This window comes from Silene latifolia, chromosome 2 (assembly GCF_048544455.1).
Source record: "Silene latifolia isolate original U9 population chromosome 2, ASM4854445v1, whole genome shotgun sequence".
NCBI lineage: Eukaryota > Viridiplantae > Streptophyta > Magnoliopsida > Caryophyllales > Caryophyllaceae > Silene > Silene latifolia.
Window position 1 is genome coordinate 193,527,369 of NC_133527.1, and position 72,089 is coordinate 193,599,457.

Sequence of the window (72,089 nt, forward strand, 5' to 3'; positions counted from 1 at the left end):
TAAAGAGCTCATGGATTAGCCATGGGTCCAATGGAAATAGTCGTGCTCAAAATATACCATAGTTTGGGTTAGGTTCGAAATAACATATTATAAATAAATACTATTTCTAATCCAAACTAAATTACCTTGGCTATTAACAAGAATTTTAAGAACACCAATTCTCATTGAAGACGGATACTTTTCATCACAAGCTAAAGACGGGTCAAATGTTACCATTTTAACGACAAAATGTGACCATTTTAATGACAAATGATTATAGTTTAGGAAATGTTCTGGTAATTTTTTAGATAAAATGGTTACATTTTCGTTTTAAACGGGTCATATTTTACCCCGTGCTTATGACGAAATATACTCATCATAAGGAAGACGCTTTGAAGAACACTATTGGGTTGTAGTTTGGTCTAAACTCTAGATGGGAGGTAATATATTTTATTTTGCGTACATTGAAAGGATAAGTGGAGTTTTCAACCCTATAGATAAACATATATCTCCAAGTTTGTAACATCGAAAACATAATTATTCCTTAATCATAAGAGTATTTCTTTTTTACCTTTTTTTTTTACCTTCTTCAACCTTCTCCTCTCACAAGGTGATAAATAAATATAAATTCGTCCACATGCATACCCATAGTTGATGGCAAAATATATACTCCATTTAATCGTTATTAAAGGAGAAGGTTGAAGAGAAGACTGAAAAGAAAAGGTCCGCAAAGCTTAAACTATAAAAGCAAATCTTTATAGGTTGGTGTTCATTTTTCAAATGGCTTTTGTTTAGGGGATGTCTTTATATTTAGTTACGCTAATATTAGTGTTTTTTTACTATTGTAAAGTAAATTCATTTAGTGTAACTCGCAAGTCGCAACACATTAAAGGTCATTTAGAAATATGGAGATTTTTATGTTGATTAACTCAAGCCAATACGACAAAAATTACAATTATCACATATTTATCACAAAATCTCATTGAAGACGGCGATATCCGTCACAAGCTTGTGACGGATACCATTTTCTCTCACAAAATACCCATGAAAGGTGAGTGGGAAAGCACATGGAAGGTGCCCCACCTTGTCCCCTCTCCCTTTTTGTGAGTGGTCACAAGATTGTGACGGGATTAGCCCGTCACAAGCAAAACGCTTTGGATATTTATAATGTCCCAACTATTTATATGCCTATAATTAAACTACCCCTCACTCAAAAATAAAGAATGATAGAGATAAAGGGTATATGTTTAACAAAGCAAACACTCTGAGTGAGAGCCATATTGCCCATGTACGCTTTTATGATAAGGATAAGATTATTGGTAGTTTTGAGATAAAATTTTAGCAAGTCTTAAGATAAGATTTATTCAGGGCAAGGGTAAGATTATTGGTAGTCTTGAGATAAGACTTTGGTGAGTCTTAAGACAAGACTCACCCAAGACTAGCAATAATCTATCATACTTTTAATAAAGTCTTGGCAAAGTCTTAAGTAGAGTCTTGGAAATCCAAGACTCAATTTAAGACTCTACATGAGTCTTGACCCCACTATTAAAAGAAGACATCCAATTAAAGAATGACAAGTGTTATATTATTATTATTATTATTATTTTCTTAAACCCCACATTTTTTCAAGTAAAGTGAAAAATTAGAGTCTGAGGTGGGTCTGACTGATAATGTATAAAGTCTGAGGTAAATCTGAGGCGAGTCTGAACAATAAATAAATAATAAAAGTTAGTGGAAAACTGATGTGACAGAGTCTTAAGACTTTGGTGAGTCTGACTGGTAATCTCATCCTAAGATTATTGGTAGTCTTGAGACAAGACTTTGGTGAGTCTTAAGATAAGACTCACTCAAGACTACCAATAATCTATCATAGTCTTGATAAAGTCTTAACAAAGTCTTAAATTGAGTCTTGGAAATCCAAGACTCAACTTAAGACTCTACATGAGTCTTGACCCTACTATCAAAAAAAGACATCTAATGTAAGAAAGCCATAGAGTTTGATGTGGGTCTGACTAATAATGTATAAAGTCTTAGGTAAGTCTGAGGTCAGTCTGAACAATAAATAAATAATAAAAAATAGTGGAAAACTGATGTGGCAGAGTCTTAAAACTTTGGAGAGTTTTACCAATAATCATACCATCAAGACTACCAATAATCTATCATAGTCTTGACAAAGTCTTAAGTTGAGTCTTGAGGGTGAGTCTTGACCCCATCTTAAAAGAAGTAAAGTGAAAAAGTATAGTCTGAGGTGAGATTTGACGGATAATGTATAAAATTTAAGGTAAGTTTGAAATGAGTTTGTACAATAAAGAGATAATAAAAGTTAATAAAAAGCTGATGTAGCAGAGTTTTAAAACTTAATAGAGTCTTACTGATAATCTGACCCTATCTAAGCAAAGGAACAGAAGAGACTAATGTTACTGTTGGGCCAGAGTTCTGTTGTTTTATCAACGTTTCACTTGTACTTTGACATGCATCTTCATCATTTATGTCCACCAATTGATAATACCATAATTCGTTAACATTAGATGTCCCCTTCTTGAATACTAACCTTCTTCATTTACTGGGAGGTACATCCTGTCAAATTTTGAATGCTATGTAATCATACATTTTTAATCATTATCATTATTTGGACGATTCGAAAAATAGAGGTAAAGGGTATGTGAATCATCGGGTTCTTTAAAACCGGTATAATTAAATCCTAATACTACATGTTATGCCTTTCAATCTTCGCTTTGTCATGTTTAACTTATTATTTGGACAATTTTAAAAATAAAGGTAAGGAGTGTGGGTATCATCGAGTTTTAAACGTCTCTAAACCCGGTATCATTTTGTTAATCATATGTTGTAACATCTTACAAAACACATTTCCGAAATTAGGTGATAATGCTCTAAAAGAGATGATAATTAAACAAAACTTTTCCTAAAGATGAGCATATTATATGCATCATTCTTAGTCTTGAATAAAAAAAAACAAGTAATAAAGGCATAATTCTTGTTTCAAAGTTTCAACTTTTAAGCATTGCGTGTGTCTCATCTTTTGTAAGCATCCTTGTGTAATTTGAAGGGGCCATACATGATAATTGATACATCCTGCTCGACCAAATGTTGTTGAGTCAATATTGCTTTATTTCTTAGATGCTTATATGATATGGAGTAACGGTTTTTCTAACATGTGTTCTTAAAAACAAAAACAGCATAAACATGTGTTCAGGTAAAAAATAACCGGTACAAAAGATTTAAAAAAAAAAAAAACTAGTTCGAGTCTAAAGTACTATTTAAGGGTGTGATCTTGATCACAAGAAGTAATAAAACAGAATTATGAGTAATTAATTTTAAGAAAATGATAAATACAACCCACTGAATTGTATTTCACTAAAACTTGGGAGAGACGGTCTCTCACTAAGTTATTGAGAGACCAATCTTTTGTACCCTTTTATTTGTATTTCGTACCCTTTTTATTATTGATTGTGACATAATAATTTTGTACCTATTTACATAATAAATGTACCTATTTTATCATTAATCATGATTTGTACCTATTTTAATACCTTTAGTACCATTTTTTCTTAAAATTGTAGAATGGTCTCTCAATAAAGCTTATTAAGAGACCGTCTCTCAGGAGACCTTAATTTTAGCACTAAAACTTGGGAGAGACGGTCTCTCACTAAGTTATTGAAAGACCAATCTTTTGTACCCTTTTATTTGTATTTCGTACCCTTTTTATTATTGATTGTGACATAATAATTTTGTACCTATTTACATAATAAATGTACCTATTTTATCATTAATCATGATTTGTACCTATTTTAATACCTTTAGTACCATTTTTTCTTAAAATTGTAGAATGATCTCTCAATAAAGCTTATTAAGAGACCGTCTCTCAGGAGACCTACTCTAATTTTAGGAATTCACCTAACATCAAGGCGTAACTTAGTGCCCATCTCACCTTAACTAGCATTCAATATTTCAATCATCCTTTGATGAAGAATTAAGGGAGCTAACAGTAATGTTTGACTTCGCTCGATGTGAAAATTATACTCCCTCCTATTCTATATATTCTTCCCTATTTCCTAAAACGGATTATTCAGGTTTTCTTCCCCTTTCTTATTTTGGAAACTTTTACTCTTATTTTATTCATTTCTCTCTCCTATCACCAAACCCCACCCAACTCTTTTCCTCATATTTTATTACTTTCCTTAATGTTTTGGCCCCACCATTTCTTATTTAACTCATAATTATTCATCCCTCTCTCCAATTACCAAACCCCACCCAACTTTTTACTCTTATTTTATTCTTCTCTTTAATTTTTGTGCCCACAAACAAAGGGAAGGATACATAGAATTGGAGGGAGTACGACTTTCCGTTAAAATCTTGACTTTTTTTCTCATATTTAACATTATGTGTTTTACTAGTTCATGTTGAACCAAAAAAAAAAAAAACTCCAAATCCTGATTCTGTGACTGTTCTTTGTCCTTCACCTTCCTTTGTTACTTAATAAATATTATCCAAATTAGGATAAATGGTACGGTGTTTATAATAATTTTACTAAAATAGGTCTTCGATTTTGGAGAAGAACCCATACGAAGATACCAAGAAAGTGATAATAAACTTGACAATATTGAATATTGTCGGGATTCAAATACAGGTCTAGTATAAACAAACGCAAATAACACCGTCAATGCTTCTTATTGTAATTCACAAATACTTTAACTTTTACTGCTCATTTACTTTAAGATAGTGATAGGGCGCCACAGGGTGACGCCCAAATTGGGTGTCACCCTCTCACAACCATTCTTAACTGAAGGGGTTCCCACTCACCCCATGTAAGAGGGTGGAGTCCAAATTAGGTGTCACCCGCTAACGCCATTTTATTTTCCTTACTTTATGAACAGACAACCTACTTCCTAATCATATACCTTCCCCAACAAATTGTTTCCATCATAGCTAGTTTAATTTATTTCTTACTTTGTGAAGAATGTGTTGCGGGATATAAAACGGTGCATACAAAAACGCGGAACTATATATAATGATAAAACGAATTAGGGTACAGAGATACGGGGAAAAGAAGATAATTATGAACTAGAGCTTCTACTCCCTACACTGGAAAAAGGGGTGTAAGTGTAGCCATCCTAAACCAATAGACACCCATATACCAATACAGGTCATTCCAGCGCATTTCGGTCTACTTGTGCACACCATAAGTCACCCATTATACTACACCTTAATTGCTGAGTTATTAACAATGAGCTTTCGAAAAGGAAAATGCAGTTTGTGCACTCATACGAGTTCCTTAAATCCCAGCTAATTTCCTTAAACATCTGGGGCTTTCATTCATCAGCAGTACAAAGGGTATTTGAGTAGACACATCAAGACCAAAACCTGTATACATTTACAATCCGCTTTCCTAAAACAGCAATGCAGCTGCAATTGTGAAGAAGTTAACAGTATTTACTTACTAAATCAAGGATTTTTTTCAAATGCCAGAGCAGAAATTTTAAGATGATGAAATATACGGAGTATCATATTAATACGATTCATTTTGATTTACTACATTTTTCTTCACTATATGTTCCTTTCTCAGCCTTTCAACCCAATTCACTGCATTTTCCTTTCTCGCCCATCCAACTAAATTCACTATTTCCGTATTTGGACAAATTTAAATGCAAAAACCACAGCTACCCTGCCAACCTATGTGGTTCTATTGTTTATCAAGTTGTTTTATTTACGCTTTCCATCCACAAGACACATACACTTGCCATTGGCACAATTGCACGTCTCTAATAAACTGACCCACAATAGAGTCCGGATGAATAGTTTTGAGCATGAAACATACTGATCAACGATTTTCATTGACGAACACACATTGCAGATAAATAGTCAGAAGAAAGATCGGTCTATCAGTACTTACAAGATAGTAATATTACCACTCGGATCCATTGTATAATATCCCATTTGATAGTAATATTACCACTCGGATCAAGTGGATCGTAAGCTTCCGCTGAACAATTTAGCAGTCAAAGCAAAGAGTGTCATTATGCCTTAGAGCAAATCAAGCATGTAAACCGTAAGAGCTGTCACGATAAGTTTATCATGAAACCGTCTCTTATAAGAATTAACGTTCAGTTCCACCACCCATTACAAAGTTACCAACAATTTCTCCATCATACACTAATTAGGCAACAAACCCAAAATTAGAAAACACAAATTTGAAATAGCAGCAGCTCAAAATATGGAAATTAAGCAATAGGGAATTCAAAAGGATCAAACTTTGGCAACACCCAGTAGCTAAACTTAACCTAATTGAACAAAGAACTGATCTTTCCCTCAAATTACAATAACATGAACATGCAATAAAATAGCATAAAAACTGAATTTTTTGGCAAATTGGTGTTTATTAGCAAAATAATTAGGGAGTTGGGGTTGGTTTGAAACTATTTTGATTTATGGTGTCCACGTCATCAGTTTTTATTTTTTTTCCAGTTTTTATGGTAAGCCGCTAAGTTTCTTAAGCGCTTACTTTTTTTTTTTTTTTTAAAAAAAAAAAAAAAAAAAAAAAGTGAATAGTAAAAGCCGCTAAGAACCCTAGCGGCTTTACTATTCATTTTTTTCAAAACCGTCACCTTCTAACACCGATGACAAATTTATTCAGAAATGAATAACCACCAAAGCCATTAAGAAAGTTAGCGTCTTCCCTATTTCCCTATTTTTCATAAAACATGACATTTATTATCTAAAAATGACAAAGAGAAAAGCCGCTAAGAAACTTAGCGGCCACTAAAAATTGGAAAAAAAAAAAGCGATGACGTGGACACCATAAGTCTAAATAGTTTCAAACCAACCCCAATTCTCTAATTATTTTGCTTATAAACACCAATTTGCCAAAAAATTCATAAAAACTACCAAAAAAAGCAGAAATAATAAGAAGGATGAAGTGGGTAAATACCTGAAGAAGTAAAAAGGGTAAATGAAAGGAAAACAGAATGAAAGGTGTGAAGTTGCAAATGTAGGATGATAAAAACACCATTTTTACAATTCTTGCTACATCAGAGTAACATGGAGAATGCGGTGATAAACCCCGGCCGTAAAAGGTCAACGGGAAAGGTGGCCAGGTTAATAAAGGAGGCACCGTCTAAGAGTAAGATGACTAAGATCAGAGTAATATGGGCAGTTGCTAAAAGGCCTTCGCTGACAAGGCCAGAAAAAAAACCAAGGCCCAACGAAGCAGCCCAAAAACGCACTAAAAAACAAAAAAGTTACCGTTCATCCGTGAACAATGCACCAAAGTGTGATGCCCTTATTCCCCCTTGCATATTTTATAAGGGGATTAACACACTATCATATTCTTCTCATTTTAATAATACTCTTCAACGTGGTTACATTTTCAACTAAACTGGTAACATTTAGAACACATATTTATATGCGATTATTTTAATGCAATCAATCAATATATATCTATATTAATAAATGAAGCTTTTTTCGAGCGATTACAGAGAGTCCAAGTTTCCCGAACGACTATGGACAATAAATTATTTAATATAAGTGAAATAATAATAAGAGATAATATATAAGATAATAATTTGTTATGGTATGATATAAATCCTAAACTAAAACAAAAACTAATCACGCTGGTTTTTTTGTAGCTTCAATCCTTCAAACAATCAAACTCTATACTACTATATATAGATTGATACATACACGCTCTAATCTCCCCAAAAAAATATAGTTTCAAGTTCTTTTATTTTGTTTGTTTATTTATTAGGTGTATGTTTACTAAACAATCTTTGTTTGTATTTCAGGAAATATATATGAAGATTGACTAAAATACCGAATATGGTGTAACTTTTGGAGCTTCGACTGCCCAAGAGAACCGAGATCAGATTCTTTAAGTCTTCAAATTAAAGTTTCTTCGAATGTTTGTATTTAGCCGTACTAATATATGCTTTTTTTCGGTTCGTTAAGCTTTAACCCAACAATCAGCTATGCTCATTGTTAACTTATGTTTTTCTTTTGTTATTATGATTTTTTCACTCTAATGTAAAGTATTTGATTTTATTTTGCAGGTATAATTCAATATGGTACAACGATTTAATTGAATTAATAGGGTCCGTAACTTGTGCTCCATACAATATTATCGGATTTGCAAAACCATTAATTTTTTTAATCTTTTTCACGTAGTCTAACCGATGTAGGGTTTGACATTGGTTATTTATTCTGGAGTATTACATGTCGAACAACTTCTTAGCATTGGAAAAGATTCATATTTTCGGATACAACAATTTTTTAAAAGGAGGACAAAGGTTGGAAAGTGTTTAAAATTATGGTTTGGTATTTTTCATAAATTGTACGAGTACCTCTTTATGATCTATCTATATATTTTTCGGTCAATATGAAGTTTGTTGAGAACTAATCAAATCCTATATCTAATCTATGATTCTACGTGTTTGTTGAGATAAAAGTACTTCTTTACTGTTGCACAACTTTTTGTCAAATTTCACAATATGTATAAGATGTTTTTTTTGGGTGCAATATGATACAAGATGTTTAAAAGAAGAGGGGTGTTGTAGAATCTTTGAAGGAGAAGGTAATAAACGATATTTTAATAGGTTGTGAGAGAAGAAGATAGAACTGTAGACATTGTTGTCAGAATCGCGATTCGATCCAACGATTCTACGATTTTACGATCCAAAAATGCTTGACCGATCCTGGATCCTACGATTCTATCATAGTTGTAGAATCTTACGATCCTATTAATTTGAAAATTTCTAGAGATGGGATCATAATACGATCCTACGATTTTACGATCCTACGATCCAATTCCATAATAAAAAATATTAATATATATTTTTATATAATGACACCGTAAAACCCAAATTTTGTGTAAGTTGTTCATAGAATGATACAAAAATCATTAATTACCAATATTTTATGAATAAATATTAATAAATAAGTGTTTTGATTTTCACTTATATGTTTTTACCAAATAAAAAATTATATTTAGTGAGTTTGTAGAATCTTACGATTCTACGATCCGATTCTACCGATTCAATCCTACCCTCCCCATCGATCCAAAGTAGAATCCCGATCCTGACAACATTGACTGTAGAAGAGAAGCTTGGAAGAAGAAGGTAGATAATATTTCTTTTAAAAGAATTGTTTTATTAATGTTTTGTTATGTTGATAGAATGATGATATAGTATTATGGCTTACGAAAGTGTAATCAGCATCAGTAATATTATACGTTACTTTGATTATTTATCTGCCTTACTTAACTCATTCATTGCATTATTACAACTTACAAGAATCGTTGATGATAAGCGCTTAACTTTTGTTTGTCTTAAACCACAAGAGTTACGGATACTAGAGAATACTTGAAGCGATATTAGAATCCCCAACTTTCGCAAAATACTTAAGAGAGATACATTATTATTAGATAAATTTTGTCATTGTAGTAGTACCAAACTTCTACCGTGGTTTATATTTATTGCCAATAGTATTTAATTGAGTTGGATTTGTATTCTTATCTCTATATAAAAGAAATACGAAACTTTTTATTTAATTAATTAATCAACAATTCAACTTCAACTGTAAGTAGCTAATTATCAGTCATGTTGCTAATTGCTGCTCTTTTTATACAGAGTATTATATGTACGTAGATGTGTATATAAGACAAATATGTTATTTTTTCTTATACATACCGGTTTTGTTTTGTTTTAATTACATAATCTGTCATAAACTTAAAACTAATTTAACCGTCCTGTTATTTTTTTCTTATACACATACCGATTTTGTTTTGTTTTAACTACATAACTTGTCTTAAAATTAAAATTAATTTAACCGTCTTAAATAACAATTTGTGATAAACAATATACCATCATATCCAGAATTGTGGGGTAAAGCCTAAATGATATTAGTGGCTAACTAATTCTACTAAAAAAAATGGATCAAGCTATGAATTAGCTAGATTTACGTATATCCCTTTTGGTGGAGTATAATTGGAACACTTTGGAACACTTTTACGGTTAGTAATGAAATCATGTGTATAAGTTTAACACTCTTCAAATCATATAAACCCGAATAAATATTTTCGGATAACTTATGTAAGTTGGTTAAACTCCTTATAATTAAAGCTGAGCCAAATATAGGTTTGATTCATTAAGAATTAGGTCATGTTCTTTTGGACTTAATTTCAGTTTATTTTGTTCAGTTTAACTTTATTAAGTTCAGTCTCATTTCAGTTCAATTCTTTTCGGCCGAAAAGAACAAGGTCTTAATTTATACTCATATGTTAAAAGATGGGGTCAACTAAAGCAGTTCAGTTCAATTCTTTTCGGCCGAAAAGAACAGGGTCTTAGTTTATACCCATATGTTAAAAGATGGGGTCAACTAAAGCATATGTAGTCATCATATTACTGAATTATAAATCGTACGATATTACAAATTGGCCCGTGCATCGCACGGGCATTAAATCTAGTATATATATAAAAGAGGCTTTTTTCAGGCAATTTTAGAGACTCCACGCTTTCTTAAACACTCGAGTCAAAATAATAAATATATTAATATAAAAAAATATATCACGTTAAATTCTTATTAACTAAGCTATATATTTAGGATATATTAAGATAAATATTGGATTACTATAATAATATAACTCCTGCACTTTGCATTTGATGTCTATTAAAACTCTACTGGGAAAAAACTTTTATGTCATCTATATATACCAATAAGAAAACAAGAAGTTGTATTGGTCTTTGGTTTTCCGTTCATAATCAATATATACTGTCATACTTTTTTTCTACTAAGCCGTTGTTTCGTTTTAATAGTAGTTCATCCTGCTACTCTTACGTCATATTCAATTGTTGTTTGTTCTTAATAATGATATATGTACATTGTTTTTGCCTGTGTTAAAAATTAGTGTTGATTATCTAATATAATGTTGTTACTTTATTTACATATGCTTAACTAATAGCTTGAGTTTCCGTTTTTGTAGGAAGTATTCCGTCCCGATTGAGACAAAATCAATTAGCAGCCCGCCGATTTCCAGCCGGATCATATGGGTCTAATGAGTGACGCTATGAAGGAATCGACGTGAACGTAGGTGAAACCCGATACATGGTGGAGGTGTTGATGTCCAGCGAACTAGATATAGTCCGTCAAACGACGCGATGCTCCACACTACTAGACATGATTCCTTCAATATTGATTATAGAAAAATCTAATGTCCTAAAACAAATAATAAGGCTAATGAGTGCCGCTATGAAGGAATCCCTAAAGCGTGCAGACTTGTACGTTGCGCATTGGAGACGCAACGGCTACTTACAAGCTAGATACTTTAGTCCCTACAAGCGAACGATTAACAAGGAGTCAAGTGCTAATAGCTCGACAATTGGTCACAAAGGGCTAGCCAAGAAGAGGTCATCAATGGTTGGTTTCGAAGCTGATGATTTGCCTAGAGTTGTTCCATATTATTGTAGGGATAATGGTTTTGTTAGTAGCAAGGGCGGAATTAGAGTTGGGACTGTTGGGTGTTGCTCTTCAAGGAAAATGATAAATCTGGCTAATAAGTTGCACCACCTCTCTCAGTGGTGAAATCACAAAATAATTAACGTAGTAACTAACAAAACTAATGTAGCGTGTCGTTATTGTTTATTTTATTTGAAATATGTGTTGATCTTGAAATTATCTACTCCCTCCGTTCCGGTCATATATTTACACTTCCTTTATTTCCCCCTCACAATATAAAGGAAGTGTAAACATATGACCGGAACAGAGGGAGTACAAATTTAGTTAACATTGCTTAACATGGATGTTTTGTTTATTATAGAGAAGGTAATATATGTGAAGATTACTTAAAGATATAATTAACAATCATTAATGAATTTTAATTTGTATATTTTGGAATATTTTATCACAACCGTAAAGACTCCTAATATATTTGTTTTAATAGAATTCTATTGTCTTTCATACTCTCTATTTCTATATAAGTTAAATTGATTAGAATTTAAACTATAAATAGTGTATATAAACTATGCCATGAACATCTGCCTATTAACCTTTGTATTTGGTGTTTTATACGTATTTGACAGACACAGACCATGGCCGCCTATATCCCAGTATGGAAGATGGCAATTAAAATTCAATCTTAACTTGACAAGAAAGGTGAGATTAACTATCGGGTGTGAACCGTTTATTATTTAATTATGCTACGATCATTATTTTGTTACACAGACTCACGGAGTACTAATTAAGTTTTAGAGTCCATAGTTTACCATGATATCAAAACGACGTAGAACACTGCAATATTTGCACAAACCCAAACCTTCCCAATACATTTTTTATTACTGATTGGAGTAGTTCTTAAAATTATGCGAAGATAATGAGAAGACTACTACCAATAGTAGAACACTTATCCTAAAACAACTACTCTATACTACTACTATATAATATAAATATAAATTAAAAACAATATAAGGACTGATTTGTGTGATCATAACCATGAAAAGGCAGAAATAATCAATTTTTGTTATATAACAGAGAACTCATTTATAAAAATTACTTATTTTATGACTATGGATCATAATTCTACGAGGGTGTATTATACAGTAAATTGTAATGCTCACACAATATTTCGTACATTTGAGCAAGTGGTTAAAGCGTATGATGTTGCACTATGAAAACAATGCACACTATTGCACTCATTCAGTCGGTCTTGATTAAGATTGACATTTTAGCCGTTTTAAGTTTGAAACAGGTCAAATACTATCACATGGTAGTAATAAAGATAAAACATTAGGTATTTCTTAGACAACAAATCAAAGTTATTATTTGGATTAAAAGCAAATGACTACACAAAATGGAATTGTTTAAAATTTTAATGAAAAATTATACATGGAATGAATGCCTTTGTGTTGGGATTTTTTTTTGGACAATAGTGTGTATGTTGTGGATTAATTGAGGGATAAATGATGAAAGAAGAAGAGTTACACGGAATTGACAACCCTTTGACTGTTTGACATAATTATTTGATTTAAGATTTTAAAAAAAATGAAAGATACGAAAATTTATACGGAGTACCTTATTTGAGTAATTGAAATACAACTTTTGCGTATCATTTAAAATGGTATTAAAAGGTCTAAACCATTAGAGGGAGGACAAATTTGAAATTCGTGCAACGCACGGGCACAAAATCTAGTTTGTTATCATTATAAGTCTTTTATTTGTAAAAGAAACTAGTTTTAAACCCGTGCAAAATTGCACGGGTATGTATTTGGGCCAGTATTAATGTTTTTGGATGTATATTTATTTTTGCATTTTTATTGTATTTATCTAGTTGGATGTGTATTTGTTTTTCGACTGTTAATTTATCCTGGTGTTATTATTAAAAAAATGTTTATTACAATAATTGTGAATTATTTATTTTAAAAAAATTTAATCACTTGTAAATTAAATTAAAATTTATTTGTTTTTTTAGAGTAAAAAAAAAAAATTGCTTTAAATGCTAGTTGAAGACTAAATTAACTCGGTTGCCAATCATTGTCACCTACCATTTTCGGTGTGCGTGGTTGATAGTTAAGTTGCCGAGTTTTATATTCCAAGTAAATACTCCGTCATGATTGATTTTTTAAACAAAATTTTTTGTACCATGTACTTTAAAAAAAGTATGTTGTCATGTTGTTGCTGCATGGTAAAATAATATTAACCAAAATACATGAATATTTTGTACTCCAAGTAAATACCCCGTCCAGATTTATTTTTTAAACAAAAAATATTGTACCATGTAGTTTTAAAAAATTATGTATGTAATTCATTTGCGTGTTATGTTCGATCCCGTATATAAATGTTATTCCTTCTTGAAATTATGTAATTTTATTATTATGTAATTTTGTTTTAAAAATTATGTAATTCAATTTCATTTACTCGCGTTTGTAATTCATTCTGCGTATATGTTATGAATTTTATTTACACGGAATGTATAAAATTATTTCATAATATTAAATCTTAGAATTTTTCATAATATTATTTCATAGAATTTGTTGTAAGACGGAATTTGTCGCATGTTTGAAAAGACATAAATCTGAAGAAATAAATACATTGCACGCTCACGGGTCCCGCCATAACATGAATTTCCAAAAAAAAAAAACTGCATTAATGACGTGGCGCGCTGAGGATTGAATATTGTCTTTTGTATTAATATAGATAAGATGATTGTTATTATGGTTACATTTCAGACTAAAATGCTACTCCCTCCTATTCTAGATAACTGTCCCATTGTGAAGATGGCACAAGAATTAAGAAAGTGAGTTTAGACCACACAAAACAGACAATAGGACAGTTATGTCAATAGACGGAAATGGAATTGAATTTGGACCACACAACACTTACCAAAAATGGACAATGGGACATTACTGTGAATAGACGAAAATGGACAATGAGACACTTATTTAGAATAAGAGTGAGTATCATTTTTACACAAATCACCTTATTTGTGATGTGACTATTTGAGTTCGTATATGTTCTCATTTCAAGACTCACATTTCCAATTAAGTTGGTAACATTATAATATATATTCATACGTGACCATTTTTATGCAATTTTGTTATCATTATAAGAAGAAGAGTGAGGAAGTGATCTTACTGAGCACACATCTGTTTGCATGGGGAAATCTTTTTTTTTTCCATTTCTTTATTATGTATTGTCAAATCAGATTTTAATATATTAACATACAAAATGAACCACTTGTAAGTGACGTTGTAACCATATTAACCTAATATGGTATGTATTCGTCCCGTCTGTCCCTTGTGATGGATAATGCACGTGACAAGGGAGACTAATTGAATGTTAAATGAGGCGTAAGACCAGTACAATATATGAGTGATCGAGGGGGATTCAAACACTTGATTTACTACTAGTATAAATCCCGCGCACACGCGGTATTTTAGATAGGGACATTAGAGAATTTGACAATTATCTAATTATATTTAACTTATTTTAACTCCATTTGAAATTTAAGTATAGAATAAAACTTAATATTAGTAATGTTTTATATTAAGAGATAGAAAAAAGAAGGTTCAACACTGTTACCGTATATACAATTGTTGAAACTATTTTGTGTGTATCTGTGTTGTAATAAATATATTTATGTATATATTAAATCAAAAAAATTTAAAAAATAACCAAAATTTAAATGTTCATGTTATATACAGTAGAAATAAATAGTATTAAATTAAAGTGTAAAAAAAAATTAATCGCAGATTTTTCGTTTTAGAAGTAAAAACAACATATCAATGCATATTAAATCAAAAAAATTTAAAAAATAACCAAAATTTAAATGTTCAAGTTGTATATAGTAGAAATAGATAGTATTAAATTAAAGTGTAAAAAAAAAAATTATTCGCAATTTTTTCGTTTTAGAAGTAAAAACAACATATCAATGCTCTTATCTTGTAGTAGGTTAGTTATTGTATATAATTAATCAGTGTTGGCCCAGTTGTAGACATATAAATGTGTAAATTGAATAGAATTATATGGAATTAAGCAGCTTGATCCAATTGTAGATAAAATATAATGAAGCCCAAATATAGAATATTCATTTAGGTGGGAAAATATTAGAGCTTTCTTATTCTCTTAGTTTAGTGGGGATGTTACTCCCACATTTCACTTTGGTTAATGAGACGAGACAGCTCGGGAGAAACTCGAGATCGGCTCGGCAAAAGCTCGGTCAAAGCTCGGCTCGTGCGAGATCGGCTCGAGCTCGGACTTGGCTCGAGAGCTTAACGAGTCAAGCCGAGCAAACGCTGGCTCGGCTCGAAAAGCTCGTGAGCAGCTCGAACTTATGTGATTATATAAGATATTGCTCATATTGTATAAAAATATTTTATCATGATTATATCTTTGTATCACGTATATCAAATGTCTCACTGATTTGTCAAATATTTTACATTTAACCTTCGAGTCTTGTTATTGAAAATATCGGAAGAAAAATAAAATAAAAAAATTAACCATTATATATAGGCTCGATTTGAGCTCGAGTTTGGCTCGAGCTCGCGTTAAAGCTCGCAAGCTTGATATCGAGCACATTTTCTACAAGCTCGGGTAAGCTCGAGATCAGCTCAAGATCGAGTTTTAGTTCTCGAGCACAAGCCGAGCAAAGCCAAGCTCGGGCTCAGCTCGGCTCGTTAGCACCCCCTAGACACGACACGATACTTTGATACTTCCTTTTAAACCTAAAATTGTGAAAAATTAGCCGTATCGGACACTGTAACACTGTGTCGTGTCCGACACTTGAAGCTGCTGAGTCTGTGTAACTTAGGTGACCTATTGTCACGATCCTTCGTCTTAACCCTTTGATTAAGACGTCTTCGGTAGAAAAAAGACATGCATTTTTTAAACAGCAAACTAACAGAACTGTAATTTCCTGTGCTTGCAGGGTGTTTCACTTTCATGTGATCTTCTGAATGACTTTTGGTCATGTCACAGATTTAACATTGGACTTCTTCATGACAATTCCCTCACATGTGCTGAAAACCCAGAATTTAAGCCACAATTATTTGAGTTTAAACATCTCAAATCTCTATCTTTCTACAATTGTTTTTCTTCACAGAAGTTAATTACATTGCCTACTGATAAATGGGCAAATCTGGGTTCAACCTTAGAGTCACTAGAATTCCGGTCGAACCCGAGTCTCATTGGTGAACTACCTTCTACATTCGGTGATCTCGAAATGCTTCAGTCTTTGGTGATCATTGAAAATGGATTTTCAGGCAATTTGCCGTCAAAAATTGGGAATTTAAGACAGTTGAAGAGATTAGTCCTGTCTGAGAATAAATTTACGGGTCGAATTATCGACAACCTTGGCAGTCTTACTGAGCTTTTAATCCTAGATTTGAGCAGAAATTCCTTATCTAGGCACATTCCATTTTCAATTGGGTATCTAAAATCGCTCCTGAAACTTGATTTAAGCAACAATTTGTTGATGGGTAATATTCCTGAACAAATTGGGAACTTAAAGAACCTAACTTTATTGGATCTTCGGAACAATAATATATCGGGTTGATGATGAAATCAATTGAAGAAATGAGCTCGATACAAGAGTTAGTATTATCTAACAATCAAATTGGGGGTGAAATTACAAAAATCAATTGGGAAAAGATGCAAAATTTGATGATTTTGGACCTTTCTAATGTTGGTTTTCATGTTCGAGTTTTTTATGATGATTTTATTATGGAATTTTATTTATTAGATAGGTTGGTCTAGGACTTTCGTTGGCTGTAGAAAAATCAAAACAAATGTTTTCGGGAAAACCGTCTCGCCTTCTCAAATTTAGACTTCTCATAACTTTTTTTTCATTTCAACCCTATTTTAATCGATTGTGAGAGACGGCTCTAAACAAGAACTTGAGTTTCTGGAAAAGTAATGTGTAAAAGTGTGGCTTTATATATTTCACTATCATGTTATTTAATTGATGGAGCAAAACATTTATTCTCCAGCTGTACAGTGCACAGCTCAACTCAGATAGGTGCCGAAATTGCCAACTTCCTGCATTGTTGATGAGTAGTGCAATAATAGTATAATACCTTCTTAATTTGACAGTGTCTTTATTAATAATCATCTGTCATTTGATGAAAATTGAGTGCATCTTCTCCAATATATCATGAAAGGAGTTTTGTAAGAGCTACAGTTTTCATGGGGTCTGGGGGTTGCCTAGGGGTCGAGACATGGCTGGTCATGTCACTAAACAATGCTCTATTTTTTGCTGTTGCAGCAAACTTTTGCTAGTACCGTGCAAGTTTTATAGAGAGTGGTAATTCCAGAACTTATGGCGAGCTTTTCTGGCGACATTATGTGCCAGAAAGTTCAAAGACCTAGGAACATACATAACGAAGACTAATACACAATGAAAATGTTTTCCTAATTCCATAATATCAGTAATAACTGAATGCAGCCGGTGACTTCTTGAAACGATCCCAGTGATCTGCAAGATAACTTGGAGACAGTCGGAGGAGATGCTAATATGAAGGGACCTCTTGTGAAGCGCCCATATCAGCACCTGCTTGATTCCTATGGCCTCTGCTTGTTCCGCTGATTCAGAAAGAAGGGTAAGATAACTTATGTCCAGTCTTGGTATGTTAATACAGAGTATACTAGGAGAGAGTTTCGGGTTGTTTCATTAAGTTTATTTCGGAATGTCGTAATTGGACATACTCCGTGGACTGGGACTGAGACTTCCGTATTTGGGCCTAAGAGCTTAGTACCATATCTTCTAGTATGTCCTTGGTTTAGCTAGACTGAGACTTTCACAATCCTCTTTTCTCGTGAATGAGCTATTCCTTTGTGTGCAGAGATACAGGGATTCTAAGCGAATGTCTGAATTTATAGTGTGTTTATGTGCATATGATCGCCTATATAGGTAAGACATTATGTTGGTAAAAGCGAATGTCTTATGGGTGTATCGAGTATGGGGCTTGAAGAATCGGAAGGACCATATAACAATTCTATGGAGATTTCAATCATTGTCGCATGGGTCCCTGAGTCTATTCTATTGAGATTTCAAATTCAAAATGAATTGAACGGAAGCAAAACAAATGGAACCGCCGTGAACTCAGTGAAGAGTAAAAATAATGTGAAAACCAAATCCATGAGAACATAAAACTCCCTTATACTCTTTGAAAATCCAAAGTGTTATGATTGATGTTTACAAAATGACTAATGAAACAAAGCAGCAGACTTTATAGGTAGCTACTGTACATATCAATGATACTTAGTTTCTATTAACAAAGCAGCACTTATAAAGTTGTCAAAAAATAGAGTATCATCCTAAACAACTGCTCCATGCTCATGAATGATGTTTACAAAATACTTGGCAACCTATGAACAAACTAATAGTACTGAATAGCAGTAGACGAAAACCTATGAACAAAGTAATACTCCTACTAGTTAGTACTGTATAATAGCAGTAGACCAAGTATTAGTACTGTATAGTTGGGTCCTGCTTTATTTGAAGCTTTATTGTCGTCGTCAACTGTAGAGTAGTAGACACTAGACACTGCATCTCAATTCTCAGACCAAAAACTGCAGAAAAGAAGAAAAAGACCTCAAACACGTGGTTCACAGGACAGCAGCAGCCTTAGAATTCCATAATGAGCGAAGAACCTCATCACATCTCTCAATGTTCATCAGTAACATCACCTTCCGTATCATACTGTGATTATAACACCTGAAAAATGCTACCAGAGAGTGTCGAGGAAGTTGAAGCAAAAGACCATCCACGTCTATATTCTCTCTTTCTCTCTACATTTTCAACTGAGTTGAAGATAGATTGTAAATCTGCAGTAAAGATGAAATCTTTACTTTTGTTTTTAAATGTAGATTGGATGCAATGTAGTGTTAGTTATGATAGAAAATCTCTTCTAATTGATGGACAAACAAGAATTATCATTTCTGATTCTATACATTACCCCACAACTACTCCCGTCCCGAGGTTCTACATTTTGCTTTGTTTTCTAGTCTCTATTAATTCGTCGTCTTTATGTTAACCGACCCCAAATCATTTCCGGGCTAAAGTCTAAGATCTGATAATCAAGAAATCGCTAAAAACACTTGCCAAGAGGGCGTTTTTTCATATTCAACTAGTTTTATGACCCGTGAATTTCACGGGATATTTTGTTTTTTAGTGTGATTTTTTAGTAATTGAGACTTTATAAAATATCAATCACATAGTAAGATTACCTCATGAATAATTTATGATAAATCGTGTACTAAAAATACGGGCATTGACATGTTAACATAAAGATCAAAGTCGATAAATTAAAGAGTGCTATTTTTTCAAAGGTAAAATGATGAAAAAAATCAACAAATACCAAAATAAAAAATACAGTTGAAAAAAAAACTAAAAAACTATTACTCATTCACGTTGATGTCGTCAATCTTACACTTAGTTTTTAATATATGGTTCTTTAAGCAATCCTAATATTTTACTTCTCCATATAATCTTCTTTATCCAATGAATCGTCCCTATAAAAAAAAAGTAACTCAGTAATTAGTGCGAATTAACCAACAAAACAGTGGAATTTGTTTTATACAATATTATCGTTATTAATTTAAACTTCCTCTTAAATAGAGAAAGAAAAGTATGTTAACCTTTGAATAGGTCAACACCACAAATCTTGGTAGACCCTAAATGAGAACAAAACAAATACATACGATGAAGTTGAAAAATGTGATCAAAACTTCATACCAATGGAACTTGCACTAAAAAAGAAATAAATTAATTAATAATCTAAAACCTTAATACATTTACCTTAATTGTAATAGAATCATAGGAAGATTAGTGACACATTTAGTTCTACTAACAATAGGGATGAGATTCTGTCAAAAAAAAAAAAAAAAAAAAACAATAGGGATGAGAAAAATTTTGGTTTATAAATTTTGCTTTCCAACAAAAATATATAAACAATTGAGGATGCCTTTATGACTTTTGAGCATCATTTTTTCATTATTATCAAATTTAATATAAGTATAAATATGAATCAAGGTTCATGACTTTTGAGTTTTGAGCATCATTTTTTTTATTATTATGAAATTTAATATAAACATAAATAAGGAGTAAGGAGAAATGGAATGTATAAGGTTTGCTTGATTACTAATAATTATAATTTTTTTTTTTTTACAAAATCTACTTTATACAAGAGTGATTTAAGATATTATCGTTTGTAATTAAATATGACATATAGATTATGGTAGATAGTTTGGCTTGCCTTTTAATTAGATTTATAGATTTTTTTCATTATTATCAAATTTAATATAAGTATAAATATGAATCAATGTTCATGACTTTTGAGTTTTGAGCATCATTTTTTTCATTATTATGAAATTTAATATAAACATAAATAAGGAGAAATGGAATGTATAAGGTTTGCTTGATTACTAATAATTATTTTTTTTACAAAATCTACTTTATACAAGAGTGGTTTAAGATATTATCGTTTGTAATTAAATATGACATATAGATTATGGTAGATAATTTGGCTTGCCTTTTAATTAGATTTATAGATTTTTTTCATTATTATCAAATTTAATATAAGTATAAATATGAATCAAGGTTCATGACTTTTGAGTTTTGAGCATCATTTTTTTCATTATTATGAAATTTAATATAAACATAAATAAGGAGTAAGGAGAAATGGAATGTATAAGGTTTGCTTGATTACTAATAATTATAATTTTTTTTTTTTTTACAAAATCTACTTTATACAAGAGTGGTTTAAGATATTATCGTTTGTAATTAATATGACATATAGATTATGGTAGATAGTTTGGCTTGCCTTTTAATTAGATTTATAGATTATAGAGTTATAGATTTTTATCAGTATTATGAAGTCTAATATAGACATAAATATGGTGTGAGGAGAAATGGAATGTGAAAGGTTTGCTTTATTATTATTATTATTGTTATTATTATTATTATTTTTACAAAATCTACTTTGCATGAGAATGGTTTAAAAATTATCTTCCGAAATTAAAATATGACATGCAGAATAATAATGGTAGATAGTATCGCTTGCTTTTTAATTATCTTATGGAAATAAAGTTAAATAAATAGGTAGATTAATAACCAAATTTATGAGAGGAAAATAAAGAGTTTATATTAGTTTTTTAGTGATTGCAACTACTGTTTTTTTAAATTTTTTTGGTACTTATAAGCATGTGACAATTTTGGAGATAATTAACTTTTTAATACATAGTTTTGCCTTTTTATAATATTGTATAAAAATAAATAATTAAGTAATTAATATAGATGAATTAGTATTAACCTCTATAAAAATGCCATGTGAATTAAAATTAAATATTTTAAGTAGCCTTTTAATTATATTGTATAAATAGATTTTACCTTAGTTTCGTGCCTTTTGTATTTCTTCCCTCTTCAGATTACCCACGTGATGCTTTGTCTTATCTGCATTCACATACATTTCACGATGCTTTAAAATTCATATAAAAAATATATTGACCAAAAGGTAAAACATCAACATGGCAAAAACTTCACAAACGAATCAACATTGTCACATGTAAATCATTGAAATTAAACCAAATGGAAAACATGAACTAAAATATAAATCAAAGGATTTATAAAACCAATAACACAACAAATTAAAATATACTTTATTGGACATAACAACAACAATACTCAATAATAATACTCAATATACTCTCTATAATCAAATAAATAAATTAAACCATAAAATACAATCCACAACTTAGAAACTCATGGGCAAATGAGCAATAGATTTTCAATAAATATTGTGAATATAAACTATCATAGGTATTATAGGTTTTATAACCATCACACAACCATAGACTCCCATATTTTAATTTCAGTTTTAATTTATTTTGTGGTATTATTAAATTAGATAATTGATTGCTGAGCAACTCAAGAGGTGAATTAAATAGGGAAAAATGTTAATGAAAATTATGGGTATTAAGTAGTATAAAGAAATATAATCAATTTATTAACATATTATATTACAAAAATTAATTAGATAGGAAGAAATTTTAATTAATTTGGCGGGTGTTAAGTATTATGAAGAGTTTTAATCAATTTATTATAATGTTTAATTTAAAAAATGAATTAAATAGGAAAAAGTGTTAATAAAAATGGTGGGTGCATGTTAAGTAATATGAAAAGTTTTAATTTATTAACATGTTTTATTACCAAAATTTCAATTAAAGTGTCAATTTTAATTATAAATTATGACATTTATTAACATGTTTTTATTACAAAAATTCAATTAAAATGTCAATATTGATTATAAATTATGAAATTTTGATGTAAATTTATAAGGGTTACATTAATTAAATTAATTTATAGAAAAATGAATTAAATCTATAAAATAAGACAATTACGTGGCAATGAGTTTTGATGCTCACATTTACGTGGCATTTTTGGATCCTACGTGACTTTGTCTACGTGGCGTTTATTAGTCATTTTAGGGTAGCCTTTTAATTATATTTTATAGATTACATCAATATGGTCTTGATTCTTGAAATACTAAAACAAAATGTAAACAACCGATCTAATTAAACGATAGGAAAAACCAGCAGTAGTTGTCAATCAATAGACAAGAAAAACAAGAAACAGGGAAAAAATCCAACTCAAATCAAATCACTAACAAACTAAACTAACCCAAATTTATAGAAATTATAGAAATTAATAGATAGAAATTAAAGGAAGAATTATACTTTATACCTGAAACCATGGCAATGTACTGAATGTCCCTCGGTGCAAATACCTTCACCTCAGCATCATCATCGACAAACCCTAATTTCCCGATTATATCCACCAGATTGAGTTCAACAACGTCAGACCTTACGGAACACTCGAAATCTTCCAAACGCTCCGAGTTGAACCACAGATTCGTTGTTGTGCTGCCATCACCAGATTTAAGAAGAATGTCAATTCCCGTTGCTGAAACAAATAGTTTCCCGAAACCGTTTGGATTGAAATCTCTATCCGCCAGAGGCTGCAGATATTTCTTAAACAGACCAGAATTCACGCTCAAACTCCAAAGCGGACGATTCGGATTTTGCATTATGAAAGATTATGGAAATGAATGATCGAACGATGAACGATGAAGTTTGATAATGGAAAAAAAATTGATTTGGTTAAAGAAATGAGGGTATAGGGTAAAGAAGATGAACGATTACGGAGTAATTTCTGTTAGAAAAACAGAGAGAAGTTCAGTTAACTCCCATTAACAACCTTCTTTTTCAGTCTTCTGTATCTATATATATATACAGTCAACGTCGTCTCCCAATTTTCAACTATTTCTCTTTCTTATTTTATTTTTTTCTTTTTTCACGTCGTTTTTCTTATTTATTTATTCACCAAAAAAAATGTCAATTATACATTTCAATTTTAGATAAATAAAAAACTCAGAGTGATATAATATAATTTTTCATAAATAACACGTTTTTACTCCTGTTCTCGTCTATTCGTATCCGTATAATTTTAGATAAAAAAAAAACTCAGAGTGATATAATATAATTTTCCATAAATAACACGTTTTTACTACTATTGTTCCCATCTAGTATTGATATCTATAGTACCATGTTACTTGCACGAATTAATTTTGAAAAACTATACGCAATCAAAAGTTGGGTGTTTCTTTTTTTGGTCTCAACCTTATTTGAGCCTCATTTCTTTTATTCTCGAAAAGAATCTAACTAAGCTCAAAAGTAAATCTCAAATCAAATCAACAAGAGTTTGAACCCAATTCAAATCAAATCAACAAGAAACTATACCCTTGTATTTTTCCATTTTCTATCATATACCCCTCATTTCTGAAAAACCTCTCATATACCCCTAAACTTAGTTAGTTGTTATAAAACATGACCTTATTCTAATTTTCCGTCTAATGCTCAGTTAAGTGCCCTTGTGGACTAATGACATGGCTCACTCAACTGATGACATGGCTCCAAGTAGATGATGGTGTGGCTGAGAAATTTAATTGAATTTTAACCCTACATAAAACTTGTAAATCATATACTCGCAATACTCACAAAATCCATTCCCCTTCCTCTGTTAAACACCCTCTCTCACTACTTCATCTTAACCCTAAATAAAGCCCCAAATCAACTGCTGTTACTCTATCTTTTTTCAGTTCAAAGACACCATCTGTTAGATTTGTTTATATACGTATATGTGAAGAATAGTCAACATGAATGTTCAGTTAGTTAGTCAACAAACTAGTTAGTTAGTTGTAACTGATTAGAAATAGAAGCTTCTAGTAGATGTAATGTGAGAGTTGTATATAAACCAATGGTATCTGTACAGCTCATTTTAACTTAAATGAAAATAATATTTCTATTTACTTTTTGTGTTTTACTCTCTTACAAAATATCTAGATATTCACTCAAGGTTCATCAATAGTGACCTTTACATTCATCAATGGCGTCCAGATCATTCGATCTTCATCGATTTCACATGGTATCAGAGCAGGTTCTGCCTGACTCTTCACGCCATTGATATCATACTTCGTTCTCCGTTAATTCGTTTTTTTCTTTCCGCTTCGTGTTATTCAAGTTTTGTTCTCCTTACCTCAAAATCAAAGAAAATATATAAAAAAATTCGTTTTTCTTGATCGATTTTCTCATTTAGGAGTAATTCGAGATCATAATTCAACAAATTACTGCTTTCTTGCTTTGTTTTGAGTTTTTTCCCCAAAAATTAGGGCTTCGGATTGCGCACTTCTTCAATTTCTTCTAAAATTCTTCAAATCAATCGTTCATATTCATCATGCCCGTTATAGCTAATTCCGCAACAGGTGATGAATACAGGAATCCTTACGATGATCCATTGCTTCTTTCCAATTCGATTTTTCTCTAATGGCCCTTGTCAATACTCCTTTTACTCGGAAAAATTTCCTCAATTGGAGTAATAAGTGCTCATGGGAGTTGGCGCGAAGAATAAGCAAGGATTTCTTGATGGATCCACAACTACGCCTTCAATCACTTTCGCAAGGTATCAACAATGGAAGCACTCCGATAATGTAATACTCGGATATCTTGGGACCCACAAAGGAACTCGAGACACGTGAGGAGATTCACGTGCACTCGGAAGTAATGGATGCACATTAGACCAAGTGCAGTTGGCATTAGACCAAGTGTAGCTGACACTAGACCAAGTACAGCGGCACTCGACCAAGTAGAGGTGGCACTCGACCGAGTGCCACCAGCACTCGACCAAGTAACACTTCACTCAACCGAGTGCCTTTAAGCAGCAATCCAGAGCTTCTGATTGTGTGTCACTCGACCGAGTGGATGGTTCATTCGACCGAGTGGTGAGCCACCGGCTGGGGCTACACACCAATATTAAAAATCAATGAAAACTTACAGTGCTCTCCCAGCCGGTTGGTGGACCGGCTGCCGGCCCACCGGCTGGGAGTACGAGCCAAAATACAAAAGTCACAAAAATCTTACAGGAACTTCCCAGCCGGTCGGTGGAGCGGCTGCCGGCCCACCGGTTGGGAATACGGCCAATCCTCAAAATTACACAAAACTTTCAGAGAACTCTCAGCCGGTTGGTGGACCGGCTGCCGGCCCACCGGCTGGGAATACAAGCTTGCAAAATTCCACTCAAAACTTACATAAACCTCCCAGCCGGGTAGAACACCGGCTGCCGGTCGACCGGCTGGGAGCACGCATACACGGGTTTGACGCAAATCGACTTCCAAACCATTTGAAACCAACAAAAAACGCTTCCCATCAAATGTTTATGCATCCTAGCATGATTCTAACTTGGAAAAACAACATATTTGAGCATGTAAATGGGCAATTTCGGATTCAAGAGGTAAAGCATGAGATTTTCATCCAAACATGTGAGAATTGCAAACAAGCATGTTATTCAACACCCAAATTAGGACAAATCATGAAAGATGCAACCTATGACATCCATATGAGATTACTACTACATAAAACCACACAATTTTAACATAAAAGTCGAGTAACCCATCACCGTTACCTTCTTTGCACTTCAATCTTCTAAAGACTCATCAATGATGTAGCTATCCTCCTCCGGGTTGTCCAAATTCTCCCCTAAACACAAAAATAAAGATATTAAGCCAAGAACCCATGTTCTTGTAAGATGAAAATTCTGAAATAAGAGAGAAGATGGTGACTTTCTTACTTAGAAAGAAAAGAAATGAGAAAAGGAAGAGAATGGCGCGAAAAGGAACGAGATTGGTGAAGAATTGAGTGAGATATGGTGATTTTAGGGTTAAGAAGAGAAGGTTCAACAATGGTGGTGTGTTTGTTGGGGAATTTCAGAAATTAGAAGTGAGGGAGATGAAGTTGTGAGGGTTTAGTTGGGGGTTAGTGTAGAGGAAAGAGGAGGAAAAGACCCATGAGTCAAGATAAGCCCAATAACTCAAAATGAGTCGGTTTCCACTAGAATTTTCGTCTCAAGCCTACTGTAACTCAAAACGGAGAATAATATTATTAGAATCTACACTATTATTATCGCTATACGACTATGACGATATTTTATAAAAATAAGCTTTAAATAATAATTATTTAATAAAATTACTTAAAAGTTTATTTAAAATATTAGGAAAGTGCGGGGTGTTACATCAGAGCTATAATATTGATTTGAAAACGGGTAGAGCAAAAACATTTGAGTACTTCATGAGTGATACGATCATTGTAGTAGACTTTATACGATCCAAACAAGTTGGTCTTGTTAAAAGCGGCCTCTACCCGAAAGCAATGAGAAATATGGTTCGGGGCGTAGGAGGCAGTTTGGAAGTCTTCAGAGGATCGAGTAGAATGAGCATAGACTTGACAATAGGAAATAAAGACCTGTTGTTGCTTGGAAAGAAGGTTTATCTCAGAGAGAATCTCCTCGGGGTTTACAAATCTATCTCTGAAGATGACATTATTCCGATGTTTCCAGATTGCATACAAAGTAAGAGGAAATTGCAAGAGGAGGTAGTTGTTACCAAATGTAGACCCGAAGAAGCAAACTGGCCATGATCGAAATCAATCTATAATATCCTTGCGGATAAGAAAGGTAAAAGAAAATCGAGCATTTTCAAGATTACCAGGAATCAAGCATAATAAAAGGGCATTAAAGAGGAAAACTCTTAAAAGAAATTTCACTTTTAACTGCCCAACAAAGAATTAAAGAATTACAAAAAAAAATATACTTGAAAAAATTACTACGAAATGCAAATAATTCTAAAGAGGGGTAAAAAGAGCACAAACTGTGTTGAAAAACACTCTGATTTCAAAAGCAACAAAACTCAAGATTCCATTAGAAATCGAAAACTTAAGTGCTATAATTTCCAACCAGATAATCCGATAATCATGTACATACATTTCGATAATCAACAATGATATTAGATACAACAAAAATTCTTGTAATATTGCTTTTAACTCCTTGATCTAAACTTCTTTAATCTAAGACATATGACTAAAATAAACTCTCCTAGGCTAAAATGGATAGTAAATTAGAGTCTAGTCTTTAAGATGAATAGAATCAAGAGAGAAAACTGAAATTTTTTTAATTAAAGGGACTAAAACATACAAGAAATCTAAACCACCATTGAGATGAGGAAAGATACTACTTGTAAAGAAAGAGACTGGAGTTGAGCAAAGAAATGCTAGAAGGAGATCATGGCAATGTTTCCAGATCTATCCCAAATATCTAAGAATTTGGGAGAGTTTCTCTCTCATGCGTTTCTCTCTACTCCTATGGCAATTCTGATTGTCTTATTACATACTCCTTATAGATATAGGAAAGACTTTCCTAAAACATAATAGGAAAATTGAATTTAAGAAACTAGCAAACTTTCCTAAAACCGAATACGCTACTAATTAGGAAAGTAGAACTTCTAACATGAATAGGAAATAAATAATTTATACTTCTAGGAAATAATAAAAACAATTAACTAAGATATGACTTCTTTTAGGAAAGAAGTCTCGACACCTCTTTCTTGGGCGCAAAGTAACTGAGTAACCAGCTACTGAGAGTGCCTCTTCTGCGCATATAACTGAACAGTCACGGAGACGGTTCATTTCGACCAGTTCCTGCATCATTTTCGTATCAATGCGGCACGTCAAGGGCAGAGAACTGAACACACCAATGACACTATAAATGACAATTTAAACAACGTAATTTATCGTTCTAAAGAGCTAAAATTTGAATAATAATAATAATAATAATAATAAGGAAAAATTGCAAATTACTATCTATTATAACCAAGATTTTTCAAAATACTACATATTATACTTTTTTATTCATAATACTACCTACATTATTACAACTCTTCTCAAATTGCTACCTAATAGACTAATTAAGTCATTATTGAGGTTAAATCATCAAAAAATTAGAAATTAATTGGTATACCCATTGTGTCCTTCTCTAAACACTCACTTACCACCATCTTCTACCCTTCTACCAACACCACCCAAAACTAGCCACCACCGTCATCACCACAACAAGTCAACACCACCTTAATACCATCATTTTCGATTTTCACCACCAACACCCCAACCACCTAATCACGACTCTATCATCATCCCCATTCTAACGATGCGCACAACTTAACACCCTCATCTATACCTTAATTAATGTTGTCACACCTTACACCATATCCACCACCTTAGAGCCACAAAAGTATCACCTTTAATCTAATCCCAAACCACTGTTAAAATTGCCACTAACGCGGCACAACACCAAAGTCTCACACAAAAGAAAACCCTAGATCTGAGGAGTACATTATTGAAAAGCACTACAACAGATTAATGAGGTGGCGCAATATGGGGAAAGGACGACCATGGTGAGGTTATTGCTATAAGATGATTGGTATGTGATGTGAGAAACTTTTAAAAGTGAAGTGGAATGAAATGGTGGTGGGTGTTAAATTAGGTGGTGGATGTTGGCGAGGGATGTTGATGGTTGGATGTTGATGACGGCGGTGGTGGGTAGATGAATGATGAAAATGAAAGAATTGAAAGAGGGGGTAACATTATTAATAAGGGTATAATAGACTAGAATTGAATTATAAAGAAAAAATAATGAAAATTATCTTATAATGCTTAATTAAGACCTAATTTAAATTATTAGGTATGAAATTGTGAAGAGTTATAACTATGTAGGTATTCCCTCTATTTTTCTATATATGACTTCTCACATTTCGAAACACACACTTCTCTCTTCAATATCTCTCAAATTATATGCTTAAATATAGTGATATGTATATTCTGCCTATAGTTCCCGTTTCTCTAATATATGTGAGGAGTATTATAATGAAAGGAGAACTATAGGCAGAATAGGAGGGAGTATATTTTATAATTATAAACGTTCGAATTTATTTTTATAAAAGTATTTGATATTAAATTTAAATAAGTGAAGCTAAAACTTGCCTTGATTATAACTCATTTCCATTTACTATTCAAACGAATCTTTTAATCAATCTCTTTCGACAGCTCATTTCACGTTTAAAGAACATCATTCACCCCAAATGACGTCCAAATGTCATGAACAGGCGTCGGACACGGCCAAAATACCATGGACACGCGTCAGACACGTGCCCGAATAAATGTAGAAAGTTAGACACGGCTTTATAGGTGTCCGACACGTTTCGACGTGTGTCCGAGGAGTGTCGGACACGGGACAGCTAATTAGGAGAAATGTCCGTGCTACCTAGAGGTCAAGTTACTTCGAGTTTTAAATCTATTTTAAATGGTCTATTACTCTATTAGTCAATCTATTACGCCGTACCATTTCCCAGATTATTATGTGAATATGAGAATATCTCCTCGGATAGAATTGAGTCGGGTTATTTCCGGGTCTACGACTCTCAACAATGTTTTGTGGGAGTCCTTTTTTTTTACCTCGTACTTTGTGATGGAGTCCTCCAACTGCCATCTAACAAACTAACGATCCCAGAAAATCTCAAAAATGTTTTGTGGTTCATTAATCAATATGGGTTTGATGAGATGAAGGGAATGTGGCATTGCGGGAAATTTCTGATGTTTGATGGACATTTAAAACTCAAAAATGTTAGAAATACATGTTGCCTATCAACTGTTCGATGAAATGCCTCAAAGAGGTATAATTCCTGAAGCATTTCTGTTTCATTGTTCTTTACTTTTTTCATGATGATCATGATCAAATGTTTTTCAAAGACAGTAATCCCAATTCCCAAGTTTGGTAATACATGTATCACTTGATTCCCAGATTCTTACTTGTGACCGTCACAAAGTTTGACGACTCACACCCGGTTTAAGTAATGTTAAAAGAAAAGGGGTTGTGAGACGTCACCATCTTGAGACCGTCACAAGCAAGACTTGTTGGTTTTGTTAGTTTGATAAGGAGTATAATCATAAAATTACCATAACTTTTATTTATTATTTGACAAATGATGTATCCCAATTCCCGAGATAACTGTAGCGGTCTAGTGGGACACGAGATGAGACATAAGTGACACATAGGGTAATTAGTATTGTAGTGAATAGTGATTTATCATGGTTTAATTAACACCAAAATGTGGACTTGATCAATTTGAGGGAACATAAAAACAAAAGGAAATTAATCAGATGAAAGCAACAGAAAACGAATAACAGCAAACCACTTGTATATAACAAATATACTCCAAACAGTTGGATTTGCTGAGAGTTTAAATGAAGGAAGTCAAACAAATTTGTTCAGAAAAGCTTTAATCTTTTCTCTCAAATCTATAACTTGCAAACCCAGAATTCAGGTTTGCTCTTTCTTTTTTGTAATACCGAGTTTTAGTTATTTGGACTTTTTTTGTGATCAGCTTATATTCTGCTTAATTTGATAAGTATACTCAATGGTTTAATTTGAATGAGTCAGTTGACTACTATATACAATTGCATTTGATTTTATACTGATAAAAGTATTGATTTTTATTTTCGCTGAATATCTTTCCTAGTTATGTTTGGGAATTCTGTATGTTGAAAGAATTGACTTGAAACCGTTGAAGCGTGCCTATGTTCGAGTTTTCCTTAAAATTTTAAATGTTTTTGTATGAATGTGTTCACTCATCATGCGTATAAATGTGGTTTTTCTAATTATTTAGTAGGCTAGTAGCCAATTGTAAGCGTGTTCACCTTCGTATTAGAGGTTGTTTATAGCGTGTATGATTGTGAAAATCATACTCAAGCAGCTTAAGAATTTGTGGAGGTTGGGAAATGGGTTCAAAGGCACTTTTAGCAGTGCTCGGTTATGAAAATCATTACTCAACCAGCGTAGTTTATGGCGTGTACGATTGTGAAAATCATTACCCAACCCGCGTAAGAATTTGTGGAGGCTGGGAAATGGGTTGAAAGGCACTTTTAGCAGTCTTCGATTTGTTTGACGAATAGGTGAATGATTCATAATAAAGATAGCTGATAAATGGATGAATGCTTTGTGTTGAGTTGGATGGTGTATTTAGACACTTGGCATGTGATTAAGGCTTAAAAATATGCAAGTCTTTTTGTTTTGCGCTCAAAGATTGATAAGGCGGGTTAGCAGCGTGGTTGAGGAATGATCTATGCTGGAGATGGAACTCATGGGTGTTATCTTGAGCTCAGACAACACTAAAAGTGACCTAGATGAGAGTATAGGTAAGGTGGTTTTGAGTAGGAACCTAACCACCGCTAACACGTCTCAGCCCAGACATACGAGAACATGTTTAATTAAGGCATCAATGCTACAGAAGTAATTCTCGGGTTGGAAGGCTGGCTAGGGGCAGTGGCAGTGGCAGCATGGGATGATGAATGGTTCTTTTCTATTAAAAATACTTCCTCCTTTCCAATCATTTGCTTGCCTTTTATGTTCTATTGAGGGGTATTTTAATCAAAGGTAATCAAATGACTGGGACGGAGGGAGTAAGAACTCACTAGTCCATTGTAGCTCTTATGAGTTATGATTGAGAATAAAGCTATATGAAATGCGTGGTTTAGAAGCCTTCCTTTTATTTCAAGCCAATTTATGTGTGCACATAAGTTTAAGCTGCGATATGGCGTTGATTTGGTGCTAAAATCTTTAGGTGTAGCAGACCCTCGTCATCTGACATATTTTTGAAGCTGTGTTTTCAGCTTAATTTTTTTCTTATAAGTGGCAGATGAGAACTTATTAGAATTGCTGCACTTATTGAATGGATATAAGTGAGCTGATTCACTTGTCTACCATAGACTTAGTTTCAGTTCTATATGGATTATGGAACCTTATATTATTCCCCATGTTTCAGTAGTGACTGTTCCAACTGAATCTTTGCAGGCTGAGGCTGTTTATGGATGTTCGTTGAGCCCCTTCAGATATGATTGTTTCTGCGCTTCTTACATCAGTTGGAATAAACTCTGGCCTTTGTATTTTATTCTTCACACTATACTCTATCATAAGGAAGCAGCCAGGAAACTTTAACGTGTATGTGCCACGCTTATTGGCGGGGAAAGGTATTGAACGGAGTCATTATTTCCTGCAACGGCTGATACCTTCCCCTGCGTGGGTAACAGCAGCATGGAAACTTTCAGAAGAAGAGTTATTATCTACTTCGGGCTTGGATGCTTTAGTTTTTATTAGGACTATAACCTTCTGGTAAATAAGTGAAAATCTTTTAATGGCTTTTATTCAGATGGTTGCCAATTGCATAGAATTAAAATAATGGATTAAGGATAGTAATCCCTTCGGAGGCAGAGAAAATGGTACCAAGACATACTAGAAGGATATATATTTGTTTACTCTTTGTATTGTTATGATCACAAAAGCTAGACTTAGAATCTCAGTTGCAGGTTCTTAGGCACACCTAGTAAAGCCTTTTGTTTATTCAGTAAAAACAAAATTTCTCTCTGAAGTACTGTTTGTCACGCTGCTATACTGTACTCCCTTTGTCTCTGTAGAATGTGTAGATAGTTTATGTTTGCTTTTGGCTTGGTCTTTTGTTATGCACCTGCAACTAGGCCAGGGGGTCCAATATTCATTATCCACCACCCGAATCACGTCTAAAAATGACACGTAAACTATTGGTGGGATAAACTAAAATAGAACTCGTAAACTTTTTATGGGGACAGAAGGAGTGCCATTGACAGAGATCCAGTAATTGCTATTTGTTGAAGTTGCATCCATGGAGCTCATCTTCTTTAAGATTCTAATTTCTTTGTATATTTTTTTGCAGTTTGAAAGTGTTTATTTTTGCTGGGGCTATAGGACTTTTTGTGCTTCTTCCAATAAATGCCTCAGGGAGTCAAATTGATGTGTTCGATATTATCGCAATCCCCAATGTAACCCTGGATTTGTTTACCATTACTAATGTGAACAATGGTTCAAAATGGTAAGTACTTCGCGGAACTTCTGTTCTTGACTACAGAAAAGTATTCAGACTCGTCGGTTATTCTTATATAGTCTTGCTTTCTCGATCTGGTTGCATTGACTGGACTATTTAATTCATCAATTTGCTGTTTGTGGCAGGTTGTGGGTACACTGTTCTGCTGTATATTTGGTTACTGCCTTTGTTTGCTTCCTTCTTTATCATGTAAGTTTTTTTCTCTTAATTGCACTTTTGCAGCTATAAACTATAGATAAACCTCGAATTTCAAACGAAAAAAAAAATGCTGTTTAAAACATTGGTTGACGACAATATCCCACTAGTCTTTCATACATGCATGTTTCTTAACTTCTGTACTTCAAATTCGGTTTGGAAATTAACATTTGAACTTGTAGAATTGCAATGTATATATGTTTCAGGTACATTTTGCTTGTCAAACAAGTGAAATGAGTTCCCTATATCAGTAATATTTTGCTTGTCATACATGCAATCTCCCTCCTCCGGGGTACCAAAGTTGGCTGGTATGAGTGGTTAAGGCTCTCATCTCTTAAACAAGTGGTCAGGGGTTCGATTCCTGACTCTTGCAAATGAAAAAGCCAAACTTGGGAGGAGTCAACCCAAGCCAAACTTGGGAGGGGTCAACCCACCCAAGCCAAACTTGGGAGGGGTCAACCCATTAAATTGTCTTTAGTACCTCGAAGGAGTGAAATTGCCCAAGATGTCGGTAGGGGATACTCCTGGTCAACACCAAAAAAAAAAAGTAATATTTTAATAAAACTACCCCAACTGAACTAGAATTTCGTAGTCCATTAGGGGGAAGTCACGTATGTCAAGATTATTTTTCAAGTAGATACTCTTAATGCTAACACTAGACTTCCTTTCTTTGATAGAGCGGTAATTTTGTATAGGTCACCTTTGTAAGTTGCTTTTAGCCCGCGGTAGTCCGCAGTTCGTTTCTTTTCTGTAGATAAACTTGATTATTTTGAGGCTCTTAATCTCTCATATTTGATACATGATAGGTAAATTCAATCAATAATCTATACATCTCATTCTGAAAACAATGATTCTGATCCAGCATCAAATAGAAATATACTTTATATTTATATAATAATGTAATCTACAGGAATATCAGTACATTTCTTTGAAGAGGATTGCATATTTCTATTCATCAAAGCCTCAGCCGCACCAATTTACAATATTAGTTCGCGGGATCCCTGTACCTATTGGGAGCAGTATCAGAGAGAGTGTTGACAGTTTCTTTAAAAAATATTATCCCTCTACCTATTTGTCTCATTTGGTGATTCATCGGACAAATAAACTCTGGCATCTTGTTGTAAGTGTTTTATTTAATTTTTTCTTGTCTCTTTTGGAGATGCTATGCTTTAAGTTACTGATCTAAATACAACACGTAGCATAGTTACTTAGTTAATTAGTTACCCTATGCCTCAGGCAGGGCACAGGGTGGTCCAGGGTCAGATGAACACAATCTGTACCTAGTGACCACATAAAGAGTGATTGGTCGACGTACTTTTCATCATCGTGGTGTTGTTGTCATTACACTTGAGGTCGTGTGGAATTTGTAATGTTGAACGTCCTTTCTTAAGTAAGAGATTTAACAGCAAACATATTAACGGATTTGTGAACACTTGTAAATTTCTGAATCAATCTTGTTTTGTTATTGGGATATTGTGAAGAAAGCATATGAAAGAGTAAGGCGTCTACAGTTTCAGTCAGCCAATGGAAGTTCTAAGTCTAATGCTGACCTGGAGAAGACGCTGGGGGGTCTGGAAGAGAACTTAAGAGTAGAGCAATCACATGAATCCTTGCCTGGGCGAGTATGTCATTCTTAATTCATGATTTCTCTATACGATTCAACATGATTTTTTCTTCACAAGAGCAGACAATCTTTAATACTTTGTAATGACGTTAACAAATGATTGCAAAACGAACCTATGCTTGTTTACTCTAAAAAAGAAAAAACGAACCTATGCTTGTTTTTTCTTTCTTCTTTTGTCTATTGTCATTGTAATTTAAACTCTGAACTTCTATGAAAAGAAAGCTACAAGATATTTTACCTGGACTCGGTTTTGAGTGTCGAGCACAAGTTCATATCCAAATCCAAAAGCTGGACTCGGATTGAAACAATTATTTACACAGGACCCTGCCCTAAAATAAATGGGAATATGGGTGTGTGGACATATATTCGAAACAAAAAATTAATTATAAATTTGAAATATTGTTTTTAAAGTGAAATAGAGAGATTTGAGAAATAAGGGTTAGATTCGTTACTCATGATACGAAATGTTTCGCACACATTTTATCCCGATACATGCCTTTCTTTTTTGCTTTTTAGGAGAAGTGTCGTAGTGGTAACAAGGAACAGGTTTGGATTCCATACCCTGTATCCATGAGAATTGTGACGGGCATGGGTATGCCTCTCAACGTGAAGAGTCGAAGTTATATAGGCTTCTAGCCTTCTAGGTTATCCCTTGTCGTAAACGAATCTACAGTGGTATATGTGATTTTTAAGTCATCGCCATTAGTCAAAATCCTTCTGGGGCTATCTTCCTGCAAATGATTCTTTCCTATTGTTTTGAGATTGAAGAGCTTATGAGTTATGGCAACAGGTGAAAAGCTCAAGGGTTCCCATCTCGTTAGTACTGCTTAGGATATTAGCTAAGGTCTCAAATAATCTCTGGGAATGTCAATCTCACTATGCGATACATGTGGTGGTGTACAAGTTCACCACCGCGCCATTCTTGATGGGAATACGATAGACTAACACAATGAAGTTGGTTGTAGCTCTATGGTATATTGCATTTTTTTTAGCTACAACCAAGTGGTCATTATAGTTTTCAAACCAAACATTAATGAACTTTCAAGGCATTTTTTTTCCATACTTGTAAGTTAAATTATTTTCTTTATCGATGGTCAAGATTCCAGATGACATCCTTCTTTAATAATGCGACTTATATGTGTATGTGCTCACTGACAACTCTTTTTTCTTTCGTCCTGGTGCTATGCATATTGTGAAGGAAGTCCGATCTGCTTTTGTATTCTTCAAATCTCGTTATGGTGCTACAGTTGCTTCACAGTTGCAACAATCTGAGAACCCAACCAATTGGGTTACGGAGCAAGCTCCAGATCCAAAGGATGTGTACTGGCCCTTTTTTCATGCATCGTTCTTGGATAGATGGATGTCAAAAGTGGTGATCATAGTGACATACATTCTAGTGACAGCTCTTTTTATAATACCAGTTGTACTTGTGCAAGGTCTCACCAACTTGTCCCAACTGGAGATTTGGTTCCCCTTCCTTACAGGCATATTGTCTAAGTACGTGTTTTAGCTCTCTGGATATTATCATTATTTTATAGTTGAATCTTTTTAGTTATTTCCTATCAAATTTTACCATGAAAAGTTGCATCTAGCTATTACAAATTAATAGCTTGTTAGGATGAGGAGAGTTGGGAGGGAAAGTGCCTCATCCAAGTTTTTTACTCGAGTAGATGGTTGGAAAAGGGCAAGGAAAGGAATGAGGATCCATCTTATAATTGATTCTTACGGTATTGGTTATTTTCTATCGTTTTAATCATGAAAAGTTCCATCTAGCTATCAAAAATTAATAGCTTGTTAGGATGAGGAGATCTGGGAGAGAAAGTGCGCCATCAAAAATTTATTACTTAGATTCTTCAAAGGTAAAAAAAATCTAGATGGTTAATTGGAGATTGTTATGTACATCCTTTTCCCCTCTGCCACATTTCCCTCCCTCTCCCTCTCCTTTTCTCTAAATATTGATTACTAAACAAATTAATATTCTCGTATTCAGTGATTTGGCCTTGATGATCCTGATTCCTCTTTTTAATTATTCATTAGATGAGGCTTACTGTGCTTTGTGCTCATTCATATGGCTTTAGATCAACACTAAAACCATGAGCTGTGGCTTTTAATCAGTGTTTGATCTTTGCTGTAATTTCATCAGATTATGGTCATGTCTTAGCCGATTCTTCATTCTTGTGAGCTAAAGATTATGGCTGCTCGTGTCTTTTGTTTTTCAATTCATATTATTAGTGTCCAGAAGTTATAGCATCATTTACTTAGTTCTGCTTGTGCTCTTGCAGGAAATACATCAGTCAAATTCTCACAGGATATCTTCCTAATCTAATTCTCCAGATGTTTCTAAAATTTGTCCCTCCTGTGATGGAGTTCCTTTCTTCAATTCAAGGACATGTCGCTCACAGTGAGATACAAAGAAGCGCATGTGACAAGTTCCTTTATTTTATGATTTGGAACGTCTTTTTCGCAACTGTACTTTCTGGGTCAATTTTCACTCAACTTTTTGAACTTCTTGATCTCAAAAACATCCCTTCAGAATTAGCAAGTGCTGTCCCGACACAGGTAAGAACTCAAAGAAACTTTACGGAGTAGTTAAATGTATTATCATTATGAGCCGTACATTGTTCATAGATCCAGAACTCCAACAATATACCATTTTTTACTTCAATGTTTTGTTAAGAGATTAGGGTAGATGATATTCATCCACAATTAGGGGATGAACGTCTCTACTGTCATAATGAAGCTTTATTTTATTACTTTGTAATGTTTTTGTTGGTGTTTCCCTAGGCATCGTTCTTCATTGCTTATGTTGTCACTTTGGGATGGACTAGCACCTCATCAGACCTCTTCCGTATTCTCCAATTTATCCAGAGTTTATGTAAAAAATGCTGCTGCTGCTCTGACAATGATGTTAATGGTGAAATCAATGTTCCTTATATGCTTTATCACAAGGACATCCCGAAGATTCTGTTCTTTGGGCTTTTGGGTATAACTTACTTCTTCCTGGCCCCGCTGATCCTGCCTTTCTTGTTGATATACTTTTCCCTTGCGTACATAGTTTTCAAAAATCAGGTATTTTAAGTGCCTTGTCAAAACTCAATATTATGAAGGCTACATAGTCCAGTAGTAGACTAATCTTTTGCGATTGCTTACATGTTTATGGGTGTTTGCATCCTTTTTGGTTCAATTATGGCCTTCGGAAGTGATGAACCATTGGTATAAAAGAGACTTTATTTGAATGACGATAATAATGAAAGCTAAAAAATTAACTTGTAATATTTGGATCATCTATGGTAGCAAGCACTAACTAAAACACGTCTCAAGAGCGGACGCATTCAACTCTTTAAGTTGCTTGTCAAATGCATTAGCATAATCCAGAACAAAGACGATACTCAGATATCATCGATGTGAATACATGCCTAAAGGTTATATCTATTCCCAGTAAACTTAAAAATCTATTACACTGTCTTTCAACTATGACAGAGTGAAGTATACTGGCTCGCAAAACTATATGTGATTCTTACGTTGGACTGTTAGTTAACTAGTGGTTGAGCATTATTCACTGTGGATAATCCCGATTCCCGAATTAGTCTCCGCTATCAACCCTGGCAAATGATTGTGAGTAGTGAGCATGCTGTTTGCTTACCCCCCAGTAAAGATGAGAGCCACTGGGGGGTAATATTATCTAAGTATTTGTGTTATACTTAAAATAGTCCCGGAACAGTCTTTCCCGGGCCTTTCTCTAAGTGCATTTTCTTCTCTTTTATAACATAGTGAGTTAGTGACATGTTATCCTCAACTATTTTGGACTCTTTCAGGGCTATCATACTGAACAAAATATTGACTACTCTATTGATGCAGTTCATAAATGTATATGCCCCAAAGTTCGAGACAGCTGGGAAGTTTTGGCCAACGGTGCATAATTGCATGATATTTTCATTAGTGCTGATGCACTCTATTGCTTTGGGCATCTTTACACTGAAGAAGCTCCCGGAGGCATCAACAATAATATTACCTCTTCCGTTATTCACACTTCTGTTTAATGAATACTGTCGAAAACGTTTCCTACCCAACTTTGTTGCCTACTCAGCTGAGGTATGTCCTTCTGATTAAATCTTTAGCCTTAGCCCTCTTTAACTTAACCCTTAAAATATAGGACTTGGATGATATAATGCATTAGAACTTTCTCCGTTTTTCTTGTTCCAAGTTGCTCCGCCTTGTGTAATAATATATATTGACATCATATTAATACGCTTGATTTAGTAAGTAAATACTGTTAACTTCTTCACAATTGCAGCTGCATTGCTTTTTTAGGAAAGCGGATTGTAAATGTATACAGGTTTTGGTCTTGATGTGTCTACTCAAATACCCTTTGTACTGCTGACGAATGAAAGCCCCAGATGTTTTAGGAAATTAGCTGGGATTTAAGGAACTCGTATGAGTGCACAAACTGCATTTTCCTTTTCGAAAGCTCATTGTTAATAACTCAGCAATTAAGATGTAGTATAATGCGTGACTTATGGTGTGCACAAATAGACCGAAGTGCGCTGGTATGACCTGTATTGGTATATGGGTGACTTATGGTTTAGGATGCTACACTTGCACCCTCGCACTGCCACCCCCTACCCCTTTTTCCAGTGTAGGGAGTAGAAGCTCTAGTTCATAATTATCTTCTTTTCCCCGTATCTCTGTACCCTAATTGGTCATGTACTTATGTTTCCTCAGACTTTGATAAACAAGGACAGAGAAGACGCAAATGATCCTGGGATGCCCGAATTCTTTGACAAGCTGATTACCGCCTATAAGGATCCCGCTTTATATCCAATGCAGTTCTCTGATTCTGATGATCTTAGACTTCCCAACCAATCTGATAACCTTACAGATCCCCTCCTCGCATCCGTTTCTGCGGCAAAGGAGATGGTTATAACCTATGTCGCTTGAATGTATATGTCGTTTGCTATGAAGGCGAGTATATATGTGTAAATAACTGCTCAGAATCTCGCAGAAGGTCATAAGTAGATGTCAAGGCATTGCTATTTTATGTCTGTACATAGAGGTTATGAAGCTGCAGTAATTTGCTGCAGGATGGCAGAAATTACAGGAGAGATACAGAAAACTAGGAGATTGGTACTCCGTATTTTTTTTGTATAAAAGTAGAAATACAAGAGTGGATTTTGTAGGCTAGTATTTATTGAATATACAGAGTGGTCGTTCATGCTTATACAAGTTTTTCTTTTCTGATGTAAAGAATGCACAATTATACAAATGAGAGTGATTAATTTGGTTATTTCAGTCATCCATTTGTACTGGACGTAGCAGTTACTGATTTCGTCTGATCATTATATAGTTCCGCGTTTTCGTATGCACCCCTTTATTCTGCCACAAATTCTTAAGAAAGAAAGAAAGAAATCATTAGAAAGCATTATGAGAGGGAATGAATTCATATATATTCAACTTTCTGTAATGAATCCATATATATGCAACTTTCCGTAAGATAATAAATAAATAAATAAACTAACTAAATATTAACACATGATGGAAAATTAAAAAAACAATATAAACATCTCCATATGTAACAAAGCTTATAGATTACACGAATTATGATGGTTGATTTCCTGTCCCATTTGGTGTCCCAATGTGTATGCCACTTCAATCACCTCCTAACGCATCAACAAATTAATATAATTATTGCAATATTTTATTTTGCAACAAGTGATGTGTCAAAAGGTGAGTGGGTGGCACACACAATGGGACACAAAAGTAGAACATAGAATTCTTACTGATTACACACTCACACTGTTATTGGCAAAATACTACTCCGTATTAGATAGGATATGGAAACGTTTTTTATTTTTTTAAGATTGATAGACTTCTAATCTCTGTTGAATTGTCAGGAAACTCTACTTGTAGCTCATGTAGAACTTTTATACTACGGGAATGTCATTGGATATCTTGCAACTATAATTGATCGAATTAGATTTTTTTTTTTTTTTTTTTTTTTTTTTTTTTTTTTTTTTGCTTATATAGGAATATGAGGACTCCAGTTGAATCAATATTTAAATTAAATATTTACCTTTTAATATTTTTTTACCGACTTAAATAGATAACTTTTCAATGGTTTACGATTATATTAATCTTGATCAAGAGAGTTCATATGAAGGAATACATTCAAAGATGGGATATGATCACTAGATATCGGCCACTAGGACTTATCAATAATACAAATTTGAGTTCCACTTCTTCAAAATTCTTCATTGATCCACTTAGTAACAACGAGGCACAGGAAATCGAATTTTTTGCTTAATTAGCGTTATTAAGCAAACTAATTAGGTAATTAGTGTTGAGTTGAAACTATTTACGTTTATGGTGTCCACGTCATCACTTATTTTTTTTTGCAGATTTTTCAACAAAGCCGCTAATCTTCTTAGCGGCTTTCCTTCTTTTTTTTACTAGTCATTGAATTTCCACAATCCAGTGTACTGGACTCAAGAAATTGCGAGGATAACAGGCAAAGCCGCTGAAGTCTTTAGCGGCTTTGTCAAGTTTTTTTAAAAAAAATTTTGACACCGTAAACCGCTAAGAAGTATAGCGGCTTTGATGCTTATATAAAAAAAAAAACACGGGAATCTTCATTCATTCCATTGAACAAAAAAAATCCCCAATTGCTCTTCAAACCCGGAACCCTAATGTGCGAAAAAACCCAATTTCTCACCCAAAATCCACCAAATTTCTTTCAATCAATTCATCTCCATCAACCTAATTCATCCTATATTCATCTAAAGGTAATAATTCAACCCTAATTTACTAATTTCGTGCATACTTAAGTAATTCTTCCCCCAATTTAGTAATTATTTTGTGCTTAGTTTTGTAATTGTTTTTAGCTTAGTTTGTTACTTTGATAGTTCAAATTAGTAGCTTGGTTGATATAGTTTGTATTTAGTTTGATTATTTACAATGGAGATAAATAATTATCCATTGACTTGTTGGTGGAATGGTGAAGTAGAGGTAAATGGTGAAGATATTAGCTATAAGGGTGGTTGTGAAAGCTTTGTTATTGTTAATAGTACTATTAGTCTTAATGAGCTCAAGAGTGAAATATATGAGTCTTTAAAGGTGGATAAAACAAAATATGAGATTAATATCAAAATGAAATTCCCAAGTGTAAGAGGTTATAAATTAGTAGTATCCTTGAGTAATGATCGTAGTTTGAAAGCTATGTGGGCAAGTGTGTGTCAATCGAAAGCGGCATCGATGGATTTGTTTATTGAGTTGATGCCTCTTGAAATAACACAAACTACTACACAACCCTCTAATTTGTCATTCACAAATATGCTTAGTCAAGTTGAGGATCCAAATTGGTTTTTGTCTTTGTCATCTAATAATGTTGATGAAGCGCCCATTGATGGTAATATTTTTGGAGATGAAATTGAAAATGTGATTGAAGAGGAGGATGCAATGTTGTTGTTGAGTGATGATGATGATATGATAGACCTTGTTTCTCAACCATGTACTAACACCCAATTCATCAAGGTTCATGGTTTAGATGTTGATTATGTAAGTAGTTGGTAGAAGTCAAGTGTGGCGCCATTTAAGATTGGAGAGGAATTTATTGTTGGGCAAGAATTTGCAAGCAAAGAGATTTTGCGACAAGTTGTCACATCCTACAATGTTCTTAGAAACCAAGTTTATAAAATTACCGAATCAAGACCTCACACCGTGACTTATAAGTGTAATAGACAACCCTTAGCTTGTAGTTGGTATTTGAGAGCGAGTAAAAAAAACATTTCCATGGATGTTTTCACAATTGTGTCATACAAAGGTCCACATGAAGCGTCTTGTGTGGTTCGGAAACCATCTCTTGATCATCCAAATTTAAGGGGGGAGTTTATTAGCAATGCTATTAAGCATCTTGTGAAAGAAGATTGGGGGGCTAAGGTGAGTTTGTTAAGGGCATCCATAACAAAGGAATTCAACTTCAAGATTTCTTATTCGAAGACTTGGGTGGCTAAACAAAGAGCGATGGCGGAACTTTATGGAGACTGGGAGGAGTCTTATGCTTTTCTTCCTCGTTACCTAGATGCTTTAAAAGAGGCAAATCGGGAACGCTGTCCATTTTGTCAATAAGCCAACTAATGATCCCAACATCCAACTACTTGATAAAGTGTTTTGGTCATTTGGTCCCTCAATCAAAGGCTTCCCTCATTGTAGGCCCATTATTACCATAGATGGCACTCATCTATATGGCAAATATAAAGGGGTTATGTTGATTGCAATGGGAGTTGATGCAAATGACCAACTCTTTCCATTAGCATTTGCCATTGTTGAGAAGGAGGACTATGAGAATTGGAGTTGGTTTTTGGCTTGCATAAGACATTATGTGACACGGCGTAGAGGTCTTTGTGTCTTGTCCGACCGTCATCCGGGTATCTTAAAATCAATGAATGAAGTGGGGAGTGGTTGGGAAGAGCCATATGCTTTTCTTAGGTATTATATTCGACATCATGCACCCAACATTAACTCGATGTTCAAAAATTCAGATTTGAAATCAGCTTTCACCGACACCGCTATGCAACACCAAATTAGAAAATTTGACTTAGGTATGGAGAAAATTGGTACGATCAATGCAAATGCTAAAGCTTTGTTAGAGAGTATCCCTCCAAGTAAGTGGTGTCTTGCTCATGATGGTGGTAAAAGATATGGTTTGAAGACAACAAATATGTGTGAATGTTTCAATGGTGTGCTAAAGGGGGTAAGATTTCTCCCAATTCAAGCCCTTGTAAAAGCCACTTTTACACGAGTTAACAAATATTTCGTTGATAGAAGAAAAATGACAAAGGATAGATTGCTAGGTGGTTTTAAATGGTCGGATAAAGTAACTAAGACACTTGATGAAATTGAAGAAATTGCCGCCCATCATGAAGTTAGTGAACACGATTTTGAGCAAGGCCTTTATCAAGTGACTACAAGTCAAGGTCATAGGCTTGGAAATCGTGGTGGAAGAAGTCACACGGTTCGATTGACGGAAAGGACTTGTACTTGTAATAAGTGGCAAAACTTTCATTATCCTTGTTCACATGTAATGGCGGTATGTCGTGCTTTTTCAATCGACGTGGATCAATATGTTGACCCATTATACTCTTAGGGGAATATCATGGTTGTTATCGTGCAATCTTTCAACCTATTCCCGATGAGGGTTATTGGAAGACATGGACGGAGAAGAAATTATTTTCTAATGATTCTTGGATAAGAGGAAAGGGAAGACCGGTATCTAAAAGAATTCGCAATGAAATGGATGAGGTTTCGAGGTCTCCCGTTACTTGTAGTTTGTGCAATGTAGAGGGCCATAACAAGCGATCATGTGCAAGAAATAAATCTAGGGGGTAATTTTTGAAGTTATTTTTTCATTGTTTAACATTGAACTATTAAAAACTATGTTATTTTTTCTTGAAGTTTGACAATGTTAATATTTTTTGGATGTGTTTAGGTCAAATGGAGCCGGGTCCAGTAGATGATAGCATTCTGAAATTGCAAGAGAACCATAGAAGCTCGGTTATTTGGGAAGGAGAGGTAATTAACGGTTCTTTAAATTTAGTATTATGTTTAAAAAAATCCAGTATTTACTTGTTGAACTTATTTTAAAACATATATGTTTATTTTTTTTGAAGGATATCGAGCCGCTAAAATGTAGAAATCATCTATATTCCAAATCTAAATTCACCGTAGACCCAGCTGTTGAGAATTTCATTAGTGGAACCCAGTTTCATGGTATTCATAGGTTAGCTTATGTTGTAGCTCGTCCTGATATGATAACCGCATTAGTTGAGTGTTGGAGACAAGAAACTCACACCTTTCATTTAACGGTCGGAGAAGCCACCATGACTTTGCAAGATGTTAATGTGTTGTTGGGTCTAAAGGTCGGGGGATTACCTATAACTGGTAAATCTGATTACTTTTGGCCTGAGTTATTGGAGCATCACTTAGGTATTAGACCACCACCTACTGCATTTAAGGGGAAAACTTTGAAACTTTCTTGGTTAAGGGCACATTTTCAAGGCCTACCACAAGATGCAACCCAGCAACATCTTCATGCACATGTGAAAGCTTATTTGTTATATTTGATCGGTACCGTGCTTTTTCCTGATAAAAGTGGCAATAGAGTACAATTAATTTACTTCCCTCTTTTGACAAATTTGGAAAGATTGAATGAATATAGTTGGGGAAGTGGAACACTTGCTTATTTGTATAGAAACTTGTGTACGGCGTGTACAAAAGGAGCTATAGAAATTGGTGGTTGTCTTGTTCTAATGCAACTTTGGGCTTGGGAACGTATATCTATTGGTCGACCTACCATCATGAAATCAACTGTAGAGGAGCAAGTCGGGGTCGAATACCCTCTTGGTTCGCAAGTGGTGGAGGGTGTTGACCCACTTGGTTGTAGGTGGCTAAGAATACACCGGGCTTATAGGGATCACTTGATTGGTTTAATTCAATGTAGGCATGCTCTTGATACAATGACCGATACCATGTTCACTTGGGAACCCTACCCTACGGAGGTCCTTTCCCTTCTTCCCGCCATTTGTACCGAAGACCCTCGAGTGGATTGTAAATGCACCACTCATTTGCTTTGAAGCCGTTGAGTGGCATTTTCCTAATAGGGTCGTTAGGCAATTTGGTTGGCATCCTACCATTCCCCCTATGTGTAAAACATCTAAAAAGTTGCATAAAATTGATCGTCGGGGAACTGCCAATGATTATGAGGACTTGCATAAAGAAAGCATTGTGAAGTGGAATAACCGCAAGAGTAGATTGACCCCGAGAGGTGTCCCTTACAATGGTTACCTTGACTACAATGATGCATACCTACAATGGTATCGTGCCATCACTCGTCTAGTAGTTAGTAACCTCAGTACCGAAACACAATCCAAAGACTTGTATGAGAAGAGACACAATTTCTATCCGAATGCGGCAGACAACATGCTACTTGTAAGTATTTCTTCAATTTTAACTTTAGCATTCTTTTAATTTTAGCAAGAAGAGACACAATTTCAATTTGTTTATTATTAGTTTAATTTTAGCAAGAATTGTACTTGTTAAATTTTGCAGGCGGAGGGTCATCTATACAACTATAGGCATGCTACTACTATGCTTGGCAACATGCCGGAGGATGTTCCACTATCACATTATTTAGGCATGTTGCGAGAGATGCAGACAATGTCACTCGAATGCTTGCAACGCACGGGACACGGGAATCTAGTCCCACCCATTGAAACCGATCATCCAAGCCCTCCACACCAACCTCCTCCTAGATATCATTTACGTCACTTGGAGCATAGGCTTACCCCTATCCGTGAGGAGGAGACACCTACCGGTTCAAGTTCAAGACCAAAGAAGACTCGCTCAAGATTAGGCTAATGTGTCAAGTAGTTTAGTTGGTTTAGTTTTTATGAATTTTAGTTGGTTAAGTTTGTATGAACATTAGTTGGTTTAGCTTGTATGAACCTTAGTTGGTTTATTTTGTATGAACTTTAGTTGGTTATCAATGAAATGATCCCCAATTTCCGGATTTCAATCCCATGTTTGGAGTGTATGTTTGGGCATTGTGTGATGGTGTGAATGTATGTGTGATGGTGTGAAGGAGTGAATGTTTGTGCAGGTAAACATGTATGTATGCAGGTGTGAAGGAGTGTGATGGTGTGAAAGACTAGGCAAGATGTTTTTTTTTTTCAAATCCGCAACTTAAGCCGCTAAGAACTACAGCGGCTTAGGTGGTTTGTTTTTTTTTTTTATACAAATTACACATAGCCGCTAAGAACTTCAGCGGCTTAGGCTGTATTTTTTGCATTTCTGAGTCCAGTAGCTCTTTGGATTGTGTTTTTTTTTTTTTTTCCAAATTCACATACATAGCCGCTAAGAACCTCAGCGGCTTAGGGGTTTGCTTTTTTTTTTTTTGCTAATTACACAAAGCCGCTAAGAACATCAGCGGCTTTGTCTGTATTTTTTGCATTTCTTAAGTCCAGTACCTACTGGATTGCAAACAATCTTTTTTTCCAAATACACATGAAAAGCCGCTATACTTCTTAGCGGTTTAAGGTGTCACATTTTTTTTTTAAAAAAAGTTGACAAAGCCGCTAAAAACTTCAGCGGCTTTGCCTGTTATCTTCGCAATTTTTGAGTCCAGTACACTGGATTGTGGAAATTCAATGACTAGTAAGAAAAAGAAAGAAAGCCGCTAAGAAGACTAGCGGCTTTGTTGAAAAATCTGCAAAAAAAAATAAGTGATGACGTGGACACCATAAACGTAAATAGTTTCAACTCAACACTAATTACCTAATTAGTTTGCTTAATAACGCTAATTAAGCAAAAAATTCCAGGAAATCTGGCAATACCGAGCAACTAGTCATTCAGACCTCGTCCCTTTTAAGGAGACCCTACTTCTCCGGCCAAATTGACAAATTGGTAAAAAAAGTAAGGGGTAGTGGACAAATTGGTAAAAAGAGTTTCATTTTGGACAAATTGGTAAAAAAAATGGAGGGATGGACAAATGCACCAAAAAAGAAATGATTATCCAAATAATTAGCACAAATGATCATTTAAGATGGGTATATTTATATTAAGTTTAATACGGGTCAAGTAGTCGGAATAAAACAAAAACAAAATGCATGAGAAAAATGCAATAAGTTATACTCGGCCCGTTTTAATATTAAGACGAATATAGTTGTTTAAGGGTTCAGATCGAGTCACTTTCGGGTTTACTAGTTTCGGATTGGGTCGGATTATCTCGGGTTAAGGTCCTTTTCGGGCTACCTAATATCAAGTTAATCATGGATTATAACCGGGTTGCAACAATAAATATTCGGGCCGGGTTACGGTGGGTTGAGTTAATTCGGGTTTCGAGGCTTGAGTTCGGGTGTCAGGTCGAGTTCGAGTTGGGTTTATTCGGTACATCTGGCAAACGGTTCAGGCCAGCGCATGTCGAGTTAGTTCGGTTTCACATTTTTTTCGGGTTAATTCGGGTCGAGTCATTTTCGGTTTCGGGTATGTGCGATATATTTTTCGGCCCGTTTTCGGGTCAATGATTAAATAAGAAAAAGTCATTTCAAGTTTTTTTTGGTTAAATTAAAGTTAGATTTTGTCGGCTCATTTTTTGGGTTGGGTGATCGGATCGGATCATTTCGGGTCGGGTCATTTACGTGTCAAGAAAATTCGGGTCATTTTCACGCCGAGTCGAGTCAAACAGGTTATTATCCACGAATAACTTGATAATAGTTGGCCCGATAATGACCTGAACTGAAATAACCGATCTGAAACCAACAAGTCCGAAATTTACTCGACCCTAACTGACTCGGCCCGAACCAATGAACAACTATATCCGTCTTAAGATTAAAACGGGTCGAGTATATCTCACGTGTGCATATAAGACAAATTCATTGGGTTTTTCTCATGCATTTTGCTTTTGTTTTGTTCGGACTATTTGACCCGTATTAAACCTAATATGACATACCTGTCTTAAATGATAATTTGTGCTAATTAATTGGATTACAATTTTTTTTGGTGTATTTGTCCAATCCTCCATTTTTTTTACCAATTTGTCCAAAAAGGAACCTTTTTTACCAATTTGTCCACTACCCCTTATTTTTTACCAATTTGTCAATTTGGCCCTACTTCTCCCCTAAACTATTAACTACTATACATTAATTAATTATACGTACGAATGACAGAATGTGCCTTTTATTTGTCTTGTAACAAAATATTACTACTACGCATTATTTTTTTTTTATTATTATTATTATTATTAGGCCGATTTGCATATTACTACTACATATTATAGTTAACAATTTGCAAAATATTACTCCCTCCATTTTTTAATATATGACGTTTTGCTTTTTCTAGATGAGCTTTTTGACTTTAATATTTACAAAAATATATTTGGTAAAAAATTATAAAAATTATACCATTAAATTCCTTATGAAAAACTCTTTCAATATTTTATTAAATTTAAATAACGTGTCCCGTATCCTAAATTTCAAGGGATGCCGTGTCACGTGTCCGTGTCCGTTTTGATGCTACCTAGCTTGACCTGAGTTGCATAACGTATTTAAAAATTAATGGTTTTTCTAAGATGTGTCCTTAAGGCAAATGATAAGAAGTTAAGTAGGGAATAATTTTCAACATAATATCACTAATTATGGTAATTATGAGTTTCATCATGATATACTCTCAACAAACTTTCCTACTTAACTCTTATCATCTGCCCTAAGGGCACATGTTCAAAAATCCGAAAAATTAAAATAGTCAGACTCAAATTGATTTTATCTAAATTCGACAAGTATGACCGGTTTCAAGTGTACTTTAGTTTGACACAAATTCTACAATAAGAACGTCTACCTTAAAATTAATTATGTTACACCGGAAAATAACTTATTTTCTTTTTTCACAAAAATTCTAGAGAGACATGTCTCAATAGCGTTAGTCAGAGACCTCTCACATGATGGGGTGACGGACCCACTGCATATATTTTTTCCTTATTATGTCTCCCACTAAATTAGTTAGAGACGATCTCATGCTCATGAGACCTAGTGTTTTTTTTTTTTTTTTTTTGGGTGCTATAACTTATTTTCTTTGGTGTTCAACTTGTCATATAAACGTTTGTCTAAAAAAAAGTCTCATACAAAGAAACGATCTTACCGATTTTTATGAGACAACATTACCTGGATTTTTATATTGGCGTTAACGACATTAACTTATTTTCTTTGGTGTTCAACTTCTTGTCATCATACGGATCTCGTGTAGTCGTATTCAAAGGTATGAAGATGTGTAAAAACTCGAAAACGAAGTTTTTGCCATATTTACAACTTTCCCACTTAATTCCAGAAAAACCTGATGATGCAACAAACCAAAAAACAAACAAAATCTTCCCATCTCTCACCAGTCCCACACACCGTCTTTCGGCTCTTTGCAAGTCCTTTTTTTTGTCTAAAAAACAGGATAATATTGCGCAATAAGCATTTCATACAAGGCTTCAATCAAATGTCTCCAGTAATCGGTGCAGACTGAGAGACGACAAAAAAATACATTACAAACTGTCTATCTGCTATCAGGATTGCTGTACTGTTAATTTGTTCTACGCTGATCAGCACCCACTGGTGCCACTGTCATCTTCAACGGATCGTTAGCTCACACAAATTCCTTCATATAAACAACAAAAAGTTCATCCATTTCAATTTTCAGAGTAAGGGAGAAACGGGAATACTCGCGAACAATGATCTAGATTGATAATGTGCACCTAGTTATCATTATCAACCTTCTGAGGGCACGGATTCAGTAGGACTAGGAGCTGCCTCGTCAGCAGCTCCTGCAGGTGGGAACACGTCAGACTGCAAAGACGGAGATATATTGTTGACATGTAACCATGTCAGTTCCCATAAACTATCTCCACCTAAAGCACTTCTCTGAGCTAAGACACCCCTGTTCTTCATCTCTTCTAGTGTGTTTTTCAAGAGTTCTACGACTAGATCCTGGAGCTTCTCGCTTTTCTTCCCTCTGATCTTCACCTTCATGTACTTTTCCATCCGGCTTAGAACACCCAGCCATAGTTTGCAGAATGTGGTTAATTGGGAAAGTTCCGGGAGTAATTGTAAGAATACCTTGCAAAGGAGCCTCGTGGAAACTATAAGGGTTCCTTCCATGTTTCGGTAGTCCTTTTGAGAGTGACCCTGGGCTATTTCGAGCAAGTCATCGAGCATCGTGAATATGACCATATCGAAACACTGCAACCAGAGAGTATGTGCAAGTCGGACCTCGTCGATTTCAGTCAAGCACCTCTGCAGTGACGAAAGAGCATGGTTTCTGACTTCTTCTCTTTGGTCCAAACATACTTTTCTTAGGGCTTGTACAAGTCTTAGCCACATCTCACCAATATCCTGAGACATTTTAAGGGCATCCTCGTCTTTCACGGTTTCCCTCGTTTCATGGACCCACTTCACCAAGCAACTAACGGATCCTGACATAAGATCTAAGGCCCGGATGGATCGGTCAGCCTGACCAACACGAGACTCGGCGAACTGTCTAGCAGAATCTACGCAGAGAATAAAATTAGAAGGTAACATGTGGGCCCCCTCGGACATAATAAAAACAAGTGCATCGAACCCGGCTTCAGAAGCATCTGGGTGTCGCGCTGTGACCGATAGAAGTGAAGTGATGGTTCGCCAACCCATTTGTGACCGGATGTGAGTAGCATTTGCTTTCACCAAGCGAGTGACTTCCTGAGTTATCTGCTCACAGTATGCATCGGCCACTCGAGCATCGAGCTTGAGCACTAGCTGAAGTGATCTTAGGAGCTCATCAGCTAGATTCTCTTTATAAGGGAGCAGCCGCTGGCAAATCCTAAGAAGTCCAAACACGGCCTTCTCCACCAATGCACAGGGCATGACAGTTGACTGCACAATGTTTGCAATATGTTCATAGACACCCTGCCATAGGAGAACGATTCTATCGCGATTGTTCAATGTGATTGCAATAAGCAATTCCAGGCAGAATACTGCGGTGTCTTCATCCTCGGGTGACCCAGCTCCTTTCTGGGGCCGTCCCGCGGCCCATATGAGTGCTCGGGCAAGTTGAAGTAAAGACTCGGCTTGAAGAAACTTGCTCTCCGTGAAGATACTGTCAATGTGACATTTCTGAATTGTCTGAAGCGTACGTTGATGAGCAGCAAGCTGCTGCTCTGTGGGCTGTGATCTTGGTTCCTCGGTGTCTAGAGAAAGAAGCTGGCTAAACCTGCCCATCAGTCCTGAGGACCTCCGAGGAGTTCCCATAGAAGGCAAGTGAGCTGCTGATAATGAGTTCGTAAGTGGCTTTCCATGCCCAGGGTCAGCAGAGAGGTCAGAATCATCTGCGGCGTCACTTGCTACACGAGCAGGAAGAAGGCCAAGCTTATGGAGCCTCAATATACAATCCAGGATGTTTCTCCAGCCTGTTCGAATATAGTCACCATATCGATTTGCAATTGTGAAAACAGTCACGGTGGCCATCCTTGCTTTGGTATCATCACCAAATGCCAAAACAGGCTCTTCGACAGAAGATGGGTTTAAAAGGGTTGTGAACTTGCAAAGAGAAACAACCAGATCATCAAGCACATCTTCGAGATGATGGCAGGCTGAAATTTTCGCGACAGCTAAGAACCCATCTATGCAAGCTCGATAGACTTCTTCATGCTCGGCATGATCAAATACCACAGAAATAGCAGCAATAGTTGGACCGGACATGATGGCAAACATGTCATGGTCAAGATAAGCCCGAGAATCTGCCACGATGTAAGGTGCACTCTTCTTGCATTTGTGCATTAGGTCAATCCACCGGCTTGGGTTCATCTCAGCAAAACCAGCAACCTGTTCAGGTGTGGTGCGAATTTCATTTTTGCAAATAGAATGGTATAACTCCAATAGATATTCTCTAGGGAGATCTTCACCGTCATTTATACGTCGGTTATTGCGGATGAAGTCATCTTCTGTCATCTTCTTCTTAACTTGCACATTGTGAAGATCGGTGTTCAGCATTATAAGTGAATATGCTAGTATAAAAGCAGCATCTTTGTTAGCCAAGACATGTGATGATTGTTCATAGTATCTCTCTGAAAATGCCTCCATCACTCTCTGAATCTTTTGTGATTCTCCTGGCAGTCTAAAAGTCTCAAGAAACAGTCTCAAAGCAGTATCCAGATTCATATCTTGGAAGTCAAAAGTCTGAGCGAACTCGTGAAGAACTTGGACGCAAAACTCATCATGGTTGCCAAGAAAGTCTCCCACAAGATTCTTATCTAAACCAGCAGTATACCTGAAAAAGCAAGCAACACTTTGTGGGTCCAGTTTTTCCGGTAACAAGTGTGTCCCTTGAAGGAACTCTAATCCTTTTTTCGGGTCACGATTAAAATGATCGGCACCAATCATCAACCTTCTTTTGATATATTTCCTACGGCGAACAAAAGGAACCCAGTGGTTAGGGTCGTTATAGCTGTCACATTTGACCATCCAAAAAGGTGTATATTCCTCGAGACTCACAGGAGCCTGCTCTAACCCAAGAGATCCATTACCAATCCTTTCAGCCATCCCCTGAATTACTGCAATCAGTCCATCAAGCGCGAGAATGTGCATCGAAGACAACGGAGAATTTACAGGAAAAGCACTCTTTGACAGCAGATTAGCAAGATCTTCAAACACATTGCTGCAAGTTATGTCGCAATCTAAGTTAGCATACATCTCTACCATAAATGTTTTCTGTCTGCAAAAGTCAACAAGGGCCTCCATTGCAACTTCTTGCTGCTGGTATGAAGCCCCATATCTGCTCTGTGCAAGTCTTAAGATCACACAAGAAAAGAAAGCCTCCAACTGTAGCTTAAGTTCAATTCGCAAATGATGATACAAATTAAGTACAATGCTACAGACCATAGAGAGAATAAGGGGACTTGGTGAGAGACCAAAAAGCATCAAACTGCGGAAGAGCTCGTCCTGTATAAGGTTTAGTAAGCTTGGGTGCTTCACAAATGAATTCCCACCCAGCTCAATAGCCGAATTGATGAGACCCAAGGCAAAGAGAGGGGCATCTTCATCAATGGCCAACCCATTTGATCTTGCACCCATTCCGATGTGATCAACAACATTCAGCAAAGAGCACAGAAAATTAAAAATCTCAACCATGGAGGGGACACCATAAGGCTCTGTCATCACTTGCAAATCATACGCTCTTGTATCCTTTCCATTTCCAGAACCATTCTCATCAAGCGCACCAGCACCCCCAACCACAGGAACAGTGGAGCCAAAGTTAGCAGTAGGCAACTGACCATCATATTCAGAGTTATTTGTGCCATCATTGATCTGATTAGCCTGGAAATTGTACTCATTATCTAGGCCGCCAATCTGCACCAAATAAGAACAGTTAGCAGAAATTATTGTTACTTCAAATTGTTGTATCAAGTATCTAATACTTTGTCACCAACATGTCTACGACATAGGTAGATTCGGTACATAGAAAAAAGTGTAGTTAAGAAAACATCTAAAAGAAAAGGCAATGTGGCCACATGATTGATCCCTACAAATAGATCAAATAACATGATGTTATGATTACGGTAAGAAGTTAAGAACAGCATTGTTATAAACTTATAATTACTACAGATCTTAATACAAGCAAGTAATTAGCATAAGAGACAGAGTTGCAACATTTGTAATATAATGATGTATAACACACAGATGAGCAGGAAAACAAACAGCCAAGATGGAATAGCATACCTCTGACTTCATAGAATAGCCACCATTAACTAAACTATGTTCAGAGCTCTGAACTTCAGGAAGATGTGAGAAGATACACCTGACAAGTTCCCGCATTGTATGCGCTGCCATTCTTTGCAACAATTCACCTTTTGCTGAAGCTTGATGAACAATTCTGAAACAAGTATTAACTATGGTGCAAACATGCTGATTACTCAAGACAACAGATGCTTTACTTTTCATACAAGCCAGGAGAACTTGAAGAATCTTAGTCAATACTACCTCTTCCGATGAAGGATCGGTCACCTCAAACCGACAACTTGTGACAGCATCTACCACCAAATGCATTGCATCTTCAACATTGGTGGTGTTCAAATCAAGCACGTCCAGAGTTAAAATCTTATACACAGATGATAAAGCAACACTTGTAATTGGGGCACCGGTTTCATCAGACCGAATTACATCCAAAAACGGTTGCAGATACAAAACAGGATTGATATTGTGCCATTGTTGCTGCCACGTAAAAACTTGCTTACGCAACGCCTTCAAGCATTGAATAAGAGAATGCTCTAATTGGTCATCCCCAGATATATACCGACCTCCCCATCTTACATTCCTTCTCATAATTGCCAACACCGCACCAATTTCCGAGTTAACCATACATGATAAAGCTGCTTTATTAGATGGGGTAACTTCAGTTTCCTCGGGTTCTTCTTCAATTGATTTTATACCAGGTTGCATCTTAAGACGACCCATGCTGACAAATTGACTTCTCCCACAAACCAACTATTATCTGCAACAGACAGCCGTAGTTGAATAAAACATAGATGGATGACGGATCTACAGGATACAAACTATGTGTTTCCTTCAAGTGCGACTAAAAGGCCGAAAACAGAAATTCTTCCTACAGCTAATCACTCCTAGATATGTTCGACATTGTTCAAAACAACACTTCTATGTTATAGTCTCCGTTTTCCATATCCCTTAATCTCTAGAGATCTGCATTAGTGTAAAACTCATAAAAGTGATAATTTAGGTTTGAATCTGTTTTTAAGTTTACAAATTAATCGGGTTAAAATTTTAAAATGTTCAACTATTTAGGGTTTTGCATCATCCACAGATCAGTAAATCATCAATGTCATGAAATCAGAGATGATAATCACAATGATCAGTCATTACATTACAGAAATACGGCGACGAAGAATAATTGAAGAACAGTAGACAATTAACAGAAACAACCAATAGAAATCCGCAGAATCTAGATGAACATTGTACCAGAAGAGGCGAAATGAAGCTAGATCAGCAAGAACAAGCTAACTAGGTCAAAGTTTCGAAATGTTCAACTATTTAGGGTTTCTGTACATGGTAAATCATCAATATCATGAATCAACTATTGAATTCCACAACAATCAGAGACGAAAATCACAATTCACAACAATCATTACATTCCATTACTACAAAAAACACGCCGACGAAGAAAAATTGAAAAAATTAAAACACAATTAACAGTAACAAATCAATAGAAAAACGCAGAATCTAGATAAACAGAGGTGAATATGTACCAAGCGCGGCGAAGTGAAGCTAGATCAGCAAGAAGAAATGGAAGATTTGAAGGGAAATTAGGGTTTATGAGAAGAGAAATGATTGAAATTGGGGAAAACATGGAGCAGTAAGGATGTAGGAGTGGAGTCAACAGCCCGACTGCCGATCAAATTCGTGCCTTCTTTTCTATCTCTCTTCCGTTAATTGCTGGTTAGACCATCGGTTATGCCCCGTCACAAAATATGTCACACTATTCATATCAACATTCGACACAGAATTAAATAAATCAATTATACATCCGAGTATACGGAGTAGTATTTTTTCATGTATAAATAAATTTATTTGACCAATATCATTATTGAGGTGTCGTATGGTGAAACGGTTGTCTTTGTGGTGTCCTCGATCCGTCCGGTGTTTTTTTGTTTGTTGTTCGGTCTTTTACTCCTGTTTTGTTGCATGCATGTTTGTTTTGGGTCAGTTGCGGTTCGAGTCTTTGGGTCCTGAAGGTTTGGGAGCTCTGGTTTGTGTGGTCCTTTGCTGGTCCTTTGGTGGTCGTCGGGTCTTTCTTTTCGGGCTGGTGTGGCTGGGTGTTTTTGATTCTTTTTTGCTTGTATGGTCTTGAGTGGGTTTCGGGTAGGGTTGGTTGGCTTGGAGGTGGTGGCTCAGCTCGAGTCTCTTTATGATTTATTGGGCTATTTCTGTGTTTTGGAAATCTGTTGGGTAGGGTGAAGTCGGGGTCTGGTAATGTTGTTGGTTGGCCGGATGCGGTGGTCTCCACCTCCGATTAATGTCATCAGTAGTTAATTTTATTTTTTCTTTAGCTGTTCTAATAATCTCCTTTTCTAGGAGTTCTTATTGTAGTCTTAGGTTGCCATTGAGGTTCTTCGCTGAGAGATTGGTTGGGGTGCACTCTGTAGTCGTATTTCTCAATTTACTTGGTTCTTTGGGTTGTTGGTCTTTGGACTGTTTGGGTCGATCACCACGGTGTAGGAGATTTTTCTCCGCTGAAGACAAGCTTGTTCGGCTCGTTCTTCCCCTTTTCTTTCTACGCTCTTGTGGCGTAAGTGCACCTGGTCCGTCCCGTTGGCCTATGGGAATTTCAAGTAAAGCTGTTGACGTGGACTATTTTGCTCGTGTTCAAGCTTTTCTTCATCAGCCTACCCTCGTCAGTCTAATTTGCTTTGTTGTATTTTTAGTTTTAATAAACGTTTATGTAATCTTTAAATTTGGCTTTGTTGCACTACTTTTGCTAGGCAGGCTTTTAGTGCAACCTAGTCCAATAGCTTGTCCTGTAACTTTTGGGGTTCTATAATCACCCTTTTTCGCTCTGACAAAAAAAAAAAAAAAAAAAAAAAGCTTGAAATATGTTGTTTTGAGCAATGTCATGCGGATTTAGAAAAAAAAAAATTACGACTCCATAGATTATAAGTTAGTTAATTTACCCCCGATTGGTTGTTCGACATTGATTTTGATCTTGACATGTATTTTTTAAAATATTTCTTAGGCTAAGTATATCTCGGTCTTACCTCAGTCTCAAATACAAGTCTTAGCAACAATAAAAAGGACCAACTTTATCATTAAGACTTAACTCAAACTCTCTTATTAATTCCACTTTATCCCTCAAACTTATTAGGCGCGTTTACTTCGCGCGTTGGTATGGGTTTGGAATCAGGAATCATATTCAGGTGGCATAGGTTTAGAACTTAACTAGTATTGGTGTCCGGCTTCGCCTGGATACCTTGACTTACCATTAATTTTTTTTTTTATTAAATAAAATTATTTAAAGTTGCATAACACATAAATTTATCATTAATATATTTTTTCTATGACATGTCCTAAAATTACGATGAAATAAATTTTGAGACAAATTCACTACTCCCACTACTAATATTTTACTCTTATTAATGAAACAATAGTAATAACATTTCACTACTTGCCCGTAATCATTGTTACTTTCACTACTCCCGTTGTAGTTATTGTTACTGTCACTATTGTCGCATTAATGTTGATAATTTCACTACTCCCGTTGTTGTTTCTACCACTTTCATTAATCTCGCTGATAATATTGTTAGTTTTATTATTCAAATGAGTGAATAGTAATCCTATAACTATATCCAATGTTACTACAATTATTTTCTTTACTGACGAAATTACTTTTACTACTTAGGCATACAATTTTAAGAGGATTATATATTTATATAAATATATTACATTTATGCATTAAATCAAATCGAAAGAATTATGCAATATTATATATTATGGAATCTAACTTGAATTATTTATAATATACTTATATTATATTTTTGTATCTTAAATAATTAACACCTCTATACATCTAATAAACTATAATAAAGTTTAATAAATTGCATAGATTTTAAATTTAATATATAATTCTAAAGCCATGTCCATTCTTCGATATGGCATCCAGTCTTCGATATGGCATCGGTGAACATTGAACAGGATACTAATCGCATCCCCGAATGTACCTCGGCTAAAGAGCTTGAAATGTTGTCTTCTGCAACCATAACCTCTTGAAGAAGAATCGGTAATTTCTCTCCATCAAGAAAGCACCAAACAATCATTAATATTTCGAAGATTTCCCAAACCCATTTTGAGGAGAAAAAGGATTACGCATCTGATATAGTACCTCAGACCTTGTAATTTTTGAGCATATACATATTTTTTTGAGCATATTATCATTTATAAATATAACGGAAAATTCACGCGGTACCCTCAAACAATTCCATTTTTCACATGGTACCCAAGTTTTTATGTTTATGCACATTGTACCCATGACTTTTAATTTTTTGGAACAGCGTATCCTTTTTTGACGATAGACTTAACAGCGTTAAGTTAAGTGTATTTGGCGCCTAAAAATACACTGCATGTGGATTTGTGTCTAAAACTCTTCATTTCCTCCAAATAAGACCCACTACTCCATTATTTTCCCCAAATTACAATCACTCTCCTAAACCCTAAAAACCCAAAACTTGATAATCATCGACATCATGAACAACACCATTTGCACTTCATGAATCTCTGTTTATAATAGGAAACGAAGTTATCATCTGATCTTTGTAAAGGTAAGAGCTTTAATTTATTTCCTTTATTTTAGCTTAGTAAGTTTTTGCTTATTAGAGATTAAAAGTCGATTCTTTTTCAATACTAGAAAGCATAGTAATGCTCATGTTGGAATACTGGGATGTTTGGTGAACAAAGTTGGGTGTTGAATTAAATTTCTGTCCACTAATTCATCTTACGAAATGCATTGTTCTCACTGTCAATTTTATGGCCTTTTTTTGTACTGAGTGAGTTGTTTATACCTTTTGGCTTTTTTATATGAGATATTGATGCACATGTTTCAATCCCCTGATCATATAGTGTATGTCGATGATTCTTTATTTCCTTTAATTTGATTTAGTAATTTTTTTGTGTGAAAAATTATAGGATGGCGGCTGTATGGTTGGAATTTCATTTCAAAGGAAAAACTTTTGATATTCCAGTCTATGATGTTGATTTGGTACAATTATTAGACGTAATTAGTGACGTTGGTGAAGAATCTATGAAGCAGAATGTTCTTGTCCCTAATGTCTATGATTTGTACTACCAAAATGGTGGTAAGACATATATTAGGAATGATATGGAATTACTGTCTATGTTTGAGCATTTTAATGGGAAAGAGACAATTCAGATTTTCATTGAAGAAACAAAAAAACCCTATCAGACATTTTGAGATGTTGTTTGAGTTAAGAAAAGCACAAAGGGAGGAGGCTGAAAGGAAACAGAGAGAGGAAGAGGAGAGGAACAGACTAGAAAGGGAAGCTCAAATGGTGGAGCCATTGACAATGGATGTGCCTATTATTGATGTGGAGACAAATAAAACCAACTATGTGAGAGTTTTTGAGTCTGAGGAGTTGTCCAACCTAAACCATGTTTCTAATACACAATCTCCCCATTTTAATGAAACCACTCCAAAGCCTGCTTCTAATAAACAATCGGACATTCCCACAACATCAAATCTAAATTCAAACCCTCAAAATGATACCCAGTTTTCACAAAACTGCCCCACAAATGATAGGTTTATATCACAACAATTTAATGAATATACTATGCCAAACCTATCTAAAAAACCACTTCAATCACAAAAGAAAATACCTAAGACTACTGCTAAGAGGAAGGGTTTGTATATACCTCCATCATCTTCTAAAAGAGAGAGCAATGACACATGTGGGGCCACTGATATAAGGCCAAAGAGGAACATAAGGGCAGCAGGGTATATAGATGAGGAGGGGAGTGATGATGATAGTTTAGATGATGACTACAATGAGGAATTTGACAGTGATGAGGGCAACACTGATAGTGATGTGAGCATCAACGAGGAAGAAGCTGGAATTGTGGATGGTTCTAATAAAGAAGATGCAACTACTGTTGATAATCCAAGGGAAATGCATCCTTTTGATAAAACTATTGATGGTTGTAATGAAGAAGATGGAGAACATTACTTTGATAGGTCATATAAAAATGGCAGAATGTATGTAACACAAAGATGGGGTGAGATTACACTTGAACCATGGTTGTTGTTTATGTCAAAAGAGGACTTGTTGTCAGTGTTTTCAGATTATTGCATCCAACAAGGGTTTAATGTTGTTGTTTCAAAGTCTGATAAAGCAAGGTATACTGCCGAGTGTAGTAGTGAGAAATGTACATGGAAGATTCATTGCTCAAGGCTGCCTGATAAGATGACATGGGCAATTAAGAAAATTGAGGGAGAGCATAAAGAATGTTTTTTTCTAAAGAAGAATCCTATGGCAACAACAATGTGGATGGTCAAGAAGTTAGAGTCAGAACTGAAAGGACAACCTAATATGCCAGTCAAATCCATGGCAGGCAGGTTAATGACAACTTATGGAATTGAGGTTTGTACTAGAACATTGTACAAAGTGAGAGTTGTTGCTGCTGAACTTATATGTGGAGCACATGAAAAAAGTTACAACCTGTTACCAGCTTATGCAGAAATGATCAAAGCAACCAATCCACGATCTTGGGCACTCACTACCTGGCATTCACCTAATAATGATAATGTGTTTCACTTCAAAGGAATGTTTGTCACATTTAGCGCTTGGGTCAGGGGGTTTCTAAGAGGTTGTCGGCCCATTATTGGAGTTGATGGGTGTCACCTAAAGGGGAGGTATAAGGGAATGCTACTATCTGCCATGAGTTTAGATAGCAACAACAATCTGTATTGTGTGGCTTATGCAATTGTAGGAAAAGAAAAGACTGAAACATGGGCTTATTTTTTTAGGAACTTGAGATTTGCATTCCAACAACATGGGTGTAGGAAATGGAATTGGACATTCATCGGTGATAGAATGAAGGGTGTTGAGAAAGCATTGGAGAAAGAGTTTCCACAAGCTACAAGGAGGATTTGTGCTCAACACTTGTACGCAAACTTCAAAGAAAAATGGCCTGGGCCTTTGTACCATAATTTGTTCTGGTCTGCAGCCAATGCCACATCTCATTTTGTGTATAACAAGAAGTTGGACAAGATAGGGAGGATGTCACCAGCCGCAGTGGAGTACTTGTTAAACTAGGTTGCACGGACACGGCTGTTTTGTAGCCTTCACGTGTCCGACACGGTGTCCGACACGGACACGCGAGCGACACGCCTCAAAACGTGTCCGACACCCCTTGAACCGTGTCCTGGTTTTTTTTTAATTCCAATAGGTGTCCGACACGGCCAAGACACCTAGGACACGGCCCGTGTTATATATGGACACGGCTTATTACGACATTCCGGTGTTTGTTCTATTGTATCACAGCAGGCAGCGGCACATTTCCCTTCGTTAACTCCGGCGACCAGCACCTCCGACCTCCGATCGACGACCTCCGACCGATGACCTCAACTCTGACGGTCTCCCTCTCGGCTCTTAGCCTCTCACCAGCTTGGTTTTCCAATTTTCCCCAAATTGAATCTAGGGTTTGTGCTATTGAGATTAATTCTCCTCCACCATCCAATTTCCAGTTACTAACCCCATATTCCATACATATTACCAGATTCGATCTTCTTATTTGAATCTTGGTTTCTATGTTGTTGGCTTGGTTTCTTATTTCGGATGGTTTCTTGGTTTCATAGTCGTCGTTGGTTTCTTGCTAAAGTAAAATAATGGAGCCTATTGTGAGTGGTGGCCTAATTGGTTTGTTTCTTGGTTTAATATTTTGTAAAAAATAATGGCTGATAGTAGACTTCTTGGTTATTGAACTTGGTTAGATATAATAATTGCGTAATTGTTTATTGAAATTTATTGATGGGTTGTTTTGTCATTTTACGACATTGTGGTCTTTACCGGATAAGGGTTTAGATGCTGGTTATAATGTTTTTCAAATTCCCTTTATTTTAATATGTATATATATATATTTTTTTTGCCGTGTCCGTGTCCTTAAATTTTCGAAGTGCCGTATTGCGTGTCCGTGTCGTGTCATGTCCGTGTCCGTGTCCGTTCTCGTGCAACCTAGTTGTTAAATGGTCCAACACCCTATGCTTTGGGTTGTCTTGAAGTCAATTGTTCAGACTCTAGGCTTTATGGGGTGATAAGAGGAGGTGGTGGTGAATTTGAGGTGCATGAAGGGTACACAAAATTCCCTGTTAACATATTGAGTGGTACTTGTATGTGTGGAGAATGGCAGGTCACAAGAATTCCCTGTAAACATGCTTGTAGAGCCATATATGCAAATAAGGAGGAACCAATCCATTATTTACATGGTTATTACACAGGTCAGTGTTATAGGCTCACTTATGCAGACCATATGCACCCATTACCTGACAAGGACCAATGGCCAACATTCCAATTTCCTGAAATTTTACCACCAGTGCAAGAGAGAGGAGTAGGTAGACCAACAAGACAAAGAAAAAGAAAGACAGGTGAACCAAAGAAAAGAAAGGGCAAGAGATCAACTACCATTACTTGTTCAATATGCAAAGCATCTGGTCATAATTCAAGGTCCTGTCAAGGTGGTCCTACAGCAAAACAGAAGAAGGCTGCTGCTACTGCTGAAAATATTCAGAACCAAAGAGGAAGAAATGGAAGTGCAGGAGATGGAGCTTCATCAAGTCATCCATAGAATATGGTATGTTATAGTTACCAATTAAGTATGCCTTAGTTTAAGTAAGTCAGTCCATATTTTGCAAAGTCGGTCCATATTTTGGAATTTGTCAGTTGTTAGGGCCATGTTTTGGGGCTGAAAAACAGTCAGTTGGTAAGTATATTTTGGACGCCATATTTTGGGGCTGCATTTTGGGCAATCAGATCATAATGTAAACAAGTGCTTATGAAGAAGCTATATTTTGGTATACATAAATCCATCTTTTCTAATGGAAATTATGCATTTTCTTACAATATCTTCATTTCTTATTGCATTGTCTTTATTTATTTAAAACAACATATAGTAAAAACATGTACATTAAGAATGCAACTTTAAAGCTAAAATGAAGAAATTTAGAGAACTCTTCAATTATCTTGCGTTGCTCCTTCATCTTTGTCTTCATATCTTGTGCCATTTTCTCCAATTGTTGATTTAAAGCCTGTTGAGCTTCATCTACTGCATTACCTTGGTTTACTGCTTCAATTTTTGCTTGGCACCATCGGAACCATCCACAAGAATCACATTTGTGGTATAGCTTGAATGGGTTTGCTGCAGTAGCTCCGGATGACCTTATTTGAGATCTTGTATTGCATCTAAGACAAGCTTTGTTTTCCACTTGAATTCCATTGGAAGATAAACTTGTATAAGACATACTAAGTTTGTTTGATTTTAAGTTATTAGTGTATCTTTTGGTGTGTTTACTCACTGGGGTTATAAATGCTCAATTTATACGCACAAAACAAGGTTCCAACGGCTAGTTCATTAATATAGCTGTTGGACATTTTGTACTTCGTAATAAAAAGGGTACCATGTGCCAAACAGAAGACTTTAAGGGTACCATGTGCAAACAGTTTTATATTCCAACTATAAACATCAACTAACTTTCACACGTCAGCAACATTTAACAGCAGTTGTGTATTTGGTTACGTTGTTCCAAAAATTTAAAAGTCATGGGTACAATGTGCATAAACATAAAAACTTGGGTACCATGTGAAAAATGGAATTGTTTGAGGGTACCGCGTGAATTTTCCGTAAATAGTAATTTTTGAGCAATATTATACTCCCTCCAATTCACCATATTCTTCCCTATTTCCTAAAACGGTTATTCATGTTTTCTTCCCCTTTCTATTTTTGGTAACTTTTTACTCTTATTTTATTCATACCTCTCTCCTATTACCCCACCCACCCAACTCTTTTAATCCTATTTTATTCCTTACTTTAATATTTGTGGCCCACAATTCATTATTTAACTCTTAATTATTCATCCCTCTCTCCTATCACCAAACCCCACCCAACTTTTTATCAATATAATACTCCATTTCTTAATTCTTGTGCCCAAAGTAAAGAGGAAGAAAATAGAGGATTGGAGGGAGTATTTTTTTAGTGTAATGTTTTAGTAATGTGCTCAAAAACTTTATACTAAAACATAACTCAAAAACTTTAAAATAAAACTCAGAAAATAAACAATAAGAGGTACTACCTCAGATGTATAGTCTATGAACTGGTAAAAAGGAACATACATCGGATGTACTACCTCCAATTTTTTTTGTTTTTGAGCATATATGTACATTTTTTGAGCTTATTACCTCCAATTTTATTTGTTTTTGAGCATATATGTATATTTTTTGAGCTTATTACCTTAAATTTTATTTGTTTTTGAGCATATGTATATTTTTTTTGAGCTTATTAAAATTTATAAGTTAGATTTTAATTTTTTTTCCATCAAAACTCAAATTTTACTAAATTTATATGTAATGTTTTTTAGTTTTATTGTAATTTTTTTGAGCTTAATGTTGTTGTTGTTGTTGTTGTTGTAATGTTTAAGTGGATAAACTCAAAAACTTTATCGTAAAACTCATAATTTTTAAAACAAAACTCAAATTTTTTATTATAATACTCAGAAACTATAGAATTGGTGGTAATACATCAGATGTATAATCCACCTACTGAATGGTAATACTTAAGATCACCTGTCTACCAGTACACTAAATACAGCATAAAAAACAAAGCATTCTGGAACCACATAGGGAAAAGGCAAATGTTTTTCAAGCAAAGCTGAACAGAAATATATTTAGTTAGATTTTAGAAGTAAAACAGAAAATTACATTTCTTTCAATTAGAGACACTGAGACAGAGTATCCTTCACAAGGATCTCAGAAAAGAAAAATGGGGATCATCAAACCACAGTGGTAAACTCCCAATCCAAAGCTCACTATAGTTATTACAATACTTCTTCTGATCCTCTGGGGATCGCCAAGACAGAATTAATGTCCTTGTTAATTATCTCATCTAAGCACTAAGCATAACCAAAAAAGACAGTGACGATGACCACATCTATAGCTTCCAGTATACAGTAAGAGGATTAATTTACAAGTGTTATAAGATCTCAACTTTGAAACAGCCCAGAAAATAGGTTTCAACTTACGAAAGACTTGACTTCAAAACACACAACTTTCACATAAATGCTCGATTTTCAAAAGTTGTAAACCTGGATTACAAACAAGTTTGTTACAACTACTAGTAGATAGAGGAACTACAAAAGATAACTGAACAACTCTTCAACATTGGTTAAACGATTGAGTAAATACTACTGTAGTAAGCAGAAATGACAAAATGAAATATTAAATACTTCTCTTTCTGATTCCCTGGGGATCGCCAAGACTAGTTTCGGCCTTCCGTTTCTTGGCTAAGCAAAGGGCACTTAGAACACCTTTTGGGGCAGTTTCAATCCGTTCTTCACCTTCGCTGTCGCTTGTGTCAGTTAACTCAATTTCCTCTTCGTTTACGCTTTTCCTCCCAACATCACTTGGACCCTCGTAACCAGCACTCACAAAGGCAACTGTCGTGGATTTATCTTTGACTGAGAAATCAGCATCTAGAGGAGGAATTACTCCAGCTTCTCCATCAGCAGCCTTGTTTGCCTTTTCATTAGTTTGGTTCAGATGATCAAGAACGATTGTCTGGCAGAAAGATGCAGCAACGGTTCGCCTAACAAGCAGCATTTCCCTAAAGGTGTCCTCACTTCCATGCTTAACCTCAAAGTCATTCCACTTGCTCCAAAAATCAGTATCAATTCTAGGATCAGAGAATTGGGAGGCGTACGTGTATATTGCGCGAGAACGTTCAATCTCCCCGAGACTCTTCTCAAGCTCAGCATACTTCAGGCAAATGGTCTTCAAGTCTTTCTCTGGGAGACCAGAAGAAATAGCTTGTTCATATATTTCCCTGGTCTGTGGCACTCCAGACATTTCCCTTGCACGAGCAATGTAGATTTCGTACATGCTTAACTTCTCATCGGCCGGAACAGCTTTCGTTGCCTTGGCATAGACGTTCATTGCCCGTTTAGCTGAGCCATAGGTTTCCTCAAACTTAGCATATTGCAGGAACAGCTGCTTCACGCACTCTGCAGGAGCCGATTCAACAGCACTGTCAAAGAGCTCCCTCGCTTGTTCTAACTTAGAATCCTTATATCTCTGCACAAACTTGGACAGATATGTCACCCATATATCCTTTACATGTGGGTATTTAAAGATCTTCACACCTCGTTCATAGACCCTGAAAGCATCTTCGTAGTATTTATGCTCTTCCAGGAACGTGGCATAGTTGAGGATGATTTGAGGAGTAGCAATCCCCATATCCAGAATAGTGGCATAAACAAAACGGGTAGAGTCTATGGTGCCGATGCTTTCCTCTAAATCGACATAAAACGCCCACAATTTCAGTGACTTATGGAGCTTCATTTGGACGGGTTCAGGAGCATCAGCAGGCAGTCGACGCTTAACCTCAAGAGACGGCACAGAAGTTGCAGACCTCAGCAGGTCAAGGGAAGTATTAAAGTTCTTGTGACGGAGCTCCATCTCAGCCCACTCACACCAAAGGGTAGCTAGGTGGTCAACAGACGTGTAATCGGCTTCCACAGCTTCCTTGAACACAACCCTAGCATTGGGGAGGTCGTTGTGAGCCTCGTAAAGCTTGGCCAATGCAACCCAGAGCGTGTGCGGTTTTCCCAGTGCCTTCGTGGGATCAACAGTCCTGACAGCCTCGGCGTAGGTGAGAATCTGACTACGAGGATCACCCTGAAAGAGCTTAGCTCTGTGATGCCAGTTCTGGACATTATGTGGGTTTTGTCTAAGCAAAACACTGTTGGTGAGAAGAGGCCTTCTGTCAAGGAGATCCTCCATTCTAGAGAGGCTAAGATCGAGGTCGTTGTGATCAGAGAGCCAAAAGCCCTTGAGAAGCTTGCTCTGAAAATCAGAAACGGAAAGTTCAAGGTTCCACCTGAGATCATTGTCAGAGTCAGACGGGTCTTCTTCCCCCTCATGATTATCAATGACACCCAAATTGTCCAACTTGAATGCGATAAGAGACTCCTCAAAGCCGATATATGCATCAAAAATTAAACAAAAATCCCTAACAGTGTTAACACTGATCAACGCTTCTTCAAAGATATCCCTGGCTTTATAGAGTAGAGACTTGCGAATATAATAATCAGCGAGAGAAATCCAGAGACGACCAACATCATCAGAAAAGTTATGAATAGCATCCCTAATAATACCGTCAACGTCCAACCCCTGAACCTCGGTAGCATGATTGGAGAGAAGACGACAGAGGTCGGTCCATAAAACGTGTTTGGACTCAGCAGCAGCATTGTTGGACAAAAGGGAAGACAGAAGGAGAGAAGCCTCCTGCCACCTCTGAGCCGAAACCAGGAAATCAAGGAAGAAAGCAGTGTGCGAAGGATCGTACATAAGATACCTTCTGAAAACCCTAACTGAAGTCTCAATAGGAATATAAGTTTGACTAACAAAACGTAAATACAAATCCCATATCCGGTGGTGCTGGGTAACGGGTAAAGAACAGAGAGCACGGTCGAAGGTTCTACGAGTACGAGTAATAAACTTATGACAAATTAGGGTTTGTAAGTACAACAACCAAATTCTGGGCATTTTATGCATTGTTCCTAAAGCTTGTTCAAATGAATTGTAAACAGATTCAAAATCAGGATGATTAATTGGAAGATTAACAGTTGATTCGAGAAGGAGACGGAGATATTCATACCAATACTTGAAGCTTCCTGGTGCTGATTTTACAAGGATTTCTAGTTCCTGTTTCCGATTTGCAGTCGCCATTATTTTTTCTTCTTCTCTCTCTCTCTCTCTCTCTCTTTTTTCTATTTGTTTGTTTTTTTTGTTTCTCAGTTATCCAAATCAATCAATCCATTCTTTCTTTTTCTTTTTCTTTTTATACCCCTATTGCCTTGCTCCCCAAGACACTCTCACACCGACTATTTTTCTTTTTCCTTTTTTTATTTTTTTACTTTCCTTATTTATTTAGGACAATTTAACCTCGTCCTACTACCTTATTCAGACTCGATTTTGCGTGCTTAAATTAATAAATAGTTCATTTATTTACTAAATCCAATCCATTCCATTCCATTCCAATATACCCAACCAAACACCCCCTTAGTATATATAAGTATATAACATACTATCTCTCATTATACATCAGATTCTTTACATTTTTTTAATATATTCAACCGAATTTAAAACTTTCTTTAGCCCAACTCGCACATGTTTGCATAACCTTTGCACGAACAAAATGAGGAATTTGACTTGTGCACGTTAAAACGGCAATTTCAATCCCGTTTTCATTTAGTATATATAAGTATATAACATACTATCTCTCATTATACATCAGATTCTTTTCATTTTTTTTAATATATTCAACCGAATTTCTAAGTTTTTTTTTTTGCCATATGTATAGTTAACGCAATATAAATACCCTTAAAAGTCACATACATGTGAGATACTAAATTCACTTCAAAAATAAATCTAAATTATATAAAGGATGAGAGAGAGTGTTGTTATTTGTTCATGAAATAGGACAAAATGAAAAAAAATAGAAAGTGTTTTTAGATTTTGCTCATAAAATTTGCAATTATAAAATAGTAAGCCCGTATAATTTGCTTTTAGATTTTAACTGTTTTGAAAAAGAATGATACGTGAAAATTTGAAATAACAAACCCGTGCACGGGTTGTTACATTTCCTATTTAGTTTTTCTCTTTTTTTTGTTAGTTATTAGTGTATTTTATTAGTAATCTCGCAATACCCTTAATATGAGATTGTTTTATTATATACCTCTACGCATAAAGCGAATTTTTGTGGAGTTACGACCCACTATACCAATGATTTCAAATACCGTTCTTTGTGGGCTAATTATTCATAAAAATTGGTCGAAATAGTAATTTGTAAATTATTTAAAGAGTAGGTATCCTGTAAGACAATCTCGTATATATATATATATATATATATATATATATATATATATATATATATATATATATATTAAGAGTATTATGAGAATAATAATAAAAGACACAAATAACTCAGAGTTAAAAAAAAGGGGGAAAGAATTAAATAGGAAAAATAACCACCTTTTAATGTTAGAGATCGTACATATTAATTGGCCTCTCTTAAGATGGGTATATCCGTTTTAAGAAAAAAACGGGTCAAATATAGACAACTATTTTTGATAGTCCCTAAAACAAATCTTGTCTTACTCATGGTATTTGACCCGTCTTACTTAGAACGAAGGAGATTAAAGAATGAGTATATCCTACATAAGATAAACGAAAAAAAATGCGATAAATCGATAAGAGTACTATACCTTATTATTGACGCTTATCGACTCTTTACATATACTCCGTAGATTATATGGTACCTTATTTTTTTGTACGGAAAGAGAAAATTGCATTTTTGGCCTAAAAGGTTAAAATTCAACACTACACTAAATTAGTGAGAGGCGGTGTGAACCCCCGCAATAACGCGGAAAAATATAACTTATAAAATACGGAATTTTAGGAAATTTTTGAAACTTTTAAAGTTTATAAAGCGCGGGTTCATAAAAATCTAAAAGACAAATAAAGAATGCGGAAATAAAAGATTAAATTATACAACCACGATAGTCAAAGGTGAGGGAAAATATATCCCTCGAATGACATAAAGAAATAGGTGAGTCTAAGCGGTGAATAAGAAATCTAGATGTCCGGGGTACTCGCTAGCTCACACGTCAAACCCCATATAAGCATCTTCACCAACCTGTCATTCATGTAAACATGAAAGCCACAGTCAGTGGGGAGTAACTCAAGGTTCTCCCGGCCACAAGATGTCGAAATGCAAGTAACAAACACTTAATTAAACATATTAATCATGCATCATATATGAACAATAACGAACAAGGAGATATAATGAATAATCAAGATGAGATAGGCATTGTACTTTCTCAATGGAATAGGCATGGTAGGTTAGAATGAATATGCAATCGAGGGTGTAGAACAACAAAGTCAACCAACACATATTGACCGACTCAACACGTGTAAGACATATACCTAGTATGAACTCACAAGACAAACCATCTAGACTCCAACCTCTTGGTAGGACGACGATCATAATACGGTCCTAGTCTAAACCTGGATCCAGACTCTCGGGATGGACGTCACCCGATTCGACAAACGATATACCAATCGTATCCAAGACTCGAAACATGGCACACACTCGTAACCAAAGGTCGAGTAACCTCTAATCGAAAACATGGCACACACCCGTAACCAAAGGTCCGAAGAAAGGCGGAAGGATATCCTAATTCGGAAACATGGCACACAGCCGTAACCAAAGGTCCGAAAGAGGAAAGATATGTTGGGAAATATGTCCTCAACAATAGTGCGATCACATGATTTAAATATCATTATTAAATCTCATTTTAAGAATACATGTGGGATGTAATATTTTACAGTCAACTGGTCCACACATATCGGTAATGATTGGCTGACTAGAGTTTGACATTCGTCGTCGTGCGACGGTGGTGATCAGTTGATCCCCTTAGGTCATACCTATAGGGAAATACTCTTAATTGATTATTTAATTAATCGTATACCGATACGAGTTAATTAAATTGCTTAAAATTGACGGATGATTTTGTGAGTATAATTTACGTATCAAATTGAAATGTAATTAAATGAGATACGGTCTGAGTAATCGAATTGTATCATTACTCGGATGAAATTATTGTTTAAAGAAACAATTAAATTCGAATGAATTATTATAAATACGATTTATAAATTGGTGAAATTTTTGGTACAAGTAATTACGAATTACTAGTCGATTTTGTAAATGACATATTTTATGAGTATGTTGATTTTTAATATGATAAAAATACATTGCATCGTAACATGTCATATAACATGTTACATGTGACAAATGACAAAATAAAATGGATTCTCCATTTTATACTTAAAACCGAAATATGGGTGAGTGTTTAGTATATATTGTGTTATTTATTTTTAAATAAAAACACAATCATGACACTAGTTAGTAGGCTTGCATGCCTAGTCTCTTGTGAAGAGCAAAAACAAAAGGCATTGGGCATACTACCCAATGCCCCCTTTTTCGGCCACCAACAAGAAAAGAGAGAAAGGCTCTTCTCTTTTAGATCATTCATTCCTCCTATCTTAT

At 35.2% G+C, this 72,089-nt stretch overlaps 2 protein-coding genes and 2 pseudogenes across 3 annotated transcripts; 2 read left to right on the plus strand and 2 right to left on the minus strand.

Moving 5' to 3' along the window:
• The first annotated feature begins 11,235 nt into the window (after positions 1-11,235).
• On the plus strand, positions 11,236-17,462 carry LOC141641872 (uncharacterized; annotated as a pseudogene).
• Positions 17,463-30,293: 12,831 nt separating this feature from the next.
• On the plus strand, positions 30,294-40,936 carry LOC141644127 (CSC1-like protein At1g69450). Of its 2 annotated transcripts, none has more exons than XM_074453586.1 (11): positions 30,294-30,584; positions 32,762-33,079; positions 33,657-33,812; positions 33,950-34,013; positions 34,930-35,139; positions 35,501-35,641; positions 36,842-37,140; positions 37,926-38,202; positions 38,428-38,712; positions 39,502-39,735; positions 40,366-40,936. In XM_074453586.1, the coding sequence occupies exons 2-11, from the start codon at positions 32,802-32,804 to the stop codon at positions 40,579-40,581; spliced, it is 2,160 nt and encodes a 719-aa protein (XP_074309687.1). In that variant the 5' UTR covers positions 30,294-30,584; positions 32,762-32,801; the 3' UTR covers positions 40,582-40,936. The 2 variants fall into 2 exon arrangements, with proteins under 2 accessions (XP_074309687.1, XP_074309686.1); XM_074453585.1 differs by lacking the exon at positions 30,294-30,584 and adding an exon at positions 31,039-31,235.
• Positions 40,937-50,583: 9,647 nt separating this feature from the next.
• Positions 50,584-56,782, minus strand: LOC141644128 (ARF guanine-nucleotide exchange factor GNOM). Its single transcript, XM_074453587.1, has 3 exons — positions 56,459-56,782; positions 54,918-55,689; positions 50,584-54,548 (listed from the first exon to the last, which is right to left on the minus strand). Exons 2-3 carry the CDS (start codon positions 55,650-55,652, stop codon positions 50,937-50,939), a joined length of 4,347 nt encoding a protein of 1,448 aa, XP_074309688.1. The 5' UTR covers positions 55,653-55,689; positions 56,459-56,782; the 3' UTR covers positions 50,584-50,936.
• A 9,228-nt stretch (positions 56,783-66,010) lies between these two features.
• Positions 66,011-68,785, minus strand: LOC141644129 (uncharacterized; annotated as a pseudogene).
• Between the last annotated feature and the right edge of the window lie 3,304 nt (positions 68,786-72,089).

Excerpts from the sequence above, each read along its gene's own strand:
- LOC141644128 (XM_074453587.1), bottom strand. The coding sequence starts at position 55,652 with ATGGGTCGTCTTAAGATGCAACCTGGTATAAAATCAATTGAAGAAGAA. Across the intron at positions 54,549-54,917 it reads GCTATTCTATGAAGTCAGAG|ATTGGCGGCCTAGATAATGA; the intron begins GTATGCTATTCC and ends TATTTGGTGCAG.
- LOC141644127 (XM_074453586.1), top strand. The coding sequence starts at position 32,802 with ATGATTGTTTCTGCGCTTCTTACATCAGTTGGAATAAACTCTGGCCTT. Across the intron at positions 33,080-33,656 it reads ATTAGGACTATAACCTTCTG|TTTGAAAGTGTTTATTTTTG; the intron begins GTAAATAAGTGA and ends ATTTTTTTGCAG. Across the intron at positions 38,713-39,501 it reads ACATAGTTTTCAAAAATCAG|TTCATAAATGTATATGCCCC; the intron begins GTATTTTAAGTG and ends CTATTGATGCAG.